General features: G+C 40.5%; 2 protein-coding genes across 2 annotated transcripts; both read right to left on the bottom strand.

The window, feature by feature from the left end:
- Positions 1-17895: 17895 nt before the first annotated feature.
- tmem179ba (transmembrane protein 179Ba) lies at positions 17896-38225 on the bottom strand. Its single transcript, XM_088348073.1, has 6 exons — positions 38180-38225; positions 32118-32239; positions 25151-25347; positions 24942-25079; positions 19527-19605; positions 17896-19461 (listed from the first exon to the last, which is right to left on the bottom strand). The coding sequence occupies exons 2-6, from the start codon at positions 32211-32213 to the stop codon at positions 19279-19281; spliced, it is 693 nt and encodes a 230-aa protein (XP_088204199.1). The 5' UTR covers positions 32214-32239; positions 38180-38225; the 3' UTR covers positions 17896-19278.
- A 1060-nt stretch (positions 38226-39285) lies between these two features.
- prox3 (prospero homeobox 3) lies at positions 39286-52903 on the bottom strand. Its single transcript, XM_088348320.1, has 6 exons — positions 52597-52903; positions 45112-46490; positions 43794-43901; positions 41754-41866; positions 41548-41653; positions 39286-40599 (listed from the first exon to the last, which is right to left on the bottom strand). Coding segments are annotated over exons 1-6 (1881 nt in total). The 5' UTR covers positions 52598-52903; the 3' UTR covers positions 39286-40425.
- Between the last annotated feature and the right edge of the window lie 12120 nt (positions 52904-65023).

The following is a 65023-nucleotide window of genomic DNA, read 5'->3' as shown; positions in this document are numbered from 1 at the left end:
CCGGAAGCTACAACAAAAAGCAGTAACAGCTAGCTGATAATTCTGAAGCCCACCAGAAATAAACAAACAAAGGATCACGGCAAAACCTAGCCGATCAAAAAACATCCACAAAACAGGAAAGCCCTAACGCTAACAGGGAGCTAGCCGGACAAAAAACACACAAAAAAAGCCTACCTCCACGCAAAAACGAGCAGTATACAATCACTTTTAACTACAATGTCTGTTTCGGAGGTGGCCTCACATGTTGTGTTAACGGGATTCTCCGTATTGAAAGTGTTCCTTTGATGACATCACAGCTCTAAAGTGACCAATCCGGGAGGAACATTACTCGTGTAATTGAAAATACATGTATGTCCGTATTATGTTTGGGAATACCTTTAAGATGGCTATGAATAAACAACAGCTTTCCCTCAGCCAATCCGCAGCTGCCGATTCCGGAGAATGAGCCGTTTGTCCGGAATCAGCCAATAGGAGAAGCACAATCGTTTTGCTGTGACCAATCGGCAGCACCTGTGCTAGAGGCGGGACAAAGCTTCAATGTGTATCCAAGACCCCCCCTTCCCTTTTTTAGCCACTGGCTTCGTTTAAAAGCGTTTTTTTCAAAGAGAAATGTTGCCTTAGGTTATTATTTATGTTACACGAACCAAATCAACGGAAGACATTTTTTTAAGGTGTATGAAAAGCGTGTTACAGATTTTTTTTTTGTGTTCTTAAAAAAGAGATGATCGGGGTTCGTACGGGTGCTTGAAATCCTCGAGAATGCTTGAATTTTAATAATAATAATAATAATAATAATAATAATAATAATGTCGTGTTTTCGAGGATTGAAAAGTTGAAAATCGTTGCTATGTTTTTTTAAAAGTGACGCCGACGCTGCTCTCTGGTGGCTACGCTTTGCCGTTGCGTAACTTTTTCCCTTTTGATTAACGGCAGCTGGTATGAGTTTGTGTGGCATTGTCCTATGAAGCGTCATCGCCCCTTAGAAGCCAGATTCATGCTATACAAGGGTTCTCCAACCTGGTGCCCCCTAAGGACAGTTGAGGTGCTGGTGGACCTGTTCTGAAAATACCAGACCAAGGATGGGTTGTTGTGATTTTCTAGTAAAATGTTGTTTTTTTGTGGTTGACTGAGTTAGAAATAGCCCTACTTGCTAATTATCTCTCTTTTTCTCTTTCTTTCTTTCTTTTGCTCTCTCTCTCTCTCTCTCTTTTACCCACTCTCCTTTTTCTTTCTTTCTTCCTTTCTTTTATTTCTTTTTTTCTTTCTTTTTTCTTTCTTTCTCTCTTTGTCTCTTCCTTTTTTCTCTCTCTCTTTTGCTCTTTTTTTATTTCTTTTTTCTCTTTTTTTTCTTTTTCTCTTTCTCTCTTTCTTTCTCTCTTTCTCCGACTCTTTCTCTTGCTCTTTCTCCCGTTCCTTCTTTTTTTTCTCTCATTCTCTCTTTCTTTCTCTCTTTCTTTCTCTCTTTCCCTTGGTCTTTCTCTCTGTCTCTTGCTCTTGCTCTTTCTCTTTCTTTCTCTCTCTCTTTCTCTTGCTCTTTCTCTATTTTTTTATATTTCTCTCTTTCATTCTTCTTTCTCTCTCTTTCTTTCTCTTTCCTTCTCTCTTTCTCTTACTCTCTCCATATTTCTTCCCCCCCTCTAGCTCTCTTTCTTTAACACTATTCTTTCTCTTTCTTTTTTCTCTCTTTCTATCCTTTTTTGTTTTTTTCTTCTTTCTACATAGGAAGTAGTACCCGATAATTAGTCATGTTAGAAATGCATATCAAACTGCCCTTTTCATTCATCAGTAGCAAAAAGTAGCTCGGCACTTGAAAAAAGGTTGGAGACCCTAACCCTAAACAGGGGGACTATGAAATGTGTATTAGGTATCAATAATGAAAAATAATTACCATGCAAAAAATGAAGATAAAGTTTCCTAGGGGTTGAATTGGGACGGAAGAACTTCCTGCAACTGAAAATTGAAGTTACATATTACTGTCATTTTTGGCTTCTATAAATGGCGGATATATTTGTGGGCTCTGCAAAATACAGAATTCACATCATTCATTTAATACTAAAAAAATATCGATCAAAAAAGCATGCAGTGAGCAGCCAGGCCAACCTGGAGGCAGCGACGAAAACCTCTAGTAGCCGTGGCGATAAAATCGGAAAATCTTCTCCGAGAGTTCTTCAATATGGCCGATTTGACAAGAAGTACGAACCCTAGATTATCTTTTCGTTATTTTTAGCGATCCTACGAAACTTAGCACCGGAATATCGGTCCGATGGTTTATTTCCTGGGTGCGTTTGATTTGCCGTCCTCGTGTCTTACCCAAAGTTGTTTGCGAGAAACGTTGAAGATTGTACTACGAAAAAAGTTGTTTAGGATTTCGTATACCTTTTTTAGATTTTTTTGGTTACTCGTTGGACAGAATCGCAAAAAAACAAAAAATCGAAATAATAATAAATCATTGGAATTGAAACTAGAGCTAGACAGTATAGAAGGGTGATTTTGGGGGGGATGATCGATACAAACCAACAAACTAATGTAGCAATATCTACGACAGGTTTTGTGTTTTGTCCAATTTTGTTACACTTTTATGCAACTTTAATAAAAACAAGGAAAACGGAAAGGCTTCGACGTGAGTTTGTTTTCGAGCGAGCTGAGGGGAGTGCAGGAGAAAAACGAGCTCCGTTTGATGTTGCCAAAGCCAGGTGCTTCTCACAAAGATGCTGGAGTTGTATTTATTTCTATTTCTCTCTTCCTCCCTCTTTCTCTCACTCTCTATCTCTCTCTCTTCTAGTCACTCTGTCTCTCTTTTTTCTTTCTGTTTCTTTGACCTTCTTTTTTTGCTCTCTCTTTTTAATTTTCTCTCTCGTTTGCTCTCTCTCCTTCTATTTCTCTTTGGATTTCTTTCTTTTCTCTTGCTTTCCCCCTCTCTCACTATTTCTCTTTTAATCTCAATTGTTTCTCAGATTCTCTCTCACTCTCTCTCTTCTTTCTCTCTCTCTCTCTCTGTCTCCCTTTCTCTCTTTCCTGTCCCTTGTTGCCAAAGCCAGGTGCCTCTCACAAAGATGCTGGAATTGTATTTATTTCTCTCTCTGTCTTCCTCCCTCTTTCTCTCTCTCTAGCTCTCTCTCTTTTAGTCACTCTGTCTCTCTTTTTTCTTTCTGTTTCTTTTGCCTTCTTTTTTTGCTCTCTCTATTTCCTTTTCTCTCTCGTTTGCTCTCTCTCCTTCTATTTCTCTTTGGATTTCTTTCTTTTCTCTTTCTTTCCCCCTCTCTCACTATTTCTCTTTTTATCTCTATTGTTTCTCAGATTTTCTCTATCTCGTCTTTCTTTCTCTTTCTCTCTCTCTAGCTCTCTCTCTTTTAGTCACTCTGTCTCTCTTTTTTCTTTCTGTTTCTTTTGCCTTCTTTTTTTGCTCTCTCTATTTCCTTTTCTCTCTCGTTTGCTCTCTCTCCTTCTATTTCTCTTTGGATTTCTTTCTTTTCTCTTTCTTTCCCCCTCTCTCACTATTTCTCTTTTTATCTCTATTGTTTCTCAGATTTTCTCTATCTCGTCTTTCTTTCTCTCTCTCTCTCTGTCTCCCTTTCTCTCTTTTCTGTCCCTTGTTGCCAAAGCCAGGTGCCTCTCACAAAGATGCTGGGATTGTATTTATTTCTCTCTCTGTCTTCCTCCCTCTTTCTCTCTCTCTAGCTCTCTCTCTTTCAGTCACTCTGTCTCTCTTTTTTCTTTCTGTTTCTTTGACCTTTTTTTGCTCTCTCTTTTTAATTTTCTCTCTCGTTTGCTCTCTCTCCTTCTATTTCTCTTTGGATTTCTTTCTTTTCTCTTTCTTTCCCCCTCTCTCACTATTTCTCTTTTTATCTCTATTGTTTCTCAGATTCTCTCTATCTCGTCTTTCTTTCTCTCTCTTTCTCCCTTTCCTGTCCCTTGTTGGCAAAGCCAGGTGCCTCTCACAAATGCTGTACTTGTATGCTTTTCTATCTCTCTCTCTCTCTCTCTCTCCCCCTCTCTCTTTATCTTTCTCTTTCACTCTCTCTGTCTCTTTTTCTCTTTCTTTGTTCCTTTTTGTCTCTTTTTACCTTCTTTTGCTTTCTTTTCCTTTTTCCTTTTCTCTCTACTTTCTCTCTTTTGCTCTCTCTCTTAGGATTTATTTCTTTCTCGCTTTCTTTCCCCCTCTCTCACTATTTCTCTTTTTATCTCTTTTGTTTCTCGGATTCTCTCTCTCTTCCTCCCTTTCTCTTTCCTTCTCCCACACTCTCTCTCTTACTTTCCCTCATTATCTTTCTCTCACCCTCTGTGTCTCTTATTCTCTTTCTTTGTTCCTCTTTCTCTCTCTGTGTCTTTTTACCTTCTTTTGCTCTCTCTTCTCTTTTATCTCTTCTCTCTTTCTCATTTGCTTTCCTCTTCTCTCTTTCTACCCTTCTCTCTCTACCTTTTATCTCCTTCTATTTCTCTCTTTCTATTTCTCTTTGGATTTCTTTCTTTCTTTCCCCCTTGCTTCCTATTTCTCTTTATATCTCTTATTTCTCAGTTGCTGTCTTTGTTTTTCTCTTTCTCTTTCCTCCTTTCTCTCTTTCCTTGTCCCACACTCTCTTTTTCTCACCCTCTATTTCTCTTATTTTTTTCTCTCTTTCTATTTTTTTGAATTTCTTACTTTCTCTTTGTCTTTCCCCTGCCTCACTATTTCTCTTTTTATCTCTTTTTTTCCTCAGGTTCTCTCTCTATTTCTATCTTTCCTTATCCCACACTCTCTGTCTTTCCCTCCCCCTTTCTCTCCCCTTCTCTGTGTCTATTATTTTCTTTCTTTGTTCCTCTTTGTCTCTTTCTCTTTCTGTGTCTTTTTACCTTCTTTTTCTCTCCCTTTCTTTTCTCTTTTCTATTTCTCTTACACTTGCTTTTCTCTTTCTACCCTTCTCTCTCTTCCTCTTCTCTTTTCTCTCATTCTCTTTCTGTCTTTCTATTTCTCTTTGGATTTCTTTCTTTCTTACCCTTTGCCTTTTTTTCCAGAACAACCCAAACTTTCAATATCTGGCGATATCTTCCATTAAGACAATGGAATAACAGTTTGAAAAGAGAAAAAAGGAAAAAAACAGACTAGGATTTTTTTAGGATTTTAATGAGACTGAAACTGGCATGACTTCTTATGCACCGTCCGTCATCTCTTGCCTGTGATTGGTCCGTCGCCACACGTGGATGCTGTGTCTTGTTACCTTCTTTTGCCCTCTCTTCTTTTTTCCTCTTTTCTCTCTTTCTCGCTCTTTCTCTTGTTTCCTCCTTCTCTCTTTTCCCCCTTTCTCTCTTTCTCCCTTTTTCTTTTCTCTGCGTCTCTCTTTCTATTTTCTCTTTGGATTTTGTTATTTTCTCTCTCTTTCTTTCCCCCTCTCTCACTATTTCTCTTGTCATCTTTTTTTTCTCATGCTCTCTCTCTTTCTGTGTCTTATTACCTTCTTTTGCTCTCCCTTTCTTTTTTTCCTTTTCTCTTTTCTCTCTTGCTTTCTCCTTCTCTCTTTCTCCCCTTCTCTTTTATCTCCTATTTTTCTATTTCTCTTTGGATTTCGTTCTTTCTCTCTCTTTCCCCCTCTCTTACTATTTCTCTTTTTATCTCTTTTGTTTCTATCACTCTTTCTATCTCTCTTCTGTCTCTATCTGTGTCTTTTTACCTTCTTTTGCTCTCTTTCTTTTTCCCTTTTCTCTTTCTTTTCTCTCTTGCTTTCTCCCTCTTCCTTTCTCCCCTTTCTCCCCTTCTCTTTTATCTTTTATATTTCTGTTTCTCTTTGCATTTCATTCTTTCTCTCTCTTTCTTTCCACCTCTCTCACTATTTCTCTTGTTATCTCTTTTGTTTCTCACTCTTTTTTTCTGTCTCTTTTTGTGTCGTTTTACCTTCTTTTGTTCTCTCTTTCTTTCCCCCTCACTCAATATTTCTCCTTCTACCTCTTTTGTTTCTCACGCTCTCTCTCTTTTTCTGTCTCTTTCTGTGTATTTTTACCTTCTTTTGTTCTCTCTTCCTTTTATCATTTTCTCTCTCTTTATCTTTTCTCTCCTTCTCATTTTCTAGTTCTCTTTGGATTTTGCTCTTTATCTCTTTCTTTCCCACTACCTCACTATTCCTCTTTATCACTTTTGTTTCTCACTCTCTCTCTCTCTTTTCTGTCTCTATTTGTCTTTTTACCTTATTTGCTCTCTTTCTTCCCCCTCTTTCACTATTTCTCTATTTATCTCTTTCATTTATCATGCTCTCTCTCGTTTCCTGTGTCTTTTTACCTTCTTTTGCTCTCGCTTCCTTTTTTCCTTTTCTCTCTTGCTTTCCCCTTCTCTTTTCTCTCCTTCTCTCTTTCTATTTTTCTTTTAATTTCACTCTTTATCACTTTCTTTCCCCCTACCTCACTATTCCTCTTTATCCCTTTTGTTTCTCACTCTCTCTCTCTCTTTTCTGTCTCTATCTGTGTCTTTTTACCTTCTGGGCTCTTTCTTCCCTCTCTTTCACTATTCCTCTTTTTATCTCTTTCGTTTCTCACACTCTCTTTTTTCTGTCTCTTTCTATGTCTTTTTACCTTTTTTTCGTCTCTCTTCCTTTTTCCTTTTCTCTCTTGCTTTCCCCTTCTCTTTTACCTCCTCTTTTTCTATTTTTCTTTTGATTTCGCTCTTTATCTCTTTCTTTCCCCCTACCTCACTATTCTTCTTTATCCCTTTTGTTTCTCACTCCCTCTTCTCTCTCTCTTTTCTGTCCCTATCTGTGTCTTTTTACCTTCTTGGCTCTTTCTTCCACCTCTTTCACTATTCCTCTTTTTACATCTTTCGTTCCTCACGCTCTCTCTCTCTTTTTTCTGTCTCTTTCTGTGTCTTTTTACCTTCTTTTGCTCTCGCTTCCTTTTTTACTTTTCTCTCTTGCTTTCCACTTTTCTTTTCTCTCCTTCTCTCTTTCTATTTCTCTTTGGATTTTGCTCTTTCTCTTTCTTTTCCCCTCTCTCACTATTCTTCTTTATCCCTTTTGTTTCTCACTCCCTCCTCTATCTCTCTTTTCTGTCTCTATCTCTGTCTTTTTACCTTTTTCGCTCTCTTTCTTCCCCTCTTTCACTAGTCCTCTTTTTATCTCTTTTGTTTCTTACGCTCTCTCTCTTTATTCTGTCTCTTTCTGTGTCTTTTTACCTTCTTTTGTTCTCTTTTCTTTTTATCCTTTTCACTCTCTTTTCTCTCTTCCTTTCCCTTCTCTTTTCTCTCCTTCTCTCCTTCTATTTCTCTTTGGATTTCGCTCTTAATCTCTTTCTTTCCCCCTCTCTCACTATTTCTCCTTTAATCTCCTTTGTTTCTCACGCTCTCTCTTTATCTGTCTCTTTCTTTGTCTTTTTACCTTCTTTTGCTCTCGCTTCCTTTTTTCCTTTTCTCTCTTTTCTCTCTTGCTTTCCCCTTCTCTTTTCTCTCCTTCTCTCTTTCTATTTTTCTTTGGATTTCGCTTTTTATCGCTTTCTTTCCCCCTCTCTCACTATTTCTCCTTCAATCTCCTTTGTTTCTCACGCTCTCTCTTTTTCTGTCTCTTTCTGTCTTTTTACCTTCTTTTGTTCTTTCTTCCTTTTATCCTTTTCTCTCTCGCTTTTCCCTTATCTTTTCTCTCCTTCTCTTTCTATTTCTCTTGGAATTTCGCTCTTGATCTCTTTCTTTCCCCCTCTCTCACTATTCTTCTTTATCCCTTTTGTTTCTCTCTCTCTCTCTCTCTCTCTCTCTCTTTTCTGTCTCTATCTGTGTCTTTTTACCTTCTTGGCTCTTTTTTCCCCCTCTTTCACTATTCCTCTTTTTACGTCTTTTGTTTCTCACGCTCTGTCTCGCTCTCTTTTTCTGTCTCTTTCTGTGTCTTTTTACCTTCTTTTGCTCTCTTTTCCTTTTTTCCTTTTCTCTCTTTTCTCTCTTGCTTTCCCCTTCTCTTTTCTCTCCTTCTCTCTTTCTATTTTTCTTTGGATTTCGCTCGTTATCGCTTTCTTTCCCCCTACCTCACTATTCCTCTTTATCCCTTTTGTTTCTTCCTCTCTCTCTCTCTCTCTCTCTCTCTCTCTCTCTCTCTCTCTCGCTCTCTCTCTCTCTCTCTCTCTCTCTCTCTCTCTCTCTCTCTCTCTCTCTCTCTCTCTCTCTCTCTCTCTTTCTCCCTGTCTGTCTTTCTTTGTCCCACCCTCTCTCTACCTCTATCCCTCTCTTATTTCTTTCTCTCTTTTTTTCTTTCTCTCTAATCTAATCTACTAGTCCGGTCCCCGAGAGAATATTTGTTCTATGGTGTGGCCCCCCGAGTTCAAGTGAGTTTAACACCCCTGCTTTACCTTAATTCAAGTTTCAGTTTTTTTAGATCACAGGCGGCCCGCGGGCCAGATCAGGCCCGCTAAGGGATTGAATCCGGCCCGCGAGACAACACTCAGAGAAGCGCAAGAGAAAAACAAGCTGCAGGTGGAAATATGTCAACTTGATGTTGCCAAAGCCAGATGCCTCTCACAAAGACACTGTACTTGTATTTATTTCTCTCTCTCTCTCTCTCTCTCTCTCTCTCTTTCTCTCTCTCTCTCTCTTTCTCTCTCTCTCTCTCTCATTCCTTTCTCCCACTCTGTCTCTTTCACTCTCTGTGTCTCTCTTTTTCTCTTCCTTTGTTGCTCTTTGTCTCTTTCTCTCTCTGTGTCTTTTAACCTTTTTTCCTTTTCTCTTTCTCTCTCCTTACCCTTTGCGCTTTCTTTTTTCTTTTCTCTCTTCTTTTCTCTCCTTCTGTCTTTCTATTTCTCTTTTCTTCTTTCTTTTCCCAGTCTCTCACGACTTTATATCTTTTGTTTCTCACTCTCTCTCCCTCTCTTTTTCTTTCTTTGTCCCGCCCTCTCTCCTTTTCCCTCCCTCTTTCTCTTATTTCTTTATCTCTTTTTCTTTCTCTTTAATCTACTCGTCCTGCCCCCGACAGAATGTTTGTTCTATCGTGTGGCCCCCGAGTTAAAATGAGTTTGACACGCCTGTTTTAGATAGATAGATAAATAGATACTGTAAAGTTGGGCGTTTTGGATATGTGCATTTCTCGGAATTCAATGCAATGAAAATAACTAATAACAATCTTTCTCACACACACACACATACATAAAGTCACGTTTCAAACATCAGTCTAATTACCGTATTTTCCGCACTATAAGGCGCACCTAAAAGTCTTCATTTTTTTCAAAAGCTGACCATGCGCCTTATAATACAGTGCGCCTTATATATGGCTCAATATTAATTCGCAAGGTCTCGCAACTTACGCAACAGCCGCCGACTCGATTTTCCCCCGAACGTGGAATAGTCCGCGGTGTATGCTGGGATTTATATACCGGCGTTTCATTGGCTAACCAATGTGTCAATCATTATTTGAATCGATCGCTATTGGCTAAAGTTATTCGGAGCCTCGGATTGGCTAGAGGGCCAAAACAAACCCTGCAATTGGCCGAAAAGATGTAACAATCATCCGTTAAATCGATCGCTATTGGCTGAAGTTATTCGGAGCCTCGGATTGGGTAGAGGGCCAAAACAGACCATGATTACGTATCATTATTGAACGTGAGAACTTCGTTGAGTTATGCGGCTTTATATTTTCCCGGTATCTTGTTTTAGAACGATCTCGATGTTGCTGTGATGAGTTGAGTGAATTCAACTCAATTCCAAGTGTTTATTGTCCTATGCACGGTAAAGTTGCGAGCGAAAAAGAAAATAGAAACTAAGGAATGGTTGGCATTTCTTGAATCCCAAGACTTTAACCTTCCGAATGATATTTGAAACGACGCATTTGAGTGACATCGTACGGACACCGCATCCGCACGTGTCTACAACACGTATTTGATTCTTTGCGAGCTTCGGGAATGTTAAGGGGGTAATCAGTTGGACTGAACCATCTGACTGTTTTGTCGACGTTCCCATTGTAGCGCCTTATAATCCGGTGCGCCTTATGTATGGAAAATATAGGACCAAAAACTATTTTTTCGGGGTGCGCCCTATAACCCGGTGCGCCCTATAGTGCGGAAAATACAGTATATCTTTTATACGTTTATCAATCTTATATTCTTTTATTGTGAAGTCGCGCTCACGTGTGTTCCTTTTCCTGTTTGTGTCAAGAAAACCACACCTGACCGGAAGTCCCCAGTTCTGTCGGAGACACGTTTTTGGCAACATCCTCGAGGGAATTTTTTTTAACTTAATATCTGTTTTTATTTGAGTAATACAGCCACCAAAGAGTTTATATCAAATTTAACTTTATTCATGCTTGCGGGGAAATTCACAGTACTCCATTCAATTAGGGACGGTCAAGTCTTTCTCTCTCCTCCTCAAAACTGTTTGCTGAGTTTCCGCGCTTGCCTCTCGCGGGCCCGGAACGCCATCTTGGTGGCCATTAACTCGTCCAGTTGGTGGCGTATTTGCGCCATGTCCAACTGCGAGGCTTCGCATTGTTGCCTGAGAGCCGCCGATTCCACTCGGAGCTGCGCGGCGGCCAGGGAGAGCTGCTCGCTGCGTTGGCGGCATTGCGTCTGCATCCGGTCGGCGTCCCGGAGCAAGGACTCCACGCTTGATGACACCGAGTCCAACTGGTCTTGAGACATTTCCTGGTGGAGAAGGAAAAACTGGGGTAGGTCTTGAAGGTTTTTTTTTTATTAGACTATAAGGGATTAAATATAATCCCCACTGCATTTGCTGATTGCAGTGGGGATTTTTCAGAGGGTCAAAAACGAAGACAGGGGGAAAAGGAGACAAGGTTTCTGATGAGCTTTCTTGTTGTGAGTCCTTTTGACATGGCGGCATCTTTCGGTGACTGGGTGGAAGCCACGTGAGGAGTCTGCCAGAGGAGGTGAAGCTTGTACCTGACCCGGGTGGGGGGTTCGTGACGCACTGGCCCGCCCAGGGGAGGAGTCAGCACCCCCCATGGGGGGTGGCCGATGCTGCGACGTGTCAAAAAGACGGAATACGGAGAGACAGACAGTAGCAGAGATGAGAGATGGGAGGCACTACGAAGACTAATTCGACAATAATTCAGCAAAATTCGATGGATTTAACTTAAGAAATACCGTATTTTCCGCACTATAAGGCGCACCTAAAAGCCTTTATTTTTTTCAAAAGCTGACCATGCGCCTTATAATACAGTGCGCCTTATATATGGATCAATATTAAGTCGCAAAGTCTTCCAACTAACAGCCGCCGACTCGATTCTCCCCCGAACGCCAAGTAGTACGTGGTGTATGCTGGGAATTTTTTACCGGCGTTTCATTGGCCAACCAATGTGTCAATCATCATTTGAATCGATCACTATTGGCTCAAGTTATTTGGAGGTCAAGAGGCGGATCCTCTGTCATTTACAGGCTGGCATTGGCTTAAACGGCAAAACAAAGCCTGCAATTGGCCGAAAAAGATGAATGTGTATAGCACGTGGCTGACGGCATACAGAAAGCATTTTTTACTATACTGTATTTGTAAATATTTTACTCTCCTGGATTTACTACACTCACGGATATAAGAGGACCACGGCTGCACATTATTATGAACACAACGACTTCGGTGAGCTACTCCAACTATATTTCTTGTTTCAGACTGAACTCGATGTTTCTGTGATAAGCGGTGCAGATAATGGATGGAATGGAGTGTCTATTTTTAAATTAAACTCAATTCCAAGTGTTGATTGTCATATGCACAGTAAAGTTGCGAACGAAAAAGAAAATAGAAACTATGGAATGGTTAGCATTTCTTGAATCGCAAGACTTTAACCTTCCGAATGATGGAACGATGCATTTGAGTGACATCGTACAGACACTGTTTCCGTATATGTCTGAGACACGTATTTGCTTCTTTGCAAGCTTTCAGAATGTTAAGGGGGTAATAAGTTTGACTCAACTATCTGACTGTTTTGTTGACGTTCCCATTGTAGCGCCTTATAATCCGGTGCGTCTTATGTATGTCAAAAATAGGACCAAAAACTATTTTTTCGGGGTGCGCCCTATAACCCGGTGCGCCTTATAGTGCAGAAAATACGGTAATTTCAGAAAATAAATCTGCCCCCGTAGGGAAAAGCCTGTCTCTTGTCAATATGTTTCCCTAAAAGTAAGAAAACGAGCATGCATTGTTAGGGGAATAAAGTTTGTGTTTGGTTAATGGAGTCAGATAACTAATCCAAACAATTTGGTAAACACTACATTTGTAAATATAGCTTTACAGAACCCTTATGACTTGGGTGCCCTACCCAAAAATGCTTTATGCTAATTGAAGGATTTTATACATTTGACTATAAAGGATTTTATACGATTGAATACAAGTTACATTTAAATGCAAAAGATATTCAATGTAAAGTAAGCTTCTTTAAGTTATTGTGTATTTCTCAGACTCTTTTATTACAAATTAACTTGCTATGAAATTAACTTTTTTACTGCTCCCTCTTTCCCTCCCTCTCTTTTTCTCCCTCTTTCTCTTAGACTTACTAGTCCGGCCCCCGTGAGATTTTTTTATAGCATTTGTGGCCCCCAGCTAAAACAAGTTTGACACCCCTGTCCTAAACCATGATGTTGAACAATATTTGTTTTCAGGTTGAACAAATTTTGTGTTCCAATAATTAGTGCTAAAGGTATTCAAATCCATAAAACAACAAGGGTGCCTACTTTTGAAATGATTGCACATTTTCTGTAAATCCTCTAAACTTCATTTCACTTTGTCTGCTATTTGATATATTTAACTGAAATTGCTAATCCGAACAACCAATGATTTATAAAGACAAATCTTGAAAATGCTAACGACTACATGCTTACTAGTCATGCTAACGACTAAACGCTAACTGCTTCATGCTAAACAATTATGCTTTCAGCTACATGCTAACAGTTAGATGCTAACCAATTATGCTGACTTCTACATGCAAATGCTAACAAATTATGCTGACGTATAGATGTTGACAAGTAATGTTAAAAGCTACATGCTAACGACTACATGCTAACTAGTCTTGCTAACGACTCAATACTAACTACTTCATGCCAACAAATTATGCTGACCAATAGATGTTAACAAGTGATGTTAACAGCTACATGCTAACGAGTCATGCTAACCACTAAATGCTAAGTGCTTCATGCTAAACAATTATGACTACGACTAAATAAGTACGCTATCGGTTACATGCTTATGAGACATGCTAAACAATTAGGCTTACAGCTAAAGGCTAACAGTTAAATGCTAACGAATTATGCTGCTGGATAGATGTTAACAGCTACATGCTAACGACTACATGCTAACTAGTCATGCTAACGACTAAATGCTAACTAGTCATGCTAACGACTAAATGCTAACTGCTTCATGCTAAACAATTATGCTTACAGCTACATGCTAACAGTTAAATGCTAACCAATTATGCTGACTTCTATATGCTTATGAGTTATGCTAAACAATTATGCTTACGACTACATGCTAAGAGTTAAATGTTAACAATTTATGCTGACTGATACATGTTGACAAGTAATGTTAACAGCTACATGCTAACGACTACATGCTAACTAGCCTTGCTCACAACTAAATACTAACTACTTCATGCTAACAAATTATGCTGACCAATAGATGTTAACAAGTGATGTTAACAGTTACATGCTAACGAGTCATGCTAACCACTAAATGCTAAGTGCTTCATGCTAAACAATTATGATTACGACTAAACTAAAAAAGTACGCTGTCGGTTACATGCTTATGAGACATGCTAAACAATTAGGCTTACAGCTAAAGGCTAACAGTTAAATGCTAACGAATTATGCTGCCTGATAGATGTTAACAGCTATATGCTAAAGACTAAATGCTAACTTTTTCATGCTAAACAATTATGCTTACAGCTACATGCTAACAGTTAAATGCTAAACAATTATGCTGACTTATACATGCTTATGAGTTATGCTAAACAATTATGCTTACGGATACATGCTAACAGTTAAATGCTAACATTATGCTGACGAAATGTTGACAAGTAATGTTAACCATGCTAACCACTAAATGCCAAGTGCTTCATGCTAACCAATTATGCTTACAGCTACATGCTAACCGTTAAATGCAAACGAATTATGCTGCCAGATAGATGTTAACAATATTAACGACTACATGCTAACTAGTCATGCTAACGACTAAATGCTAACTGCTTCATGCTAAACAATTATGCTTACAGCTACATGCTAACAGTTAAATGCTAACCAATTATGCTGACTTCTATATGCTTATGAGTTATGCTAAACAATTATGCTTACGACTACATGCTAAGAGTTAAATGTTAACAATTTATGCTGACTGATACATGTTGACAAGTAATGTTAACAGCTACATGCTAACGACTACATACTAACTAGCCTTGCTCACAACTAAATACTAACTACTTCATGCTAACAAATTATGCTGACCAATAGATGTTAACAAGTGATGTTAACAGTTACATGCTAACGAGTCATGCTAACCACTAAATGCTAAGTGCTTCATGCTAAACAATTATGATTACGACTAAACTAAAAAAGTACGCTGTCGGTTACATGCTTATGAGACATGCTAAACAATTAGGCTTACAGCTAAAGGCTAACAGTTAAATGCTAACGAATTATGCTGCCTGATAGATGTTAACAGCTATATGCTAAAGACTAAATGCTAACTTTTTCATGCTAAACAATTATGCTTACAGCTACATGCTAACAGTTAAATGCTAAACAATTATGCTGACTTATACATGCTTATGAGTTATGCTAAACAATTATGCTTACGGATACATGCTAACAGTTAAATGCTAACATTATGCTGACGAAATGTTGACAAGTAATGTTAACCATGCTAACCACTAAATGCCAAGTGCTTCATGCTAACCAATTATGCTTACAGCTACATGCTAACCGTTAAATGCAAACGAATTATGCTGCCAGATAGATGTTAACAATATTAACGACTACATGCTAACTAGTCATGCTAACGACTAAATGCTAACTACTTCATGCTAACAAATTATGCTGACCAATAGATGTTAACAAGTAATGTTAACAGCTACATGCTAATGAGCCATGCTAGCCACTAAATGCCAAGTGCTTCATGCTAACCAATTATGATTACGGCTACATGCTAACAAATTATGCTGACGGCTACATGCTGAAAAATATGCTATCGGCTACATGCTTATGAGTCATACTAAACAATTAGGCTTACAGCTAAAGGCTAACAGCTAAATGCTAACGAATTATGCTGCCGGATAAATTTTAACAAGTAATGTTAACAGCTACATGCTAACGACTACATCTCAACTAGTCATGCTAACGACTAAATGCTAACTGCTTCATGCTAAATAATTATGCTTACAGCTACATGCTAACAGTTAAATGCTAACCAATTATGCTGACTTTTACATGCTTATGAGTTATGCTAAACAATTATGCTTACGGCTACATATTAACAGTTAAATGCTAACAAATTATGCTGATGGATAGATGTTAAGAAGTAATATTAACAGCTACATGCTAACGACTACATGCTAACTAGTCATGCTAACGACTAAATACTACTTCATGCTAACAAATTATGCTGACCAATAGACGTCAACAAGTGATGTTAACATCTACATGCTAATGAGCCATGCTAACCACTAAATGCCAAGTGCTTCATGCTAACAGTTAAATGCTAACGAATTATGCTGATGGCTACATGCTAAAAAGTATCCTATCGGCTACATGCTTATGAGTCATGCTAAACAATTAGGCTTACAGCTAAATGCTAACGAATTATGCTGCCGGATAGATGTTAAGAAGTAATGTTAACAGCTACATGCTAACGACTACATGCTAACGAGTCATGCTAACGACTAAATGCTGACTGCTTCATACTAAACAATTATGGTTACAGCTACAAGCTTACAGTTAAATGCTTACAAATTATGCTGACTGTTACATGCTTATGAGTTATGCTAAACAATTATGCTTCCGGCTACATGCTAACCGTTAAATGCAAACAAATTATTCTGACTGCTATATGCTAAAAAGTATGCTATCGGCTACATGCTTATGAGTCATGCTAAACAATTAGGCTTACAGCTAAAGGCTAACAGTTAAATGCTAACGAATTATGCTGCCAGATAGATGTTAACAAGTAATATTAACAGCTACATGCTAACGACTACATGCTAACTAGTCATGCTAACGACTAAATGCTAACTGCTTCATGCTAAATAATTATGCTTACAGCTACATGCTAACAGTTAAATGCTAACCAATTATGCTCACGGCTACATGCTAACAGTTAAATGCTAACAAATTATGCTGACAGATAGATGTTGACAAGTAATGTTAACAGCTACATGCTAACGACTACATGCTAACTAGTCTCGCTCACGACTAAATACTAACTACTTCATGCTAACAAATTATGCCGACCAATAGATGTTAACAAGTAATGTCAACAGCTACATGCTAACCACTAAATGCTTCATGCTAAACAATTATGTTTACGACTAAAAAAGTACGCTATCGGTTACATGCTTATGAGTCATGCTAAACAATTATGCTCACAGCTAAAGGCTAACAGTTAAATGCTAACGAATTATGATAATATGACAAAGTCCTCTGAATATAGTAAATTCAGATGCACACGGTTCCTTAATGACGATATCTTTGCATCAAAAACGGCTTACCATCGATTCCAGAGTCAGATTGATAACAAGCCTGGTACTTGGCTTTTCAGACTCAACTTCCAGATGTTCCTCCTCCTTCTCCAGAGTGGATCTTTTTTTTCTACTCTGTAAAAAAAAAACCTCGGGCTGTATTTGAATTATGAATTCAGCCGAAATTCCCAGTTCCTCGGGCGTCTTCACATGGAGGAACTGTGAGTTTTACCTCTGAGAGTAAGTGCAGTCTGTTAATCCGAAGAGCTTGGATACTTAAGAGAGCGAAAAGGAGCTGAGAGATGGCAGCTGTAAGCTTATTAAGTCTATTTTCATTGATCTGGGATGGAGGCGGCAACTCACCGTGACACGTTGAATATTTGATTCATCTCAAATACTTGTTTCTATTTTAGCGAAAATTGGTGGTAAATACAGTGGCTTGCGAAACAATTTGGTCCCTTGAACTTTGTGACCTTTCAGTTTTGCACATCGAGAAACTGATCTTTTGGCCCATTCCTCCTTGCAAATCAGCTCGAGCTCAGTGTGGTTGGATGGAAAGTGTTTGTGAACAGTAGTTCTTTCCACAGATTCTCAATTGGATTGAGGTCTTGGCCATTCTAACACCTTGATATGTTTTTTGGTGAACCAAATCTTCCAGTCTCAGGTCTTTTGCGGACTCCATCGGGTTTTCTTCCAGACTGGTCCTGTATTTGGCTCCATCCATCTTCCCATCAATTTTAACCATCTTCCCCACTGTTTGTGGTTATGTAGTGCAGTGGTTGGCACATTTGCCTAACATGCGAAAGGTCCACAGTTTGAGACCGGGTGGAAAGGGATGGGTGCCACCAGGCTGTACTTGCCTAAGACACACCACAGGTTAAGTAAGGGATTCAACCATGAAGAACTATATATGCAGATGTGTTGTATTTATTTTTATATTTGTTTTTGTTTTAGTCTCATCAAGTTGGTTTTGAAACACTCACAATTAAAGCAACATAATATTTTAGGTCCCTGTTTAGGCACTAAATCTGATTTCTAGTTTACTAGTATTACTGTACTTTGTATTTTGTTTTGTGGGTTTTTAGTTCGGGTTAAGTTAATGGCTCGTTGAAGGCTGAAAAATCGTTTTAGAAGAGATTCTCTAGTGATAACTAATGTGTTTTTTCTTGTCAATCTGTTATTTGTTATTATATCGAATAATTTATTTTCTTAAATCCAAAAATTATGTTTTCGTTCGAGCGGCAGTTACGTGAAATACCGTACAAGCCAAGATATGCTCGAAAACAAAGCAGCTTTTGTTTTGACCAACAGAGGGAGACAAATATCATTTTTATTCTGGCTTGACTAATGTAGTACAGTGCATAACAACACATACATGTACTGTCGTACATAATGAGTTTTTTCTCAAAATAAATAAGAGGACAGTGAGAGTCTATTTTTAATGAAATAAAAAAGAAAGTGAAAACGATGTAGATTTGACATTTCACAGTGATTATATTTAAAACATCTGCAAAAACCGCTGAGCGTACTGCACTGTTTGTAGCCAGTATGTGATTAAGTGCGTACAGATTCTGTTCAAAAAGTGAGTGTTTGTATGTGCATGTCTTAAAGGTATTCCCAAAGATATATTTTTTTCGATCAGGCAAAGAACATGTAGTGTTCCTCCCCACAATTATGCAAATATTTTTGATAATATTCCACACATTGAGGGACTGAAGAAATGTAGTCTCAAAGTAGACTCATCCATTTTTTTTTTAAATTTAAAGCTGTGACATCATTGAAGGAACACTTTAAAAATGGCGAATCCCATTAACACAACATATGAGGCCACCTCCGAAACAGACAGTGAACAGCGATTGCATACTACTCATTTCTCCTCGGAGGTAGGCGACTGTGGCCTTTATTTGTATAATTTTTTTCAAACTAGTTCCCTGTTAGTGTCTGCTCCCAGGTTGTTGGTTGCCCACCGTGTGTTGTTTGGCCGGTGAGCCTGGAGTTAACACCAGTTTTCCCATATACCATGGTTTATTTATTCCCAGCCGGCTTCGCATTGATCGCCGTAGCCATTTCAGCTTTTTTGGTGGTTCTTGCTCAGCCTGGCTGCTCGCAGACTGTTTTTTTGTTAGGCTAGCCTGGTGTTAGCGCTGGTTTTGCTGGGTTTCTTGGTTTGTTTATTCTTCGCATCCGCACGTGTCTACGACACGTATTTGCTTCTTTGCAAGCTTTGGGAATGTCAAGGGGGTAATAAGTTTGACTGAACTATCTGACTGTTTTGTCGACGTTCCCATTGTAGCGCCTTATAATCCGGTGCGCCTTATGTATGGAAGATATAGGACCAAAAACTATTTTTTTGGGGGTGCGCCCTATAACCCGGTGCGCCCTATAGTGCGGAAAATACGGGTTGAAAGTAATCCAGTTAAAGTAACCCTACCCAACCCTGATAACACGCATAACCACATAGCGACTGTTGCTAGGTGGGTGTTCCTCTGATGACATCACAGCTCAGGATGATCGAGACAAGACATGCAGTCTTAAAAATGCAGTATCTCAGAAAATATACAGATGAAATATATTGAGATTTTATCATAAACATGTACCGTTTTGGTGATTACCTTTAAGTGCATACAGATTCAGTTCCAAAGTTAAGTGTCTGTGAGTGTATGTCCTTGTCTTTAGCGAAGTATCACTGGTTTCTTGGAGGCCGGTTGAAAAAGGGTTCCGTTTCCGCGGCCGCCATCCCAGGGTCACCGAAAAGCCCACCGGTCGGCCCCCCTGCCATCACCTTTTTCCCCGAATGTTGGCGCCGATGAATGATGACCAGCAGACTGATGAGGAGCCAGAAGAATAAATTCACCCAGGTGGCGGTCTGAAGACAAGAGTGATTATTAGTATATTTTTGGGGGGGGAATAATAGCAAATATCATGACTTACTTCTGCTTTTCGAAGGTTTTTGTAGAAAGTGTCTCCTTTGATAGGACCGACCCATTTCCCTGTCTGGGCCGCATCACAGCTTTGTACACATCGAATGGGAAATGTATCATTAATCCATAATATCCTTCAGTTAGGTTTAGAGGTAAGATCTTAAGTCCGAGCCTGACCTGAATTTCCTCCCAGGTCGGGCTTAAAAAGTCAATCATTAAGTGCGGGTTGGGCTTTCCTTCTCTCTTGCTGCCTTTTTTTGTTTAATTACCGTATTTTCCGCACTATAAGGCGCACCGGGTTATAGGGCGCACCCCGAAAAAATAGTTTTTGGTCCTATATTTGACATACCTAAGACACACCGGATTATAAGGCGCTACAATGGGAACGTCGACAAAACAGTCAGATAGTTCAGTCAAACTTATTACCCCCTTAACATTCCCAAAGCTTGCAAAGACGCAAATACGTGTCGAGAACACGTGCGGATGCGGTGTCCGTACGATGTCACTCAAATGCATCGTTCCATCATTCGGAAGGTTAAAGTCTTGGGATTCAAGAAATGCCAACCATTCCTTAGTTTCTATTTTCGCTCGCAACTCTACTGTGCATATGACAATAAACACTTGGAATTGAGTTTAATTTAAAAATAGACACTCCATTCCATCCATTATCTGCACCGCTTATCACAGAAACATCGAGTTCAGTCTGAAACAAGATACAGGGAAAATATATAGCCGGAGTAGCTCACCGAAGTCGTTGTGTTCAATAATAATGTGCAGCCATGGTCCTCTTATATCCGTGAGTGTAGTAAATCCAGAAGAATAAAATATTTACAAAAACATAAAAGTAAAAAAATGCTTTCTGTATGCCGTCAACCATGTGCTATACGCATTCATCTTTTTCGGTCAATTGCAGGCTTTGTTTTGCCGCTTCAGCCAATGCCAGCCTGTAAATAATAAAAAGGATCCGCCCCTTGACCTCCGAATAACTTTAGCCAATAGTGATCGATTCAACTGATGATTGACACATCTTTTTCGGCCAATTGCAGGCTTGTTTTACAGCTTAAGCCTATGCCAGCCTGTAAATGATAAAAAGGATCCGCCCCCTTGACCTCCGAATAACTTTAGCCAATAGTGATCGATTCAACTGATGATTGACACATCTTTTTCGGCCAATTGCAGGCTTGTTTTACAGCTTAAGCCTATGCCAGCCTGTAAATGATAAAAAGGATCCGCCCCCTTGACCTCCGAATAACTTTAGCCAATAGTGATCGATTCAAATGATGATTGACACATTGCTTAGCCAATGAAACGCCGGTAAATAAATCCCAGCATACACCACGGACTACTTGGCGTTCGGGGGAAAATCGAGTCGGCGGCTGGAAGTTAGTTGGAAGACTTTGCGACTTAATATTGATCCATAAATAAGGCGCACTGTATTATAAGGCGCATGGTCAGCTTTTGAAAAAATTAAGACTTTTAGGTGCGCCTTATAGTGCGGAAAATACGGTATCCACCCGTTATCGTTCATCTTACTCTCTCTGCCTTTATCTCTCTTAAAGTGCTACACTAGACTCTTAAGGACGAACTGCAGCTATGGTAAATTGCCAAATTTTCAACCAGTCAAAATGAAGGACGGTTCTGAAATTTCCATTCAACTCTTAAAAAAAAGTCAGTCAATGATGGAAAACTGATGCATAATGTGACTCTGGCATGTTAAACTCTGATTTGCTCAGGGGCCGGACCAATAAAAAAATGTCAACGCCAAATATTTTGTTTCATTTTTTAGTACTATGCGTTATCTGTCATGTCCTGCATGGTTGTCATGGCGCCCAGCTGGCCCCACCCCCTTGACACCGGCTGAGACGCATTGGACTGATTGCTTTTGGAGTACTTAAACGCTCCTTTTGGGACTGACCTTTGAACCTGTTTTGTTTTGTTTTTGGTCCGTTTGTGTCGTAGACAACTTTTCTTTCCTAATTAAAGTGACAGATCGTCTACGCATATGAGTTCCGACTCCCTGCTTCCCGGCTCGTTTCTTGACAGTTATCATTCAGCTTACATTCGTCGCCTACCCTACAAATTATAATTAGAGATGAAAAGCACAAGACATAAATTCTAAAACAATATAAAACAAATATATTTTCATGTTTGTTTCGAACGTGTTAACAAATTGTTGATTTTTAACAGTGAATAAATGCAGCTTTACATCTGAACCAACGCACCACACTAAACAAACTCAATTGGGCGCTATGAATAAAAATATGCTCGCCTCAGTTGTCATACTGCTTTGAATTAAATAAAAAATAACTACCAGTACAAAGTAAGAGTTTTAGCAATGAACGTGCAATAATATTCGATACAACTACAAGGCTGGGTGTACTAAAGCTGAGAAAATACTGCACAGAGTGTTTGTTAACCTTAAGTGCTGTTTTGGTTTATTTTTGTTCGTCACAGAGAACTTTTGTTCTCAAAGATAAGTCTTAAACATGGATAGGACATTTGCTGGACCTCAGTTTTTACACCTTTACTGCCCTCTAGTGGCGAAAAGGAGCATTTGGTTTCTATTTAATAAAATGAATCATAACTGTGCCGTATGCTTGACATGCTCGATGTTCCCTCTACAGCAGGGTGTCGAACTCATTTTAACTCGGGGGCCACACCATAGAAAAAACGTTCTCTCGGGGGCCGGACTAGTATATTAGATGGAAAGACAAAAATAGAATGAAATAAGAGAAGGGAAAAGTAGAGAGGGTGGGACAAAGAAAGACAGAAAGGGAGAAAGAGAGAAAAGAGAGAGAACAAACAAAACAAAAAACAAACAAAATATAAAAAGAGGATTAGTGAGAGAGGTGGAAAGAAAGAGAGTGAAATAAAGAAATCCAAAGTGAAACAGAAGGAGAAAAAGAGAGAAGTGGAGAAAGAGAGATGGGGAAAGCAAGGGAGAGAGAGAAAGAAAGAAAAAAGACAGAAAAGGAAGTGAGAGCAAGTGAAGGTAAAAAAACAGAGAAAGAGACAAAGAGGAACAAAGAAAGAAAAAAGAGAGACAGAGAGAGTGAAAGAGAGTGATAGAGTATGGAAGAGAGAGAGAGAGAGAGAGTGTGTGTGATAGAGAGAGATAGAAGTGAGAGAAAAGGAGGAAGAGAGAGAGAGAAAGAGAGAGAGAGAAATCCAAGTACACCTGGCTTTGGCAACACCAAGTGGACATATTTCAACCTGCAGCTCGTATTTCTTTTGTGCTTCTCCGAGCGTTGTCTGGTGGGCCAGATTCAATCCCTTAGCGGGCCTGATCCGGCCCGCGGGCCGCCTGTTTGGCACCCCTGCTCTACAGACACATACATTTGAAAGATGTCAATGTTCATATAGACTTGTTTGACTTACATTTGTTACAAAAGAGGTTTTAATTTTTGATCAAAAATCACTTCTCCTCCTCCCGAGTTCTCATAAATATGACATTTTTGGTTTGCTTTGAGTTTGCTCCTGCAGATCAATTTAATTTCTCGCAGTTGGGCTGGGCAAGGCTCTCATACCCACGGACTTAGATCAAGTAGGGCACTATAAGGCGCACCTAAAAGTCTTAATTTTTTTCAAAAGCTGACCATGCGCCTTATAATGCAGTGCGCCTTATATATGACTCAATATTAAATTCGCAAGGTCTCGCAACTTACGCAACAGCCGCCGACTCGATTTTCCCCCGAAGGCGAAGTCGTTCGCGGTGTATGCTGGGATTTATATACCGGCGTTTCATTGGCTAACCAATGTGTCAATCATCATTTGAATCGATCGCTATTGGCTAAAGTTATTCGGAGCCTCGGATTGGCTAGAGGGCCAAAACAAACCCTGCAATTGGCCGAAAAAGATGTGTCAATTATCCGTTAAATCGATCGCTATTGGCTGAAGTTATTCGGAGCCTTGGACACGCTAGAGGGCCAAAACAAACCCTGCAATTGGCCGAAAAAGGTGTGTCAATCATCCATTAAATCGATCGCTATTGGCTGGAGTTTTTTCGGAGCCTCGGATACACTAGAGGGCCAAAACAAACCCTGCAATTGGCTGAAAAAGGTGTGTCAATCATCCGTTAAATCGATCGCTATTGGCTGGAGTTATTCGGAGCCTCGGATAGGCTAGAGGGCCAAAACAAACCCTGCAATTGGCCGAAAAAGATGTGTCAATCATCCGTTAAATCGATCGCTATTGGCTGAAGTTATTCGGAGCCTCGGATACACTAGAGGGCCAAAACAAACCCTGCAATTGGCCGAAAAAGGTGTGTCAATCATCCGTTAAATCGATCGCTATTGGCTGAAGTTATTCGGAGCCTCGGATACACTAGAGGGCCAAAACAAACCCTGCAATTGGCCGAAAAAGGTGTGTCAATCATCCGTTAAATCGATCGCTATTGGCTGGAGTTATTCGGAGCCTCGGATAGGCTAGAGGGCCAAAACAAACCCTGCAATTGGCCGAAAAAGGTGTGTCAATCATCCGTTAAATCGATCGCTATTGGCTGGAGTTTTTCGGAGCCTCGGATTGGCTAGAGGGCCAAAACAAAGCCTGCTATTGGCCGAAAAAGATGTGTCAATCATCCGTTAAATCGATCGCTATTGGCTAAAGTTATTCGGAGCCTCGGATAGGCTAGAGGGCCAAAACAAACCCTGCAATTGGCCGAAAAAGATGTGTCAATCATCCGTTAAATCGATCGCTATTGGCTAAAGTTATTCGGAGCCTCGGATAGGCTAGAGGGCCAAAACAAACCCTGCAATTGGCCGAAAAAGATGACTGAATAGCAAGCTTGCTAAACTACGCCATAAATCAACATGTTTCATTAGTCTGTATTTGTAAATATTTTACTCTCCTGGATTTACTTCACTAACGGTTGTAAGAAGACCATGGTTGCGTATCATTATTGAACGTGGGAACTTAGGTGAGCTATGCAGCTTTATATTTTCCCAGTATTTTGTTTTAGAACGATCTTGATGTTGCTGTGATAAGTTGAGTGAATTAAACTCAATTTCAAGTGTTTATTGTCATATGCACAGTAAAGTTGCGAGCGAAAAAGAAAATAGAAACTAAGGAATGGTTGGCATTTCTTGAATTCCAAGACTTTAACCTTCCGAATGATATTTGAAATGACGCATTTGAGTGACATCGTACGGACACCGCATCCGCACGTGTCTACGACACGTATTTGCGTCTTTGCAAGCTTTGGGAATGTTAAGGGGGTAATAAGTTGGACTGAACTATCTGACTGTTTTGTCGACGTTCCCATTGTAGCGCCTTATAATCCGGTGCGCCTTATCTATGAAAGATATAGGACCAAAAACTATTTTTTGGTGGTGCGCCCTATAACCCGGTGCGCCCTATAGTGCAGAAAATACGGTAATTTCTTTAGGACCCGATCTTACCTCTAGTAAAGTGCGAGCATGCAAACTACCTGGTGATGTTAGGATTGCTAAGAGTCACAGAGTTGCAAAGCATGTCTCGTCCAAACTTCAGCATGCAGCCCGAGATGACCAGGAAGAAGAGCAAAACGCCGCACACCACCAATGCTATGTTCATCCACCCACGCTCCCTGTGTCCCAGAGACAGTATATCTCAGTATTACTTTCCTAAAGATTACTTTTCGTTTTTTTTTTGACTTACCTGTTTAACTCCCCATCGATGCAAACGGAGTACAACCAGTACACGGACAACGTGAAGCAGAGCACGGCCACCCCGATGGATATGGCCGACACAAAGTAGCAGAGTGAGGCTGAGCTGGACGCTTGAACCTCAAAGGCGTTTTCAGTGGCGTTGTAGCTCACAAGTCCGTAAAGCATGCACAGGCCTCCAAAACTACCCTGGGGAGAGTTAATAAGCCGTTACTGTTTTGCATTCGTGATGTATAGGTTATGTGGCATCATCATCCCCATCTACTGTTCCACATCTGCTTCCTCAAAACCAAAAAAGGTCCAAACAAGTGAGTTACCGCCCTTCTTCGGTGCAAGTTTCATTTCCTTCTCGTTTGTTGACTCTGGGACTATGTTTACAGAGTCCGCCTTGACACTCAATGAGCTCGCACGGTGGGTGTGGCATAATGTGGTGCTTGTAAACTTTGAATCGTGTTTATTGGCTCGTGCTATTATGAAAACCAGCTCGGTGGCCTTGGGGGTATGGCGCCCGCCCCGAGACTGGGAGGTTGTGGTTCAAGCCTCGGCCGAGTCATACCTAAGACTTAAACATTGGTACCCGTTGCCTCCCTGCTTGGTGTTCAGCATTAGGGGTTGGAATTGGGGGGTTTGGTCACCTAATGACTCCCAACACCTCAGTTGGGTTGAGCGAGGGGGCTGGGAATCCCCTCCTCTGAATCAATCTCCCAAAAAGAGTCAGAAATGACTCTAGCCACCTCCCACTAGGGGGATATGGCTGTGGTATATATATATATATATATATATATATAATACTATTGTGAAAACTTGCCTCTGATTGGTCGGCCCTTTTAGATTTCGAACATTAACAATTGTGGTTGGCCAAAACTCCATCACTCACGACAAACCCTTAAAACCTTGATGAGCAGGTAGTTGCCTTGCATGGTTAGTCAGTTAGTTAGTGTGTGTAAAAAAGGAAAGTGTGAAGCACATTGTAAAGCGCTTTGGGAGGTCTTCATTGACTTGAAAAGCGCTATATAAATGCAGAACATTTACATCAGTTGGATGACATCATCAAAACTATTGACCCACTTCGAGCTAATACTTTGTACAACTGCCTTTTGCTAGGATCACAGCCTCAAGTCTTTTTGGGTATGTTTCTATAAGTTTTGCATATTTTGAAACAGAATTATTTGCCCATTATACCTTAGAAAAGAGCAGGTCAAACAATGTGATAATTGGACCCTTGGTTGCTTCTCTGATTAGTTCTCTCCTTGTTGGGACCAAAAATTTAGAGGGACAGCCAGGCCTTGGTAGTGTTGCAGTGGTTTTGTCCTCTCTCTATTTTGATTTTATTGCTTGCACAGTGGCCTTATAAATGTATAAATGTTTCATAATCTTCTTGTTTCCCATTCCTGCTTTTCCATAACTTTATCCCAGACATGCCTGGTGGTGTCTTCTTTGGTCCTCATAATGCTACTGTGTTCTCCAGTGCTTTCACAGACCTCTGAGCCTATCACAGAACGGATGCATTTAAACTGAGACTTCAAGTCGACGTTGGATCATTCAGAAGTCATCAGGGATCTTCTGGAGTCAGTTGATTGAGCTGAGAGAACAGGGGGCCAATGTTTTTTGCAACACCTATTTTTCAGGTTTTTTTAGTCGTAAATATAATATAAAATGCCAAAATAATTTGGTTCCACTCATCAGTTGTGTCTTACATGTTGTCGATTCCTAGAAAATATTTTCAGGTTTTAAGCTATAAGTTTGAAGCCTGAAATGTGGCAAGATGTCAAAGTTTTTGGGGGCCACAATACTTTTGATGTATTTAAACTGTAAATATGTTATTCTACTGTTGCATACTATTCTTGCTTAGTGTGCCATTCTCGCCTAGTTCAATAGTAGTAATATTGTTGATACGATAACATGTTGTGAGTTTAAACAGGTGTTGATACGATAACATGTTGTTAGTGAAAACAGGTCTCAACTGTTTTTTCTCACTGCCCCCTCCCTTTAGCAGAAGAGACCTTATGTAAATTAGGGTGTTCCTAATTTGATAAAAGGCAAGGACAAAGGAGACTGCCAGTTAGAGTGAGTCTGATAGACTGTAAAGGGCAGTCTCCGGTCATTCTCCTTGCAAGTAAGTTATACTCACGTCTCTGTGTATTCTTTGAGTGCAGGTTTTATTACTAGTGTTGGTGTTAACCTAACAACTTTCCCTAGGCGCTGTAGCTGTCAATTTATACGATTGTATCCTATTTTTACAACCTTATGCTAAATATTTTCATACGATTGCATTCGGAAAATAAAATAATTTTCTTTCATCTTATAATTTCTTGCCTACCTTAAAGGGACACTGTGTAATATTCGACCACTAGATGTCACTGCACTGTTTACGTAGTACAACCGGAAAGGAGTGTTACAAAGCACAAGGAATAATACAAACTAGGCTGACTTAAAATGCCCGAACCGCAACATTTTCTCCTCCTTTTGTACCCGTAGGAGCAAAATGGTGGAGAATCATGTCAGCTCCCTCTAGGTCAACTGGTGGGTCAGGACCCAAAAGCAAACAGAATAAGATTGAAAAAAGAACAGCAGTATGAATAGGCAAAAATATTTACAAGGTACTGTAGTGCTTTTAGACTGCGGCAGTAGCTCAGGAGGTAAAGCGCTCCTCTTGGGATCAAGAGGTCGCAGGTTCGGTTCCCCGCTCCTCCAAGTTATATGCTGAAGTCTCCTTGGGCAAGACACTGAATCCCTAATGCCCCCGATAAGCAGGTAGTTATGTATGGCTGACCCTGCTATCGGTTAGTTAGTTTGTAAAAGGGAAAGTGTGAAGCATATATGGGCAGCACGGCGGCGCAGTGGTTAGCGCATGGGCGGCACAGTTCATGTCTTGGGAACCTCCTGCGTGGGTTCAAATCCAGCTCCAGACTTCCTGTGCGGAGTTTGTATGTTCTCCCCGTGCTTGCGTGGGTTTCCTCCGGGCACTCCGGTTTCCTCCCACATTCCAAAGACATGCATTTCAGGTGGATTGGCCGGTCCAAATTGTCCCTAGGTGTGAATGAGCGAGCGAGTTGTCTGTCCCCGTGTGCCGTGCGATTGGCTGGCAACCAGTTCAGGGTGTCCCCTGCCCACTGCCCGATGATTGCTGGGATGGGCTCCAGCAGCCCCGCGACCCTACTGAGGATAAGCGGTGTAGCTAATGAGATGAGGAGATGAGATATATATATAAAATGAAGTAGTCGTTGTTCTACATCCAAATACTGTGCGATAGATGAGCAAGTACCCAAAATATTGACTTAATGTGACTGTTATCGATATACATTAAATGTTTTATACAGCACTTATGAGTCTAAAAATAATAATAATAATAATAATAATTTCCTTTGTATTGTCATTCTTTGTAACAATGTACAAAGAACGAAATGTCGATACACCTGACCCGTAATAGCGAGTCGATGCAGCCGCAGCCAACAGAGGGCGCCGCCATTATACCAATTAGGTATGTCTCGGCCGAGGCGCGAACCAGCGACCTCCCAGTCTCAAAGCGGGCACACTACCAAAATGTCATGATTACTGATGGGAATCACCTGTGTCCGCTCATTTGGCGCCAACCGCCGCGGGTTTCAGATTGGCTCCCTGTCACTATTTGAACCCAGTCCTGTCAGTTATCTGTTGTCAGTCCGTCTGTGAACCTCAGTGTATACTAGGCAAGCCTTTTTCGACCCTGACTCCCACCTGTCCCGTTTTTGCTCCCGTCTGTCTCCTGCTACAACCTGATTTGATCCTGACCACGTCTGCTCTCCCCTCCCGGCTTACGACCTCTTTTGTCCCTGACTATGTCTACTGTCCCGTTCTGGCTTACGACTCATTTCCGACCCCGACCACGCCTGGCTCTCCCAGTCCCCGCTACCGACAGTTTTTCCGTCCCTGACACCGCCATCGCTCGCTACGGAAGATCCACTTCCGTGTTCGGATCACAATCCGAGTACGAAAACGACTTGCTTCCCGCGTCCCGCGAACACCGGATTGTGGGCTTCCTCTTTCCTTCAATGAAATGTGTGGTAAACGCTACGCAATTGGGTCCTGTTTCCGTTCTGATCCTGACAAAAAAGTGCTAAGAAAATACATTGCGATCAATTAATCGACACGGGAGTAATTGGCTGAAGTTGACAGGTACGTGTTAGCTAAAATATAGAATTATATTTGTCTTCATTGTCACTGATAACTGTGTAGTGTTTGTGTTTAGAGATGAGACATGACACTCCAGGATAAACACGTAATAACATACCTGTCAACCTGTACGTTTTTGTCGTACAAAGTACGTTTATTATGCATTTTAAGACGTGTACGACGTACAAGAAAATCGGTACAGAAAAACGCAAATATATCAATGATGGGTACTATCCAGTATACACCAACTATGAATCAAATCAAAAGAGTTCGCCGCGGTAGCCTCTATCTCGGTATCGTTTTTTTTCGTTGCAAACGAAGCGAGCGGTTTGATGCTACTGTGCGCATGAGTCTGCCACCTGGGGATTTCCCATCATGTATCATTCCGTGGTAGTTCTGTAGTGAAAGGAAGTCCGTCTCTTTTTAGAGAACCGGCTTTTTCGGCTCAACTCATTAAAGAGAGTCGGCTCTCAAACGGCTCACTTGCTTTGATGCATTATATTACGAATTATTATGTTGTATAAAGAAGTTAAGAAAAAAGGAAGTATAAAAGGAGAAAATGAAAAAAAAGACAGGTTTGTGGTTATCCCTTTAATCGGTATATTACCAACAATAATTTAATCCAGATAATGAATTGACAATTTGAATAAGAAAATTCTACTTAATTATATTTGCATGTATTTTTTTTCTTCTACAGTAAACGTCCAAGCAACTTCATTTTTGACCTTTTTTATAATAAACCTCATTCATGTCGAGCAACTCAGTATCTCACAACAAAATGTTCATTAACAATATATATAATATAACGAAACACATGTACAACATAACATGTTAAACTACATAAATAAACACGTTTGAAAAAAAAAATATATGGTGTAAGATTATTTTGTATTTTGTAAGGGAAAATACAACATTTTGTAAGGGCATGGAGCCCTGGAGCTTGACAGGTATGTAATAAAGACTTGAAAGAGAAAACAAAAATAAAAATAATTTCAGGATATATAAACCAAGATATCTTATAAATTAGTTATTGGAGACTGACCTAAATTATAAGAGCATCATAATCATTAATCATCCACTGTGTAGAAGTACCACAACATTTACCCAGGGTTGGGTAGGGTTACTTTAACTGGATTACTTTCAATTACTTTTGGATTACTCCAATACCAAATATGTATACTATAAGACAGGATGCCAGAGATCGACGAGATCGACACCAATTGCCCGAGCAGATATCGGACAGGACGGGACGGACAGGATTGATATAGAAACAGGATATCAAAATTAAACAGGACAAAATAGACGGGAACAAAACTGGAAACCAATATTAAACAGGACAAAATAAAGGGGAACAATACCGGACAGAAAATACCAACAGGCAACAGGATCGAATCAGAACCCACGTCTTGCGGGGCAGAGGTGCGTTGACGGACTGACAAATGGAGAGTGAGAACACTGAACTTAAATAGAAGGAAAGCAGGTGGCGCCACATGGGCGGGCCAATTGGGCGCCATGGCTACCGTGACAGCTTCAGTGCTATATTTTGTATGGAATGTATGTTTAAGGTTTTTATAAGTATGTTTAAAGCTTGTATAAGTAACCTGTATTTATAAATTGCTCTATAAACAGGGTTGGGTAAAGTTACTTTAACTGGATTACTTTAAATTAATTTCGGATTACTCCAATACCAAATATGCTATTAAAAGACAAAAGAAACTAAATATGAATAAAATGACTCAATTTTGTGCAGGCTTGGGGAGTAACGGAATACATGGAACGGCAAAAATGATGTTGGCAAGCTGTTTGGATTGATTTTGATTGATCAAAGCCAGGAGAGAAAGCTTAACACGTGTTGTGAGTCATCATTTTATTCATGTTTAGTTTATTTTGTCCTTAACTAGCATATTTGGTATTGGAGTAATCCAAAAGTAATTGAAAGTAATCAAGTTAAAGTAACCCTACCCAACCCTGCATTTAGCAGCAACAAAATCCCTGATTAGGTCGATAAATAACATATTAACAGGGTTGGGTAGGGTTACTTTAACTGGATTACTTTCAATTACTTTTGGATTACTCCAATACCAAATATGCTAATAAAAGACAAAAGAAACTAAATATGAATAAAATGACTCAATTTTGTGCAGGCTTGGGGAGTAACGGAATAGATGGAACGGCAAAAATGATGTCGGCAAGCTGTTTGGATTTATTTTCATTTTGTTTCTGTCGCATTTTATGTTCGTTTTGCCGGAGATCAAAGAGATCAAAGCCAGGAGAGAAAGCTTACCACGTGTTGTGAGTCATCATTTTATCATATTTAGTTTCTTTTGTCTTTTATTAGCATATTTGGTATTGGAGTCATCCAAAAGTCATTGAAAGTAATCCAGTTAAAGTAACCCTACCCAACCCTGCATATTAATTACAAAATCATATTTTAAATGCTACAAAATAAAGTAATTATTCAAACTATATACTCAAATACTTTCTTTCGTAAGCGAGTCATCAAATTATATGCAGAAAAGTTGCACGGTCCAACCTAATAGAGGCACGAGGACCCTGTAGTCACATGATTCCATGGAAACCCATGACTGTTGTTATGACCCACATAGTAGGGATGAAATCACTTTTTATATATTTAAAACAAACATGCAGCGAAGGTATTATATTTTCCAAATCCTGGAATGTTTTTTCTGAGGTTTTTTTAAGAGCGTTCTGCAGCCTAACCCAATTCAACCTGCACCTGGACGGGGTGGGTGATAAAAAACGTAAAAAAGTGGAAAAGGGGCGTATGCATTCGTGTGTAAATTCACCTGAACGATGGCGAGGGATGCAGCGGTGACAATTCCGCAAACGAAGCAGCTGGCGTACAGAACCAACTCCAGCAGTAGAAGAATGGTGACCTCCATAGCAATTGACACTTTCCTCCACGGCACTGGTAAAAAAAAAACCGCGTCGTTAGGGTTGTGTCATTCGCGAACGAAAGGACTCCACGAGCCGACTCTCGACCAATAAAGAGCCGGTTCCTTTGAGACTCCTTTTTATGTGTGTTTGATGTTTGAGTCAAGTCAAGTCATGTTTATTTGTACAGTAATCCCTCGTTTATCGCGGTTAATGGGGACCAGAACCACCCGCGGGAAGTGAAAATCCGCAAAGTAGCGACGCCCCTTCAAAAATGCTTAAAAATTATTATTTATTTATTTATTTATTTATAATCATTGTATTTTATTATTTTTTTTTAGACCTGTGAAGCTCTGAACCCGCGAACGTAGGACCATGAAGTAGCGACGCCCCTTCAAAAATGCTTAAGATTTTTTTTTTTTTAAATTATTTTATTTTATCATTATCTTTTTTTAGACCCGCGAAGTTCTGAACCCGCAAACGTGGGACCACGAAGTAGCGACGCCCCTTCAAAAATGCTTAAGATTTTTTTTATTTTATTTATTTATTTATTTTTTTAATCATTTTATCTTATTATTATTTTTTTAGACCTGCGAAGCTCTGAACCTGCGAACGTGGAACCGCGAAGTAGCGAGGTCCCACTGTATAGCCCTTAATCACAAAGAGTCTCAAAGGGCTGCACAGACCACAGATTATTGCAAACCACAGACTATTATGACACCATCCCCTGATCAAAAACCTACATGAGGGCAAGGAAAAACTCAAAAACCTCAACATTACCAGCTCAGTAGCCTAGATGGTAAGGCGCCCGCTTTGAGACTGGGAGGTTCGGGTTCGCGCCCCGGCCGAGTCATTCCTAAGACTTAAAAAGTGGTCGGCGGCGCCCTCTCTTGGCTGCGGCTGCATCGGGTCAGATGCAATCGACATTTCGTTCTGTGTACATTGTTACACAGAATGACAATACAAGGAAATTATTATTATTATTATTATTATTATTATCTTCTTTGTTCCTTTATACTGTGTAAATTATAACCTTATCTTCTTTGTTCCTTTATCTTCTTTGTTTTCTTTTATCCTCACTGTTAAAGGTGACACTGGAGTGCCACGCCCAATTTCGTTGTCACAATATGTTCAACCCATTTTGTAACAATGACAATAAAGGTATATTCTATTCTATTCTCTTCTATTAGGAAAATGAAGACACCTTGAGACCGCACATGAGGTAATCCCTCTTCCAGGATGACCAGGCTGCAATAGATGTTGCAATAACAAATAATACACAGATATTGTCAACATAAAATATAGGTTATTCATATGCAATAGTATAGAAGTGTGTTTAAGCTTATGATGAGCTTTTTTAATGTAAAGTTATTGTATTTAATATTTGTTTGTTTTGAAAAGTCAATAGTTTTGTTGAGACCTAGCCAATTTTCTTCATTTATGAATGTACCAGGTGTAATAATAACTTGTTTTATTGAAATTCCTGCTGAAATATGTTGTATAGTTTTTGAGTATGTGTCCTGCAATGATGAGTCCAACAGTGCCACCTGCTGGTATGGGGTAAGGTTTAGTTTGGCTTTTGACTCATGACCGGAAGGCGGGGTTTGTTTGTCAACGGTAAGCCACAATCTTTTGGTGCTCCGCAAAAATGTTAATTTTAAACATCAAAACCCCAGCTGACAAATCTCTCAACATGCACGGTAATGTGATTGATGTTGTCAAGCTGTTTGGATTTATTTTCGTTTTTTATCTGTTGCCTTTTATGTTAGTTTTGCCAGACGTTGCATGTTGTGCTAAAATGCTAATTCCCCTTATAGAGATCAAAGCCAGCAGAGAAGCTTACCACGTGTTGTGTTGTGACTCATTCATTTGCAGGTAAATTGTACCCGTTCTTTATACTCGTTATTGTTATTATTTATATTTTCTCATTTATAAAAAAGGGATGATGTTGGTTAAAATTCAGTTAAATGAAATGATCCGCATTTATATAACGGTTTTCAAGTCAATGACTTCCCAAAGCGCTTTACAGTGTGCTTCACATTTCCCAAAGGCGGCCTTGTATTGCAGCCATTTAATACGCTTACCTGCTTATTGGGGGTATTAGGGGTTCAGTGTCTTACCCAAGGACACTTCGACATGTAACACGGACGAGCCGGGATTTGAACTGGGATCCCTTGATCCCAAGACGACCGCTCTACCTCCTGAGCTACTGCCGCCCCGCAGTTTAAATAAGAATATATTGAATTAATTGTAAACGTTAAAAAACCACTATACGATCTCTTGTTTAAAGTATCTTGTTAAAATGGATGGAAAAATGGATTGTGATGGTTGATATTCTAAAATGTATTTTATGTAAACTGAAAAGAAAGCTCTTTGATATGTTTTGGGCAGTCTAACAACGCACTGTCAACGAGATCAAAGCCAGCAGAGAAGCTTACCACGTGTTGTGTTGTGACTCATTCATTTGCAGCAACTGTAATAAAAACCTCATCATCCAGTCCGGAGTGAATATGGATCTTTGGTGGGACAGGTACACCGCGGTTACATAAATAATAATACATTCAGACTTTTGCATGTTTTATTTTGAATCCCTTATGCCCCCGATTAGCAGTTAGTTACGTTGCATGGCTGACGCTGCTATCGGTGTGTGAGTGTGTGTGAATGGGTAAGTGTGAAGCACATTGTAAAGTGCTTTGAGGTCTTCGTTGACTTGAAAAGCGCTATATGAATGTGGACCATTTACATTTATGTATATCTAATAGATTTAAAACATCCAAAATTAAAGTAAAATAATGTTTTAGTTCCCTGTTCTAAACAGTACATTTAATATTTAGTTCTGTAGCATCATTTTAGTTGTATTTTTTTAGTATTATTATAGTATTTCTGCTGTGAGATTTTTGTAGTATTTGTAGTTGACAATATCTGTGTATTATTAGTTATTGCAACATCCGTTGCAGCCTGGTCATGTTGAGGTTTTTGAGTTTTTCCTGGTCCTCATGTAGGTTTTAGATCAGGGGATGGTGTATTAATAGACCTTAGTCTGTACAGCTCTTTGAGATTTCTTGTGATTAAGGGCTATACAAATCAACATGACTTCGCTTGACATGTTTTTTAGAGTTTCTTGACTTTAAAGCTGCTTAGTATAAATGGTACAAAGTTTAGATCAGTTAAAAAGTTCAGGGTAGAGTGAAAAGACTAATGCTATTATAATTTAATAGATTTTTTTAATTACTTATTCGTTTTGTGCCAAATGTTACATTATAATACCGATTAAAATCACCCCCAGAAACTTTTTTTAAAAATTATTTTTCCTTGCATTTTAGTTTATTTCTTATTTTCTCCCCCCTTTTTACCTACTTTACTTCTTTTTCCTATCTTTTATCTTCCTCGTTCCTTCTTTTCTTTTTCTTTTTCCCTCTTGTTTCCTTTTTTCCTTTATTTGTTTTCTTTTTTAACTTTTCTGCTTTTCCTGCATTTTCTTCGTTTTCTCTCCCTTTTCCCTTTAGTTTTATTCTTCTTGTGTTTAAAAATTGAAGTACCTAAACATATCTGGAGAGCCAATTGGAAGCAGAAGATTCTATTTAGTGAGCCAAGCCGAAAAAGCCTTTTCGAAAAAAAAGAACAGACGGAATTCCTATGCTTTCGCTGTTGAACTTGAGCACATCTAGTACATTTCTCCAAAATAAAATACTACAGTATATGGAAGTATTTGCTTGTTGCCTGTTCGTTTTCTTTTTCTTCAAATAAATTTATTTAAAAACAAACTTTAATGTAAAAAAAATATTAAAACACTTTAATTATGAAAAATACATAAGGATTTTAAAAAAATATTAATGGAGACAACGCTTCGATAATTGCATAAAAATGTTACACAGCAATGCTGTGTTATCATTTTAACGCACAAACAAACTAGAAAATAAATAAATACATATATAAATACAGAAATATATAAATATATAAATATAATAATATTAACAGTAATAATAATAATAATGAGAAATAAATATTCTGGTAGAGGGGGCGGATAAGTAAAATAAAAATACCTAAATTTACGTATATTATTAGTTTTATTTGCCTACTGGTTGGGGGACAGCATATACTGGACAATTTAACTTCACATTCAAAGGCTATATAAAGATTTTTTTGACAGTGAATTTGCACTTGTGAGTTTGAAAATTGGCCATAATTATGAGAAGATTGCTAATAAACGTTATTTTTGTCTTTGGTTGATATATTGTCTGAATCCAATGTCAGTCTTATTAGATATGAGTTTTATTGACCGAGTGACGTCATAATTGTGCGATAGTTCTGACGCAATAACAACGCGCCATATCACCGCGTGATTTTATTTTACCTTTAACTAACTCAAAGTGTCAAAGGAATGAGAAATAAGCAATATTTGAATCGTGCCGAGCAGAGACAAGACTAAATGAAGCGTTTATGACAACATTCTTGCCGTTAGAATCGGAAATGGCTTCCCCGTTTGCTTTTGCCGGACAAGCTAACGGTTAGCTTAGCTTCCAACGTCTCCCCCCACTGGACATTCCTAGTACTACAACGGACATGTCTCGTGACGCGGGTGATTTTTCTCTCAATACAATAATAAGAACAAATACCTTTTTTTGACTAGAACATTGTAGTGTACTGTTATTGTTTGAATATTGAAATGTTTTACTACTCATAGTTATAATTGTGTGAGTTTTCCTCTTATCCTTTTCATTTTTTTAAACCATCAATATTTAGTAAGCCATTTAGTGGTAATAAGGGTTGGGTAGGGTTACTTTAACTGGATTACTTTCAATTACTTTTGGATTACTCCAATTCCAAATATGCTAATAAAAGACAAAAGAAACTAAATATGAATGAAATAATGACTCACAACTCGTGGTACGCTTTCTCTCCTGGCTTTGATCTCCGGCAAAACGAACATAAAATGCGACAGAAACCAAATGAAAATAAATCCAAACAGCTTGCCAACATAATTTTTGCCATTCCATGTATTCCGTTACTCCCCAAGCCTGCACAAAATTTAGTAATTTTATTCATATTTAAGTTTTTTTGTCTTTTATTAGCATATTTGGTATTGGAGTAATCCAAAAGTAATTGAAAGTAATCCAGTTAAAGTAATCCTACCCAACCCTGGTGGTAATTAATGCACCGTATGATTACCCCTATAATCGAATCTAGTTATTTATTATTGTTCTATTCACTTGTCACTGCAATTCAAGGTGTTCCAATAGTCGCGGGTACATTGAATATCTTAGAAACTTTTAAGGGTATAAAACTGGTAAATTCAGAAAACTTGTAAACTCAATGTAATATTCAAAAATGTTCAACGTAAGCACCATTGCTCTCACAACACACATCAAACCAGTCGTCAATTGTTTGCCATTGGCGTCCCAGCATTATATTTTCAATGGTTTCAACAGCTTCTGTCATTCGTGCCTTCAGCTCATCCATGTCTTTTGGAATAGAGGGCACATAGACCAATCCTTTCACAAAACCCCACAAAAAAGAAATTGCATGGTGTGAGAACTAGGAAACCTTGAAACGAGATTGTGATCATTCTGTCCAGTCTTTCCAATCTGTCTGTGTGTTCAGAAACTGGTGAACGCTAAGGATCCTGTGTGGTGAAGTCACCAGACTTTCTCCATGATTCAGTTTTTGCAAATTCAAGCTCACATGACACCTAATTTGGTGGTGTGAACACCATTATTAGGTCTGAAAATGAATTTAAAAATCAACATCCTTACAAAAACACTTACAGCTTACTACCAAACATATTTAAGGAGATATGGGGACTTCAAATGTGCCCCAGACTTTTGGAACACCCATTATATCAATTTATTGGTCCTTTATCATCTATTCATTGATTTGCACGGCTGCTTTTCAGTGCTCCTGAACTCTATTGCCGTCGACTCAACAGAAAAATAGATGAATTACAGATATTTAAAATAGAAAACTTTGCACTGACCTTGTACTCCCAGTCACAAGCTGATTGAATGAGAAATGTCGGACCTCACTATGATGTTGGTCATCAAATGGGTTATCTCTGCCTCGCCCTTCCTTCTCTTACCCAGCACGAATTTTGAAAAATGCGAAACATCGGTCACGCGAACTTTCTCGACATCGGAACACTGGTTGCCATGGAGAGAGATTCGCTTCGGGTCACAAACTGCTCCCGAGCGTTGCAATGAAGTGGACCAACTGGTGAGAAATGGATGGACCGTGTGTGAAGTTGTCATGTGCTAACCTGAGAAGTGTTTTACCCGTTTCCCTTTGATTCGAGTTTAGGTTTGATAGCGCTTTTGGATGGGTCTGCTGTTTTAGAATGTATGAAAAACACATTTTATTTTTCTTTCGTTTTCTTCTTACTTTTTTTTCGATGTAGCAAAACAAACAGAGTTAATATAACACTCGCATAGAATTTTTTAACACTACTCTCATATGGTTCTTATCTTCAGAGTGTAAAATGTGCACTGAACAAGGTTGAATTTTCAGAGTCAGTTTTACTCTGACAAGAGTTATTATTTTACACTACAATGCGTGAAAGGGACATTTTTTTTATTTGACCAAAACGAGTGCTTAAAAGCTCTAAAGAACTATACAGTACAAACTGTAGAGACTTAAAGTGAGCAAATGGCACCATTTTTCCTTCTCATTGTCAGCCCCACGGTGCGTACGTTCAGCTACTGCAGCCTCCCCGTGTGGATTTTGCATGTTCTCCCCGTGCCTGTATGGGTTTCCTCCGGGCACTCCGGTTTCCTCCCACATTCCAAAAAAAATGCATGTCAGGTTAATTGGCCGGTCCAAATTGTCCCTAGGTGTGAATGAGCGAGTGAGTTGTCTGTCTCTGCGTCCCCTGTGACTGGCTGGCAACCAGTTCAGGGTGTCCCCTGCCCACTGCCTTAAGATGACTGGGATGGGCTCCAGCACCCCCGCGACCCTACTGAGGATAAGCGGGGCAGATAATGGATGGATGGATATATAATTTCTTTTATGTAATCACTCCAGTCTTTTCATAAAACCGATTATTACAAGTGTTAAATGTATTTAGATTTATGAGGCGAAACACCAAAATAAACATGGCTCAATACAAATTTATTTAGAGTAAACGTCAAGTTTCAACAACATGTACAAACAGTTATGCTTTTATGTCCAAATACAAAAAAAAAGTCACACACACTACCCCATTTAAAAAAAATACTGATCAATTTAAACATCTACCGTAATTTTACATAAGTGTGCTTAAATGGGGCGCCGATTTCAAGAGTTTACAATTGCATATGAAATGCCAACATACACTCCAAAGTACGCCACAAAATAAGTCTCACGAAAACAAATTCAAACAGCTGCAGTATAACTTGTGTCATTTGACATTTGCCAAAAGGAATCTACTATCATGAATTTCCTCACCTCCTTCCCAACAATTTGTATAGGTCTCATAATAATACTGTACATACAATGTGTTTTTTAAACGGGACTAAAATATCTGTAAACAGATTCTCTAAAACCGTTATGGTTTCAGATATTGACAGTATAGTTCATCGGGGCGGCAGTAGCTCAGGAGGTAGAGCGCTCGTCTTGGGATCAAGGGATCCCAGTTCGAATCCTAGCTCGTCTGTGTTACATGTCGAAGTGTCCTTGGGTAAGACACTGAACCCCTACTACCCCCAATAAGCAGGTTAGCGCCTTGGGAAATGTGGAGCACATTGTAAAGTCATTGATTTGAAAAGCGCTGTATAAATGCAGATCATTTCATTTTCAGTTTATGTGTCTGAAGCAAGATGTTTACTCGTGCATGTTTGTTTGTAATGTGTACAGTGGTGCCTTGTGATACGAGTTTCATTTACTGCCTGACCACAATTCTAACTCCAGCTTAAAAAACAATAACATTTACGTTACAAAATTGTACCAAACAGAAAATGTTTGTGCATTGTGAGAAATAGACTGTGACCGTGCCACTTTCTCTGTTTTTTGTGTGGGGGAGCAAAATAACAATGGCATGCAAGGAGACGGTCACAACTTGAAAATGAGCTGCAGTAACATGCAGGGAGAATTGGTCTTGTATAGAAAATACAATTATACAGTCTCACTAAATGTCTGCATGTTGTGAGTCAAGTTTGTCCCACATCTTGAAATAAGTCATTGTTAGGCTCGCCCTTAAATCAAGGCACCACTGTATTTTAAAATGAGAACCAAAAAAATACATTTTTCAAATTAGCCAACTGGACAACCAGGCAGTCTGAAGGCATCCGGTACTCCACTGTCCAGTTTGCAGATGATTTTATAAATTCCTTTCTTCCAGCAGGGGTCGCTGTCTCTTCCAGTCCAAATGGCGGAGTGAAACTCCCTTAGGGCCACTTCGGCCACTTCGATAAACCTCTCTGGGACCTGGAATACGGGAATAAAAAGGTAAATGTAATAATCATATGATTCCAAACCTCCCCGACACTTATGAAAGTCTATATCAGGGCCACATGGTAGAAAAAAAACATTCACACGGAGGCTGGGCTAGTAAAATGATGGCATAAAAGGTGTGTCTTAGCAGGAGTGCTGAGGGTCTTTTCAGAGGCTCCTGATTAAATTATTGTAAGATTTGATTACAGAACGATTTTTGATAGCTTTTTTCCCTCAATGTATTTTTTCTTTCTCTAAAATTTAACCATTTTGTAGTAATTATCAACTGTGCATTTGTTAACAAAATAAACAAATGAATAATTAAAAAAAGCAAAACAACCATTGAAATGATTTCCATAGATAGATGGATAGATACTACATTCATTCCCGCAGGGAAATTCACAAATAGTAGGTTTATTTAACTCGGTGAAACTCGTGCAGACTGGAACTGGACAAAAATAGCATACAAACACTGATTTAAATATTTAATTCTTCAAAAGTTGTTCTGCTTTTTATTTTTTTAATGAAAATGTTTACCTGAATACGGGAACCATCACTGTTAGATTTCCAATATATTTTAGAAAGTAGCTAAGGCTTCATAAACTTGTGCAATGACTCCCTGGTGCTATTTCCATTTTAATTTTGTATTTTTAATATCGCCTTAAAGAGTACATGACTTTTAATTTGAGTAAAACATCTACCGGGATTTCTTTAATGTTTTCTGGTTGATTAATGGTGGTCAGAAAACAGGTGGGTGCTTTGCAAGTGGCACCTGGCTTTGGCAACATCCAGTGGACGTATGTAAGACTACAGGTCGTAGTTTGACTTTTTTTCTCGTGCTTCTCTCAGCATTGTCTCCCAGATCACTTAAAATGATCTGGCAGGCCACATTTGGTCTGCGGGCCATTCATTCGACACGTGCGGCCTACGCCAAAGATTTACCTGGTAGATGTTGCTTTTGTTGTAGTGCATGTTGAGTATGCGATAAAGTTCCGTATCACGTCCTACTCGCAGCTTATTCTCTCTGACTAGCCGCTGTGTACCATCCCTAGTTTGCAGACAGATACAAAAATAATTACTTCAATACATTGTATTTGTCATTTTTATGTGTGAAAACGATGTACAAAGGATAAATATAGCAAACCGACCGGGTGAGAGTTTCACGGACAGCCTGCCTCGCGAAGCGCTCCATCTGAATGTAGAAGAACTCTCGAAAGTTGCTGAACCATTTAATCATCTGGGACGTCACGCAGCGGTTAAACTGGAAGGAAAACACAGTTTTAGTCCTGTGGACTATACATCCATCCATTTTCTGCACCGCTTATCCTCAGTAGGGTGCTGGAGCCCATCTCAGCTCTCTCCGGGCAGTGGGCAGGGGACACCCTGAACTGGTTGCCGCCAGTCACAGGGCACACAGAGATACATACAATCCACTCGCTTATTCACACCTAGGGACAAATTGGACCCGCCAATTAATTCGAAACGCATGTTTTTGGAATGTGGGAGGAAACCGGAGAGCCCGGAGGAAACCCACGCGAGCACGGGGAGAACATGCAAAATCCACACAGGAGGTTCGATCTTATGACCTCAGAACTGTGCCGCATATGCGCTAACCACTTCACCGTGCTGCCCCCCTGTGGACTAACTATTCTGAAAAAAATCTTCTTCACTTCTTTGTAACATTGTTTTTATTTATTTTTGATTTCACATTACAAAATCTTCTTCATTGACTTGGCGTAAACCTCACTATCAGGGCTTTTCAAGTCATATTAATTAGGATCTCTATGCTGATCCATTTCAAAGCATGTTTTAAGGGTCACTGCAATGTCATACAATGCAGTGAGGTTCATCTGGTGAGGCACAGTCAGATTTACAAATAATTGAACTGACATCGTATTCACCATATGATTAGCGAAGCAAGGAAGCCTTATATAAACTGTATATACTATCACCAATTTTATTGCTTAGGGCTGAAGTATCTGCCAAATCAGAATCCTGGTCTCACTTTCGCCCTCTACCATGAGGCAAGAAAATTGCATCTGCAGACACTCAACACAGCAAAGGTAATTGCATTTGAAAAGCAATTTAAAATACCACCTAATAAGGCGAGCCCAACCTTTCCTCAAATGTTTAGTGGTCCCAAACGGAGCGCTTTCGCTGCCAATCTATGCTTTAATTCGACCACAACAGCAACCGCAGGACAAAGACTAGGAACCTTCCCGTGGTGTCCTGCAAAGGGCTCTCTCCCGGGGGAGCCTTACGGATCCAACTCAATCCACTCAGACGCGCTCTTTCTTTCTTTCTTGGTCCTCTCTCCTTCTTTGTCTCTCCTTTTCTCTCTTCCCCTTTTACACTCTTGTCTCTCATTTTCTCTATCCCTCTCTTTCCTACTCTCTTCCCACCTCTCTCACTCTCTTTTCCCCCATTTTGCGTTTTACTCTGTCTGTCTTTCTCTCTTTCTATCTGTCCCTCTCTTTCTCTCTCTTCTACTCTCCTCTCTCTGTTCTTTTTAGGGCTCGCGACTTCGAGAGCAACCCTGGTCCCCAGTCCAAATGCCAGTGGTACTTTCGAACCATTCGCTGCGACCACACCCCAATCACCTGTACTACCTGCCCACGGGGCTTCCATAAATCATGCACCGGCCTGTCCGAACGTACTAAGGACTTCAGAGGCTTCGTTTGCTTGGTAGGCCTGGTGGCACAGGACAGTCGCAGCCCCCTCTCCTTCGGAGAACTACGGAGCCTCCCACGAGCGAGTCTAGCGCTACTAAGGATTACCTTAGGCGCCTTGAGTGGCTCAACAACAACAACAACAGCAACCAGATGATGAAGGTGCTCAATATGATTCACATCAGGAGGCCTCTCTTGCTACTGGTAACCATGGAAACCAGCATATGTGTTTTATGTAGGGAGCAAACCCTGACCCCAAAAAACAGGAAGTGGTGCCCCGACCACTCTGGCGGTTATGGGATCCGTGAAGTGTTATACAGAATATCCATAATATAAGGTAAAAAATCCGCAATTTTGAAAGAGAAAATCAAAAAATTGTGAAGTTAAATGAGGAATTAGGTATTTTTATTTGTTGATTAGAACCAGATCATCAATAATATATATTTAATTTACATGATGACACTTGTTTCCCCTGATTGCACGTCACTACAACAATTGTATATACAAACAAACACACACCTTGACATCTGGGAAATATGTCTTCAGGGTGTTGGAGCTGGGATAGCGAGCGTAGAAGAACATGAGCTTGGCTTTCTTTAAGTGGCAAGGAGACAAGCCCTCCTGGGCGTATACATGAGACAGGTTAAGGACAGTTGCTTATCAATTCAATCAAAATTTGATAGGGTTTCAGCGTCTCCTAAAGATTGTGTGTTGTTTGTTATTCCTATATCTACACAATGTAGAATTCTGTATAGTGAAAGGGAAGCACATGTTTATCCAACGTTTAAAAGATCCATGCTTATATAACGTAATTTTTTTTTAAATCTCAAGCAGGGTTGTATGGATAACATTGGAAATGCTTGGTTACAATTGAATGATACTGTTCTGTCTTTGAGAAACATATAGTGTGGTCTTGGAGTGTCCTTTTGTGGTTATCATGGTACTTGTTTATTGCTAAAAGGGGGAAAAATGAACTGCAAAACTTGGAGGCCATCTTTCAAACGATCATTGCAAATGCTTTTTTGTTATCGCTTTGGACAATCAGTATGAAACATATTGTGATTACTTGAATGAAGATTTTTGTTTATGGTAATGTTTTTTACAAAATTACATTCCTATTGTTTGATTTTTTGTTAAATGATACTGTATACAGTGACTGTTCTGTCTTTAAGAAACATGTAGAGTGGTCTCGGAGTGCCCTCTTGTGGTTAACAGGTTAATTGTTTGTTGCTTGGATTAGTTGTATCTTTAGTAGTGAAACCAGATGTCAATATGTGAATTAATTTTCTCTTCTCATCTCATTAGCTGCACGCTTATCCTCAGTAGGGTCGCGGGGGTGCTGGAGCCCATCCCAGCAATCATCGGGCAGTGGGCAGGGGACACCCTGAACTGGTTGCTAGCCAATCGCAGGGCACACAGGGACAGACAACTCGCTCGCTCATTCACACCTAGGGACAATTTGGACCGGCCAATCCCCCTGAAATGCATGTCTTTGGAATGTGGGAGGAAACCGGAGTGCCCGGAGGAAACCCACGCAAGCACGGGGAGAACATACAAACTCCGCACAGTAAGTCTCGTAGCTGGATTTGAACCCACACAGGAGGTTCCCGAGACCTTAGAACTGTGCCGCACACGCGCTAACCACTGCGCCGCCGTGCTGCCCAATTAATTTTCTATGAAATGAATTATTTGCTTTACTGTAGCTTTATTTCCATGCGCCTTATAGTCCAGTGCGGCTTACATATGAAGCATATATAACAAGAAACAATTTTTGCGAAAATTGCTAGTTACTTTCAAACAAACTGAATTCATCAGTTATCTTCCGACAAAAGGATATTCCCCCAGCGCTCAAGTAAAGTTCTCCTGCGTCCATCATCCCCCCTCCCATCACCGCCCTCTCCCGCTCTCTTCGTACGAGGGAGGGTCCCAGGTGACTGAGCAGCGGCAGCGGGGAAAAAGAAGGGTGCGCGGGGAACTCCAGGAAGGGGTCTGAGTTGAGGAAATCCTTGCGGGAAGAAGGGGGCAGGTGGGGAATCTGGGGGTGTTGGAGCGTGCGGGAGAAGAGCTGCTGCATGGAGTAGTGAAACAGCGGGAGAGTCAGCGGGGGCGCAGGGAAGGATGAAGCACAAGAGGACGATGAGGAAGAGGAAGGCGGGAAACCAGATGAGGCCTCCTTGGATTGGGGCGCCGGGGCTAAGAGGAGGGGCGGTCGAGGGGGATGCAGAGACAGTTCCGGGTGACTCGGAAGAGGTGGGCCAAGGAGAGGATGGGTCTTCTGGGGGTCGGGTAACTTCTGTAAGGCCACATCTGTTGTCCTGACAAGTGGTATTTCCCTGTCTTCATTATTCTCCTCATCTTGACCTCCAAAACCTTCCTCATCCCTTCCATCTGCTTCCCTGTCGTCCTCGCCTGTTCTGTGCCAGGACGTTTCGGCGTACATGCGTAAGACGCGGTCGATGACTCTGGCCACGGCTCCGCCCAGCTCTAGCTTCAGCGCCTGGGCGAACTTGCTCCCGTCTTCGTCATCCTCGTCTTTTACCGCCCCCTCCCAGTCTAAATACAGGCCAGCTCCCTTCATTGGTCCTTCTTCTCTACTTGGGTATTGTTTTTTGGGCCTCTCTGATCTTTGTTCAAAGCTTAAAAAAGGGCTGATGAGAGAAGGGGGCTGGGTTTCTTGCCCACTTCCATCGAGGTGGTCCCCATCATCAAACATCTCCTCAGCTATGTCCTCATCCTGCAAATCTCCATTCCCGCTCCCATGTAACTCCTCTTCTTCCATATGGCTCTCTCCAAAAGCCTTCAGCACTTTTTCCTGCAGGGCTTGAAGTCTTTCCCTTGCCTCCTCCAGCTGTTCCTTCAGCTCGGCTCTCCTCTTCCTCCTCAGCTCCCTTCCAACCACGACGGGCTTCGCATTGCCCTCTTTCAGTTTCATCCTTTTCATGTTTGTCGAGTCCAGAGCCGAAAGAGCGCCCGTTCGCTTCTTGACCCCGTTGTTGACGATTGATCCATCCTGCGTGCTTTGTTTATTGCGTTGTGTTTCGCAGGGCTGCGTGAGGTGATGCTGAATGAGGGGAAAGGCGAGTGGCCTGAAGGTGTTCTGAGGGGGCCGTGCACCACCTGGTAGGCTTCCAAGCATTTCCGCCGAGAAGTGCGAGGGGACGATGGGACGGATTTGCGAATTGGCGTCATCGAAGAGGTCTGAGGGAGAATCCATCACTGGGGAAAGAGTTGAGGAGTGCCAGTTAGTGCTTGACTTAGGGGGAAAAGAATTACTTTAATAGTAATTGCCTTAAAAACTGAAACTGGATCAATACTAAACCATTCCAAGACATTACGTTATCTTATCTAGCTTCTTGTTTCTTTTTGTTCAATCATGCCCCCAAATTGTGTTTTTTTTGTATAAAGAACTACCGTATTTTTACAACTATGAGGCGCAAAGGCTAAAGCGGGGCAAAACAAAGCCTGCAATTGGCCTAAAAAGATTAATGTGATTCACACGTTAGGTTGCTTTATGGCATGGAGAAATTAATTTTTACTATTCTGTATTCGTAAACAGGAATTATGAGGCTAAACAGACAGCTAGCAACAAGCAAGGTCTATCTATGCAGATGTTTCTTGGCGGATTTTTTTATTTTATTTGTCGGCATTATTGCAGTCACTATTCGTCACTATTGGCTAAAGTTATTCGGAGGTAAAAATTCGGGGCGAAACAAAGCCTGCAATTAGTCAAAAAAGATGTATGTAAATCAAATATTAGGTTGCTGTACGGCACAGGTGTCAAAGAGGCGGCCCGCGGGCCAGAACAGGCCCGCTAAAGGATTGAATCCGGCCCGCGAGGCAACACTCAGAGAAGCGCAAGAGAAAAACAAGCTGCAGGTTGAAATATGTCCACTTGATGTTGCCGAAGCCAGGTGCCTCAAAGACACTGTACTTGTATCTCTCTCTCTCTCTCTCTCTCTTTTTTTTCTTTCTCTTTCTCTTTTTCTTTATTTTACTCCTTTTTCTTTTTTCTTTCTTTCTTTTTCTTTTTTTCTTTCTTTTACTCCTTTTTCTTTTTTCTTTCTTTCTTTTTCTTTTTTTCTTTCTTTCTCTTGAAGTCTGGCCCCCGACAGAATGTTTGTTCTATCACGTGGCCCCCGAGTAAAAATGAGTTTGACACCCCTGCTGTACGGCATGAAAAAAACATTTTTTACTCGTCTGTATTGTAAACAGTAATTATGGGGCTTAAACAGACTGCTAGCAACAAGCAACGTCCATTGATGCAGATGCTTCTCGGCAGATTTTTTATTTTATTTGTCGGCATTATTGGACTTACTACACTCGGATGTAAGAGGACCATGGTTGTGTATTATTATTGAACCTGATGGCTGCAAGACGACTTTGGTGAGCTACCACGGCTTTATATTTTCCCAATATCTTGTTTCAGACTGATCTTGGTGTTTCTGTTATGAGTCTATTTTTAAATTCAATTCAAAGTGTTTATTGTCATATGCACAGTAATGAACCACGTTTCCCTGCACAATAAAATTCTTACTTTGCTGTCCACACAGTTGCCAGCAAAAAAACAATAATAGAAACTAAGAAATGGTTGGCCTTTCATGAATTCCAAAATGTTAACCTTCCTAATGATATGTGAAATGACGCATTTGAGTGATTGGTGACATCATACAGACACTGTTTCCGTACGTGTCCGAGACACGTATTTTCTTCTTTGCGAGTCGTCGGAGTGTTAAGGGGTTAATAAGTTTGACTGAACTATCTGACTGTTTTGTCGACGTTCCCACTGTAGCGCCTTATAGTCCGGTGCGCCTTATGTATGGAAAGTATATGACAAAAACTATTTTTCGCGGGTGCGCCTTATAACCCTGTGCGCCTTATAGTCATGAAAAACGGTATATTTATTTAGTATTTTAAAAAAACTTAATATCATATAATATGAAAAACTGCTATTTTTGGTTTATTTTTTAAATTGGAATTTTGGTCACAAGGGATACCGACACAAAACGATTTTAGTTTGTACAATAACATGACATCATGCAAGGCGACAATAAACCAAAAAAAAACAACCCTATACATGTACAACAATAAAACACAAACAAACCAACAACAACTAAAGAAAAAGTACCTCAATATACCCAAATAAAGTAAATCAACCTGCTGTACTGGTAGACTGTTATTGTCACAAGGCACCATTTGGATGATAACTTTGTGTTGCTATTTTTGAGTATGTGTTAAGTTTATAGTTTATAAGAGAGAGGACGTCAATGGATTTTATACTTACAAGAAGAACAGGGATAAGTCCAAACCTCAGATAAAAAATTCCAACTTGTTCTAAAAGCCCTCCTCTGATCCTTTTCTTTTTGTTAAATCTCCGGGGTTACAAAAGCATATCTGCCTAATATTGTGGGAATTAAAGAACAGCAACATGATTGGTTGATAGTAACAATGATGTAAAGCACAGGCGGCCCGCGGGCCAGATCAGGCCCGCTAAGGGATTGAATACAACACTCAGAGAAGCGCAAGAGAAAAACAAGCTGCGGGTTGAAATAGGTTCACTTTATGTTGCCAAAGCCAGGTGCCTCTCACAAAGACACTGTACTTGTATTTATTTCTCTCTCTCCCTCTCTCTTTCTTTTCCACCCATTTTCTCCCACTCTGTCTCTGTCTCTTTCACTCTTTGCGTCTCTCTTTTTCTCTTCCTTTGTTGCTCTTTGTCTCTTTCTCTCTGTGTGTCTTTTGACCTCTTTTGCTCTAACTTCCTTTTTTCCTTTTCTCTTTTCTCTTTCTCTCTTCATCCCCTTCACACTTTCTCTTTTCTCTCCTTCTGTCTTTCTATTTCTCTTTGGATTTCTTTCTTCCTCTCCCTTTCTTTTCCCCCTCTCTCACGACTTTTTATCTTTTGTTTCTTACGCTCTCTCCCTCTCTCTCTTTTTCTTTCTTTGACCCGCCCTCTCTCCTTTTCCCTCCCTTTTCTCTTATTTCTTTATCTCTCTTTTTTTTCTCTTTAATCTACCAGTCCGGCCCCCGACAGAATGTTTGTTCTATCGCGTGGCCCCCGAGTTAAAATGAGTTTGACACCCCTGTTCTAAAGAATGCATAAAAGTATTTTTTTTAAAAACGAATATAGTGAAATAACAAACTGGCATCTTATGCGATAACATTTGCAGATGTCCAATATTAAAAACCGAATAAACTCATCAGTAGTCCAAACTTGTCCACTTAAGGATAGGAATGTTTATTTAAGTGTGTCTCAGATCATCTCATATTAACAGGAGAGGACTAGTTTCTGCCGTTACAGTGGAACCTCGGTTCTCGACCATAATCCGTTCCAGAACCCTGTTCCAAAACCCATTTGGTTGATCACGGAAAATTGTATTTCCCATTAAAAGTAATGTCAAATCGTTTTAATCCGTTCCAACACCCTGAATGTTTACCACGAACGTAAACATGAAGCTAACCCAGGCTAATCGTACGTTCGCGTTAGCGTAATCTTCCGTACGAAAGATTACGCTAACATGAACGCGTAAAAATTAAAAAAAAGGATTATGAATAGGATTTCTTACCTTTGTGGTGGACGGTGGGGAGAGAAAAATCATCAAAAGTTTTTCAACCTCTTCCAAAACTTGCAGCAGTTGCTTGCTTATAGCGCTAACTTCCTTAGCCGCATCACTCGATTTCACAGCCTCCTTATTCTTTGCTATCGTACTGATAGTAGATTTAGCCATGCTGTATTCACTAGCAAGATCGGAAATTCCTACACCTCTTTCATATTTAGCTATTATGTCTTTCTTAAAGGCAATAGTTGGACGAACAACTTTTTTTTTTCCACCTGTTCTGCTTGCACCGACCTTCTTCGGAGGCATAATTAGGGGCTAAAACACTCGTACGCCGCTCAGCATCGCACCCAAGCGTACCGGCGTTCGAACTCCGATTTTTTGACCGAACAGCGAAACAAAAACTTCTCGAAATTTTTTGTCAAACACCGATTTGTAGAATAAAATAGAATAGAATATACCTTTATTGTCATTGCTACAAATGGGCTAACATATTGTGACAACGAAATTGGGCATGACACTCCAGTTTTACACATTCATAGTGAGGTATGAGCAAGAAGATAAAGGAACAGAGAAGATAATGTTATAAGACAAGGGGGATAAGGCTATAGTTATAATTTACATGGTATTTACACAAGAAATGTCGGCATGTGGGATGTTACATACAGGGTTGTCGTGATAACGTTGTCCGAACTGAGAGGCGTTCGAAAACCGAGGTTCCACTGTATTTGCAGAATCTACTAATTCTATATCCCTGAAACAAATTTTGCAAAGAGTGTGCAGGTCCCTCACTTTCAGACAGAATGTGGTGTAATAGTCAGGTACATGTTCAACTGTGACACATCACTCTTCTCCTGCTCGCCATACGTCCACTCCTTCCTTCCTTTGTATCCCCCAGTCCTCTCCTCTTCCCCTTATCAGTTAGGGCAGCTTGTTAGGAACTGTTTGATCAGAGTGTTTACCATCCCTCGCACACACACAGGATGATTCAACCAGTAGTGAAGCATGAGAGGCTTGTGAGAGGGCTAACAATGGTCAATGGCCCTTTGGGAGAGAGATGGACTCAGAACACCGCGTACGAGTGTATACGATTTTGTGCGTGGTAGCGTAGTCCGACTTAGCTTCGATAACACCCTTAATCCACTTCAGATGGATACACTCACCGCACACAGAGGTGGACGGGCGGACAGAAAGCGAGCATATAGAGTCTCCCGGTGAAATACTAAGAGAATAATCCCCCTATAAATAGCTAAATATCAATTATTCAAATGCCCTGTCCTCTCTGCCATAACGCAGCCCAGATGGCAGGCAGGCCAATGCGCTTATACGCAGCGGCCAGATTAGCTTTCCCAAAGCCAGTCGCAGAGCTGGCCAAAATATTAAAACTGAGCAATGGACATGAAAGCCATGTTGCACTAGATTAGATTTAAATTCAAGCAGGGTGTGTTATTCACGGTACACGCTTGGGAACAGTTATAAACAAAAATGCTTCACGTTATACAACTTCATTGTAATTTTGAATTACAATAGAACTTAGCATTGTCAGTCAAGTCATGTTTATTTGTGTAGTCTCGTTCCATGGACAGACTGAGGAGATCATTTCTTCCTCATGCCATGAGGCTCTTTAACTCCACCCGGGCGAGTAAAAGCCTACATTAAACCCCACCCCCACATTTGCATAATACCCTATTTTTATTAAAGTGTGTATTTTATGTATCACTATTTAAATACTCTATGTCAACACGTTATATTGGGTATTTCTGTATTTTACTTCTTTTATTTTATTATATTATTTTCCAACACAATGATACTGCTGAAAGTGTGAATTTCCCTATGATCTATCTATCTATCCCTGTATCCATCTATCTATCTATCTATCTATCTATCTATCTATCTATCTATCTATCTATCTATCTATCTATCTATCTATCTATCTATCTATCTATCTATCTATCTATCTGTCTGTCTGTACCTCATCAATCTCCTAGTCAGATCTATATCTATCTATCTATCTCTCTCTGTCTGTCTGTCTGTCTGTCTAACTATCTATCCCTCGTCAATCTCCTAGTCAGATCTATATAGATAGATAGATAGATACTTTATTCATCTATCTATCTATCTATCTATCTATCTATCTATCTATCTATCTATCTATCTATCTATCTATCTATCTATCTATCTATCTATCTATCTATCTATCTATCTATCTATCTATCTATCTATCTATCTATCTATCTATCTATCTATCTATCTATCTATCTATCTATCTATCTATCTATCTATCTATCTATCTCTAGTCCTTAATCACAAAAAGTCTCAAACTAACAGCACAACATCCCCTGATCTGAAACCTACATGAGGGCAAGGAAATACTCAAAAACCTCAGGATGAGGAAAATGAAAAAAACCTTAAGAAGGGGGCCGCACATTGACCTTCCAGGATGACCAGGCTGCAATGGATGTTGCAAAGGTATCAACAGATAAAACACATACACAATCAACGTTAAATATAGGTCATAACAGAACGTCCGATTGACAGCATTGTTTGTGTGAAGGTTGTGATAATTATCCGTCTCCATTAGCAAAAAAAACGCGCGCGCACACACTTGGCAACATCTGTGTTAGAACGCACATGTGTGTGTGTGCATGTGTGTCGGCTCATTGGCAGCTGGACAGATGATTTTTCATTGTGCAATTTTCATTTTTAAACAATGCGAAATTTTCAACACGCACGATTGAAAAGGTTCTATCATGAAATGAAACACTCACTTTCAGTCGTTGGAGCCCCAGTAAGAATTTCCAGTCAGGTGCCCGCCGATGTGCGCTCTTCCTCGGTCGACTGTCCTCAGCTGGCACCCACGGCAGTGTTGGTGGTGATAGAGAAAAAAAAACACGGGGGGAGTCGAGCGGGGGCTCGGACATGTGAGTCTACAGCTCTCCGGCCGCTCTGTTTTGTATTTTTCAAGCGCCCCCGCGAGTCATCCACTTTTTTCCCTCCCTCACCAAAGCAATCTGGAGCCGGCTGGCACTGTGTGTCATCATGCTCTAATGCTGCTGCCGATGATGATGAGGATGATGATGTCCACTTGATGACTGCCCCGCCCATGTTAGCCTCAACAACTGTGTGCAAACAACAAGAGACTGTGTAGGCCAGAGTTTGGGAACCATTTTGACTTAAAGGTGTTCCCAAACACCATTTTATTTTCCATTCGTCTCAGATCGTGTCGTGTTCCTTCACACAATTATGCAAGTATGTTGCCAAATATTGCAGCGACCTGGGGGCTCAAGAAATTTTGGGTCAAAAGTGACCCATCTGGCTTGTTTTCTCTAGAGCTGTGATGTCATTGGAGGAACACACCCCCTTTAAAATGTGGAATACCTTTAACACGTATGAGGCGAGCTCCGAAACAGACAGTGTTTGTAGCTAGGCAATTAGATACCGCTCATTTCTGCTTGGAGAAATTGGAACCTTGCTTGATTTGCCCCTGGGGGGCCTTGTAATTGTTTTGTTGCAGTTGGGTGCTTCATCCTTCAAAAGCTGCATTGGGTAAGTTTATCTGCATCCGTTACGGTGTGCGTTCTTGTTTACCGTTTCCTTCTTTAAGGTAGGCGATTGTGCCATTTCGTTATTGTTTTTTTGCCGCGTGTGTCGCAGTTTGTATAATTTAGCGTTAGCGTTGGGGCTGCCAAGGGCTTCCTGTTTTGTTTGCTCCTGGTTGGCGCTCATTGCCCACAGTGTGTTGTTTAGTTGGCTAGCCTGGCGTTAGCACCGGTTTTCCTGTGTCCCTTGGTTTATTCCTGGCTGGCTGTGCGTTTGTCGTTGTTATTGCCGAAATCTATGAAATAATGCAATAATATACGACATAGTAATGCCAGAACCTGTGTCCCTTATCAAGAAACATATAACCACACATAAAATTGTTCTTCCTCCCGCAGTTCCTTAAGATCGTTGAGGCTCATTTTGACCGCCTTTTATAAAAATAGATTATGGTTTAAAAAGAAGGTGCAAGCAGAGTTTTTTACTAAGATTGTCACAAAATACTGCAAACGAAAAGAATACGTAAAGGGTGCTGGGCCAGTGAGAGAGGGGGATTCTTGCGCTCTATGCAGAGATCCGCCCACCCCTACCGCTTACCCAATCAAATTCCTCCGGGTGCTTGGCTGGCGTTTATGAGGGTTTAATGTTAATTCTGTGGGTTTTCATCATATTGTGTCTTAACAGTGAACATACATTGTTTATTGAGCTTCCATATACAGAGAGACGTACCGCAAAAACGGGGTCTGTTGGTGTTGTTGTTGTTGTTGTTGAGTCACTCAAGGCGCCTAAGGTAATCCTTAGTAGCGCTAGACTCGCTCGTGGGAGGCTCCGTAGTTCTCCGAAGGAGAGGGGGCTGCGACTGTCCTGTGCCGCCAGGCCTGACAGGGTGTGACCCAAGCAAACGAAGCCTCTGAAGTCCTTATACGTTCGGACAGGCCGGTGCATGATTCATGGAAGCCCCGTGGGCAGGTAGTACAGGTGATTAGGGTGTGGTCGCAGCGAATGGTTCGAAAGCATCACTGGCATTTGGACTGGGGGCCAGGGTTGCTTTAGAAGAGAGAGAAAGAGAGGGACAGACAGAAAGAAAGACAGGCAGAGTAAAACGCAAAAAGGGGGAAAAGAGAGTGAGAGAGGTGGAGAGAGAGTAGGAAAGAGAGGGATAGAGAAAATGAGAGACAAGAGTGTAAATGGGGGAAGATAGAAAAGGAGAGACATAGAAAGAGAGAGGACCAAGAACGAAAGAGAGAGCGCGTCTGAGTGGATTGAGTTGGATTCGTAAGGCTCCCCCGGGAGAGAGCCCTTCGCAGGACACCACGGGAAGGTTCCTAGTCTTTGTCCTGTGGGTCTGTTGGTGTTACACTGGGACTGTACAATGTAGTTGCTCTATATATTCTGGACCGAACCTAATATTTACTGAGTCCCTTCGGCTTCACTCATACCAGAATTGGAACAATAGAGAGTGGCACAGACTTTGTTATATCTCTTGGACAGATGTACTGATGAAAAGAGCCATATTTGGCTTGCTAGCCATAAGTTCTTGAAGCTTGTGTAAAGTGCATGTAACAATGCTTATGTACCCGAGATTTTGGTCCTTTGGATCAAACTCTTGAAGACACGAAGTTTGCCAAAATGCGACTTTTATTATAATATATTGTTAGGTCCTTCTACCGTTTCCTGTTCTGTTTGGAAGCTGGCTGAAAAAGCACTCAGTTGTCATGGAAGCGAGGCAGGCGAACAAGTTTATGAGTTTTTCAGTGGGCCTTGGAGTGATGTGGATGAGCCAGATGGGAAAGCAAGCAGTCAATTAATATTGATATGAGTATTTGAAACATAAATGGCGAGGGAGAACGGCAGCAGATAACAAGGTCAACGATGGCCGCATCTGATCTAAATAACAAAGGACCGTGCGAGCGTGCATTTGTGTGTGCGAGCGGGAATGCAGTTGATGGCTGAAGCAGTCGTGTAAAAAGCACAAATGGCGCACTGGAAAAGTGCAGCCTGAAGCCTAAAATTGTGCGTCATTTCTCTTAGGTCTCGAATTATGTAAACTACTCCCTCTCATCTGTCCATGCACGAGCAGCCACTTTGGTGTTAGCTTAGGAAAGCAGTAGGGAGAGGTACAGTACAACAGCAATTTGGAGGGAAAAAAAAGGGGCGGGGGGTGCATAAAGGCTCAATACAGGGCATAAAGTGTTTGTGCATTGATTTACTTACATAGGAGCGTGATGGGTTGATGGAAAGGGGAGACGGAGGGGGCAGGAAATGGCCAAAAAAATCAGGAGAAAGCTCATTTTTCATATATCAGATGAAAAGGATTTCACAACTCGGGACTCGAGACCTTATTTTCCTGCACTTATGATATACACACGTACACATAGGATACACACACCTTGTCGGTGCAGCTGAGCCTTTCACATTAGCTCACATTACTTTCATGTGGCCAAATAGCATTTTACAACATTATTGATTGCTTGCCTGACTTTGTATCCACATGAGGAAGAACCAATGTCATACATATATCTCATCTCATCTCTTTAGCTACACCGCTTATCCTCAGTAGGGTCGCGGGGGTGCTGGAGCCCATCCCAGCAATCATCGGGCAGTGGGCAGGGGACACCCTGAACTGGTTGCCAGCCAATCGCAGGGCACACGTGGACAGACAACTCGCTCGCACACAGGGACAATTTGGACCGGCCAATCCACCTGAAATGCATGTTTTTGGAATGTGGGAGGAAACCGGAGTGCCCGGAGAAAACCCACGCAAGCACGGGGAGAACATACAAACTCCGCACAGGAATTCTGGAGCTGGATTTGAACCCACGTAGGAGGTTCCCAAGACATGAACTGTGCCGCACATGCGCTAACCACTGCCCCACAGCGCTGCCTCATACATATATATTACAATTAAAATGCATAGATAAAATGTCATGCACGTATATTTTAAGATATTATACTCAAAAGTTTTTTATCATCGAATTAGTATTTAACACTGTTAGGAATTAAATATTAAAATGTACCGTTGACCAAATTGTTCGAATTAGTTATCTGACTCCATTAACCAAACTCAACCTACCTTCACCTAACAATGCCCGCTCGTTTCTTGATGAAAAGATGAACAAGAGACCGGCATTTCCACACGGAGGCAGATTTAATTTCTTAAACAATTTAACTACTGTATTTTCCGCACTATAAGGCGCACCTAAAAGCCTTTATTTTTTTCAAAAGCTAACCATGCGCCTTATAATATAGTGCGCCTTATTTATGGATCAATATGAAGTCGCAAAGTCTTGCAACTAATGCAGCAGCCGCCGACTAGATTTTCCCCCGAACGCGAAGTAGTCCCAATGTATGCTGGGATTTATTTACCGGCGTTTCATTGGCTAACCAATGTGTCAATCATCATTTGAATCGATCACTATTGGTTTAAGTTATTCGGAGGTAAAGGGGGCGGATCCTTTTTATCATTTACAGGCTGGCATAGGCTAAAGGGGCAAAACAAAGCCTGCAATTGGCCGAAAAAGATGAATGTGAATAGCATGTTGGGTTGACGGCATAGAGACAGTATTTTACTATTCTGTATTGTATTTGTAAATATTTTACTCTCCTGGATTTACTACACTCACGGATATAAGAGGACCATGGTTGCACATTATTATTGAACACAATGACTTCGGTGAGCTACTCCGGCTATATATTTTCCCTGTATCTTGTTTCAGACTGAACTCGATGTTTCTGTGATAAGCGGTGCAGATAATGGATGGAATGGAGTGTCTATTTTTAAATTAAACTCAATTCCAAGTGTTTATTGTCATATGCACAGTAAAGTTGCGAGCGAAAAAGAAAATAGAAACTAAGGAATGGTTGGCATTTCTTGTATCCCAAGACTTTAATTTTCCAAATGATATTTGGAACGATGCATTTGAGTGACATCGTACGGACACCGCATCCGCACGTGTCTACGACACGTATTTGCTTCTTTGCAAGCTTTCGGAATGTTAAGGGGGTAATAAGTTGGACTGAACTTTCTGACTGTTTTGTTGAAGTTCCCATTGTAGCGCCTTATAATCCGGTGCGTCTTATGTATGTCAAATATAGGACCAAGAACTATTTTTTCGGGGTGCGCCCTATAATCCGGTGCGCCTTATAGTGCGGAAAATACGGTAAGTAAACTCCATCGAATATGGCCGAATTAGCTGAATTAATTTCGCTCGAGTCTCCGTCAAGCCTCCTCTGAAGTCCTCAGCCTTTCTTTGCTGGGCCCACGTCTTTCCGCAAGTTGGTGTGCCGGCTCCTCCCATGGACGTGCCAGGGAAGCCCCACGTGGGCCCCACCCCCTCAGAGACGAGCGTCCCGATGTCTGTGGTTCCTCAAAACAATGGAGAGCGTTTATCAACACAATGCCTGCCGTCCCGCCATACCTGTAAACAATATTTCCTACCAGACCAGGGTGCCCTGAACTTTCAGTGCTCATTGAACTCAAGCCTACTCGGTGAAAATCTTCATTGCACTCAATAAATATAGGCATGGTGGGAAAAAAATAAAGGCTGTTTAAACTCAGTTGGGCATTGTTAACACATACTTATAGAGCAAGTTTTCATATATTCTACTTTTAACTTTTTAAAGACACCTCAAACGACTCACCCCACATTTAAAAAAAAGGTTACTAATTAATTAATTCATTCATCATTAATTCATAAATTTGGAGAATGTAAAACTTAGAAGGGCTGTAGTTCCCCCATGTTGCCTGGACTAAATTCAGCATTTATAACAAAAGTTTATTAGCACTCAAATTTTATACAATAGTCATTCTATTTTTCCCAATAAACGAAAGAGAAACAGAGTCACTCATTGAGTGCTAGACTGATTCTCAGTTCTTAAATAATTATCGATACCGGTACCACATAATAAAACCACTTGTACATAGAATTCCCTTCCCCCTGCTAAGAATGACCAACTTTTTCAGTGACAGTGTGTTTAACGCCTCCTAGTGGTAAGAAAAAAACGTGATTTGATGAGATGGGCAGCACGGCGGCGCAGTGGTTAGCGCATGTGCGGCACGGTTCATGTCATGGGAACCTCCTGCGTGGGTTCAAATCCAGCTCCAGACTTCCTGTGCGGAGTTTGTATGTTCTCCCCGTGCTTGCGTGGGTTTCCTCCGGGCACTCCGGTTTCCTCCGACATTCCAAAAACATGCATTTCAGGTGAATTGGCCGGTCCAAGTTGTCCCTAGGTGTGAATGGGCGAGTGAGTTGTCTGTCCCCGTGTGCCCTGTGATTGGCTGGCAACCAGTTCAGGGTGTCCCCTGCCCACTGCCCGGAGATGGCTGGGATGGGCTCCAGCCCCCTGCGACCCCAAAAAGGATAAGCGGTACAGCTGATGAGATGAGATGAGAACAATATTGATTTAGATATGAAGTAAAAATACATACACTGTCATATTAATGTAACTTGAAAAAATATTGGTAGGTAAAGAAATTTGCATTTATTTTACATAACACGAACTGACGTTATTGTTCGCCATCTTGCTGCCGTAATAAAAAACCTTGCGAAAAGGTCAAACAAAAAATATATTTAAAAAATGGTTCAATTTGGTCACTTTGAGTCTCCGTAGTTTGTATTTTTAAGCACTCGTTTTCAGTAGCACTACATAATGCAGCGACATCTAGTGGTTAAACTCAATCGTTGTTGTCTCTGTTTTCCACTTTTCCCCCTTATCACTAATTTCCTTGGGACCCATTATGATGGGCAAAAAAAGGAAATAAAACCAACAAAATCACAACAAAATGTTATGTGTGTCATTGGCCAGCATGGTCGCCGTGGCGACCGGTCTGCCCCGCCCCTTGGGCACCAGCTGAAGCAGATCAGCTAATTGCGTGTGTGCTACTTAAGGTTGGGTTGTGGGTATTGCGGGTGCTGGCTCATTACACATTTTCCGTTCTGTTATGCCCTGTCCTGTTTAGTTTGAGTCGGAGGAAACCTGTACTTGCCCATTCTGAGTGTAAGAATGTTTTTGTTCTGTTTTGTCCCGGAGTTTTGGACGACTTTTATTTTGTTAAATAAAAGTTATAATTGTCAAGGCAATTGAGTTCTCCCTTCCTACCTCCTGCCTCTGTTCTGGTCCGGTCCACCTCGTGACAATGTGATCCCTCTCAAATGCGCCAATTGACTGAACAGGTAGAAGATATCGAGCAGGGCATTTTCGCCATGAAGCAAGAATACACACAATATTATATTCATGTAACTTTAAAAAAATATTCGTCTGTCAAGAAATTTGAATGAGCATAAACGAGAGGAGGCTGACATAATTGTTCGTCATCTTACTGTTATGACAAAAAATATAAGAAAAATGGTTCAATCTGGTCACTTTGAGTCTCAGTAGTTTGTAGTCTTCCTTGTTTTTTAGCACTCGTTTTCAGTTGCACTACACAATACAGCGAGACCTCATGGTTAAATAATATAGACTATCCCTTTAAAAACACCTTCATTGTTTGTTTGTTGGTATCCCTTAACCATTTAGGTCGTAGGGGCACCATTTACTGCGGTGTGTTTTGGGCAAATACAGCCTGGTGGTGCCCATCCCTCTCCAGGGCAACATATGTTCCCACCTGGTCTCGAACCAGAGACTTTTTACCCGTGAGGCAAATGTGCTAACCACTGCACAACGGAAACATTGGTTGATTGGATCTCATAACCACACTGGTCGTAGAGGCACTATTTCCTATGGGGTGTCTTGGGCAAGTACAGCCGGGTGGCGCCCATCCCATTACAGTACTGGCTTTATTTTTGATCAATTTCCAGTTCCTTTAATCTCTGTTGAATAGCCACTAGGAGACAGTCGATACTGGCATTGGCTACCGTCGTGAATAACGATACCGTAAAGAGACTGCTATCTGCACTGATACCGATATCTAGTATCGGTACGCCCTACTCGTATCTCAAGGCGCTGTACGACTGAGGTTGTGTGTGTGTATTTGAGAGAGACACACACATACCGGAATGGCTGAGGGCAAGGTGAATCAAAACAGAATGAATAATCTCATATGGGGGTGTGATAGTGTGTGTTGGTTGAAGCGAGAGAGAAAAAAGAAAGTGTGGGTTGAAGAAAAACAAAAAACAAAGAGTGTTGCAGGCTACCAAAGGTGTCTGTGTTGGCGCGGTGACACCCGAACACGAAGGGCATTTCACAGCTGCTTCATGTGTATGTGTAACCGCGGTGTACCTGTCCCACCAAAGATCCACATTCACGCTGGACTGGATGATGAGGTTTTTATTATTACAGTTTCTGCAAATGGATGAGTCACAACATTAGCTTTTCTGCTGGCTTTGATCTCTTTGATCTCATTGCAGTTCTCTCTGGTAAGACTGCCAACAAAGCATATCAAAGAGCTTTCTTTTCACTTTACATAGAATACATTTTAGAATATCACAATACATTTTTACATCTTTACATTTTAACAAGATACTTTTAACAAGAGATCGTATAGTGGATTTTTAACGTTTACAATGAATTCAACATATTTTTCTCTCGTCTGAATTTTAACCAACATCATCCTTTTTAATGTATATGAGAAAATAGAAATAAAAACAATAATGAGTATAAAAACGGGTACAATTTACCTGCAAATGGATGAGTCACAACATTAGCTTTTCTGCTGGCTTTGATCTCTTTGATCTCTACAAGGGGAATTGATATTTAGTAAAACAGAAACAAAACGAAAATAAACCTAAACAGCTTGACAATATCAATCACATTACTGTGCATGTTGAGAGATTTGTCAGCTGGGGTTATAATGTTTAAAATTAACTTCTTTTGTGGAGCACCAAAAAATGTGTCTTACCATTGCAGTTCTCTCTGGTAAGACTGCCAGCAAACCCCGCCTCCCGGTCACATGTCAGAAGCCAAAACCAAACCCCACCCCATACCAGCAGATGGCACTGTTGGACTCATCATTGCAGGACATTTACCAAAAACTATACACATATTTCAGCAGGAATTTCAATAAAACAAAAGTCATTATTACACTCGTTACATATGTAATAGAGGTCATTGGTGAGATTATTCTGGTTTTTAATATTGGACTAAGGAGATACAGCATCATAGGATGCCAGTTCCTTGTTTTGACTATAATTGCGCAATTGTTGTTTGTTGTTTTGACTTTATTGTCGCTATGGGCCAATCATTTCCCTGTTCTTTGATACACATGGTTGGGTAGGGTTACTTTAACTGGATTACTTTCAATTACTTTTGGATTACTCCAACACCAAATATGCTAATAAAAGACAAAAGAAACTGAATATGAATAACATTATGACTCACAACACGTGGTAAGCTTTCTCTCCTGGCTTTGATCTCTTTGATCTCCGGCAAAACGAACATAAAATGCGACAGAAACAAAATGAAAATAATAATAATAATAATAATAATAATTTCCTTGTATTGTCATTCTGTGTAACAATGTACACAGAACGAAATGTCGATTGCACCTGACCCGTTGTAGCGAGCCGATGCAGCCGCAGCCAACAGAGGGCGCCGCCGACCACTTTTTAAGTCTTAGGAATGACTCGGCCGGGGCGCGAACCACCGACCTCCCAGTCTCAAAGCGGGCGCCTTACCATCTAGGCTACTGAGCTGGTAAATAAATCCAGTGTTGACCCAAAACAGCAAGAGTAGCAGTACAAGTTTGAATAGAGTGAGAGAAATTTTGTATGTTGAGTAGCAATTTACAAAAATAACACATGAAAAAGTCACACACAAAAGCTCCACAAAGTGGCTAGCATAATGACTTAAATCACTAAAATAAAGTCCCTATCTTCCTGCTTGGAACTAATTTTATGCTTATTTGAGTTGACTATCTACGATCCACCATCTTTTTCTGTCAATAAACTCATAAACTGACACAAATTACGCCATTCTGCCTCAACAATCCACGCGCAGCTAGGCTACATTACACGTGTTTCCCATTACCGAAAGGGGTCTATAAACAGCTTGCCAACATCATTTTTGCCATTCCATGTATTCCGTTACTCCCCCAGCCTGCACAAAATTGAGTCATTTTATTCATATTTAGTTCATTTTGTCTTTTATTAGAACATTTGGTATTGGAGTAATCCAAAAGTAATTGAAAGTAATCCAGTTCAAGTAACCCTACCCAACCCTGTTGATACACACACCCCTTAGGTCTGATTTGGGTGTTGTTTTTTTGACACCTTGAAGATTTAATTTTTAAAAAGGTTTAGGGAGGGGCAGAAGTATTGGAAATTGAAGTTTTCTTCTCTTTTTGTCTTCTCTCCTTATTTTGAGAGTCTATTCAACTTTAAACTTACTAGACATTCACAGAACTGGTTCTCAACTGATCAGACTTCAGGATCCACCTGTCCATCCCAAATAAAAAGCTGCGACCCGAATCAGGAATAAAATAAATAAACTTCTCTAATTTATCAAGAGAAAGGATTGTGCAGTTAAAAGCAGAGATAGTAGAATATATTCACCTTTTTTCCAAGGACAAAATGACCAGCAAAACTAAAACAACCAAGTATAAATCGCTATAAGCCTACATCTGTCAAGGAACCGGACCGGGGTGGCAGGAAGGGTGAACTCAATTGCGTAACGATCAGTTACTTTTATTTAGAAAATAAAAGTTGTCCAACACGTAGGGACAAAAACAAAACAAAAACAGGCTTACAGGCAATCAAAAACTAGGAAATACTCACAAAACAGACTTAAAGGCACTAACTCAAACAAACGGGCATGACAGGTCTTCCTCGAGTCAAACAAAACAGAACAGAGCAAAACAGAACAACGCAGAACAATGCAATCCAATGAACCAGCAACCGGCAGTCCCCAAACCAGCCCTTAAGAATCCCAAACGTAATTAGGACAACCTGTGTCAGCCGGTGTCAAGGGGCGCGACCAGCTGGTTATCATGGCGACCATGCAGGACATGACAACATCGCGTATAAGCAACCGTCTAAAACTGGTTTAAAATAGCTATATACTTAAAGATATTTATGAAGCAGGTATCTTAACATTGCTAATTATTTATGTAAGTAAGATTGTTATACTGGTAAAAAGCTAAAAGTATAACAGCGCTTCGATGGCATACACCCGCACACCATTTACGTACAGACATACTTAAGGTTTGTAAGTATGTTTAAGGCTTGTAAAAGTAACCTGCATTGTTTTGTATTTAAAAATGAAGATTTGATAAAATAATATGCTCTATAAAGATAAATAAAGTTAAGTTCAACTTACTTGTGGAAGATGCGCTTCAAGATGTCCTCCTCCGTGGTAAAAAGTGACCGAAAAAAAGCTTGCTGACCCTTTTCTCAACCACATCAAGCTTTCTTATCCCACTTTCATTTCAAAAGAAACGGCTCGCCTCTTCTTTACACTTTACAACAACCATATTGAATGGATGCCAGAGATATTAATCAATAAAAAAAAGTTCTTAGCGCGCTGGAGTGTACAGTATAGAATGTTTACACACGAACTAGGATGAGGAAGCAGATTTCTTCTTTGGGGAGGATGCTGGGGTGAACTTTCAGAGCGCCACACACCGGTAGTGGCGGAAAGAAGCACTACAGTAATGTCCTGTACTCGGAAAAAGGTGCACAAAATACAAAATATAACTTACAGTAATGTCCGAAAATGTTTCGACATCCTGGACAAAATGATCGTATCTACTGTTTTTCGTAAGTCTAATGGTAGTAAGTAGGGGAGCGTCTGTTTCTTCTTCAACTCGATCGTTGTTGTCCCCGTTTTCCACTTTCCCCCCTTATCACTAATTTTATTGGGATCCATTATTATGAGCCAAAAAAGGAAATAAAACCAACAAAATATTAACAAATGCGCCAGTAGCCTAGATGGTAAGGCGCCCGCTTTGAGACTGGGAGGTTCGGGTTCGCGCCCCGGCCGAGTCATTCCTAAGACTTAAAAAGTGGTCGGCGGCGCCCTCTCTTGGCTGCGGCTGCATCGGGTCAGATGCAATCGACATTTCGTTCTGTGTACATTGTTACACAGAATGACAATACAAGGAAATTATTATTATTATTATTATTAATTGACCGAACAGGTCGAAGAGATCAAGCAGGACATTTCCGCCACCTAGTGTTAAGGAATGTAATTGACCTTCCGTTTTTTTTTCAGGCCCGCGACGCACTGAGAACGGGACTGGGACTCACTTTTGGGCCACCAGTTGAGAAACACTGATTTACATCGTTTTAAAAAGTGAGCTTTTCATGTAGTGGCTATGAGTGTGGTCTTAGGGGGGAAAGGCGTTTTTTTATGCACTTGGTTAAATTAGCTTGCCTACAAAGTTGCACATAACAGCTGCCCCCTGTCATACATGCACACGCAATGCAGTGCATGAAATGATGCGCACATATCCCTCGTGATCCCTCGGATTTATACACACACAGTGATAAGCTATTATGCTCTCAAGCTGGAGTGTTTTGATGGTATAATTGCAGTGACCAGTGAAGAGAAAAACGCAGGGATGGACAGGGGGAGGGTGATTGAGAGTGTACTGACACTCTCAGCATGCTAATGTTATTCCTCCTCCATTTTGTCCATCCCTCCATCCCTTTTGTTCACGTCCCCGCTGCTGCACACAGGTGGAGCGCCGTGAAGCGGGCAGGGAGAGGTGGAGGGGATTTCTAA

This window comes from Urocampus carinirostris, chromosome 11, assembly GCF_059441175.1.
Source record: "Urocampus carinirostris isolate Australia breed hairy pipefish chromosome 11, RoL_Ucar_1.0, whole genome shotgun sequence".
In the NCBI taxonomy this organism is placed as follows: Eukaryota; Metazoa; Chordata; class Actinopteri; order Syngnathiformes; family Syngnathidae; genus Urocampus; species Urocampus carinirostris.
This window is presented reverse-complemented; position numbering and strand designations above follow the sequence as displayed.

What these genes read in the sequence shown, in the direction of transcription:
- tmem179ba (XM_088348073.1), bottom strand. Translation starts at nt 32,213, where the DNA reads ATGGAGGTCACCATTCTTCTACTGCTGGAGTTGGTTCTGTACGCCAGC. An exon ending in AGCAATCCTAACATCACCAG is followed by an intron (nt 19,606 to 24,941) that starts GTAGTTTGCATG and finishes ATGTGTACAAAG; the next exon opens with CTGTGATGCGGCCCAGACAG. An exon ending in AAAACCTTCGAAAAGCAGAA is followed by an intron (nt 19,462 to 19,526) that starts GTAAGTCATGAT and finishes TCTTGTCTTCAG; the next exon opens with ACCGCCACCTGGGTGAATTT.
- prox3 (XM_088348320.1), bottom strand. An exon ending in TTTACTTGAGCGCTGGGGGA is followed by an intron (nt 43,902 to 45,111) that starts ATATCCTTTTGT and finishes TCTCATGTATAC; the next exon opens with GCCCAGGAGGGCTTGTCTCC. An exon ending in GTCCGTGAAACTCTCACCCG is followed by an intron (nt 41,654 to 41,753) that starts GTCGGTTTGCTA and finishes TCTGCAAACTAG; the next exon opens with GGATGGTACACAGCGGCTAG.